This window comes from Motacilla alba, chromosome 4, assembly GCF_015832195.1.
Source record: "Motacilla alba alba isolate MOTALB_02 chromosome 4, Motacilla_alba_V1.0_pri, whole genome shotgun sequence".
In the NCBI taxonomy this organism is placed as follows: domain Eukaryota; kingdom Metazoa; phylum Chordata; class Aves; order Passeriformes; family Motacillidae; genus Motacilla; species Motacilla alba.
This window is the reverse complement of record NC_052019.1, coordinates 24,748,713-24,820,801: the sequence shown is the minus strand read 5'-3', so window position 1 is coordinate 24,820,801 and position 72,089 is coordinate 24,748,713. Positions and strand designations below refer to the sequence as shown.

General features: G+C 36.1%; 2 long non-coding RNA genes across 4 annotated transcripts; both read right to left on the bottom strand.

Moving 5' to 3' along the window:
* Nucleotides 1-8,233: 8,233 nt before the first annotated feature.
* On the bottom strand, nt 8,234-9,544 carry LOC119700721. 2 transcript variants are annotated; one of them, XR_005256865.1, is made up of 3 exons: nt 9,384-9,544; nt 9,112-9,262; nt 8,234-8,602 (listed from the first exon to the last, which is right to left on the bottom strand). It is a non-coding gene; the product is annotated as an uncharacterized LOC119700721 (long non-coding RNA). The 2 variants fall into 2 exon arrangements; XR_005256864.1 differs by having other exon boundaries at nt 8,234-9,262.
* A 5,800-nt stretch (nt 9,545-15,344) lies between these two features.
* LOC119700514 lies at nt 15,345-68,682 on the bottom strand. 2 transcript variants are annotated; one of them, XR_005256793.1, is made up of 5 exons: nt 68,571-68,682; nt 62,309-62,416; nt 48,310-48,421; nt 23,033-23,192; nt 15,345-17,291 (listed from the first exon to the last, which is right to left on the bottom strand). It is a non-coding gene; the product is annotated as an uncharacterized LOC119700514 (long non-coding RNA). The 2 variants fall into 2 exon arrangements; XR_005256794.1 differs by lacking the exon at nt 48,310-48,421.
* Between the last annotated feature and the right edge of the window lie 3,407 nt (nt 68,683-72,089).

Below are 72,089 nucleotides of genomic sequence, written 5' to 3'. Positions count from 1 at the left end.
TCCAAGGAGTGTATGGATGCTGTTTGCTGTGGACTGGCACTATCTTGTATTCTATTACCAGGACCTTTAAAATTTTTAAAAACTCCATTTTATTGTATCTTTAAAAAAGTGTTTTGTTTCTTTGAGGTTTTTTTTTTAAGTATCACTGAAGGATTTTCACATAATTTAAAAGACTCTTGTTTGAGCTTTCAGATTCCACCTTTTGTAAAAAGAAAAATTCATGCCAGGAATATGAAAGGATTCTTGATTAAAAATCTCATTTTAAAAATTAAGGTTTTTTTTTCAGATGTCTGGGAAAGATACTGTTACAGTTCTTTTTTTTTTTAAATAATCCCTGGGGAAATGCTAGTCCAGATTGATTGCTAGGTTATTTAAGTTCCTGAGCTATTAAAATAGTGTAGAATATATACTGCTCTGCAATTATATTCACATTTGTTTCCCTTTAAATTTAAAACTTTTTCAAATATTAAGTATTAGTACTGAATTACTGAACAAATTAATAGTGAAATAATTAATTACTTTGTTCCTCCAAAAACATTTTGGAGCTCAGTGAAACTCATGTATGCAAAAGTTTAAACAAGTATTTAAAACCATTAAAATCAGTACACACAATTTTTAAAAATTATTCACTTCAGTCTCAGAGAGCAGTTAAATGAGGAATTTCACGTTGCATTCTTTCATTTTTATGGTTGATCCAAGCTATCAAGCCTTCTTAGACCTGTGGTGACTACCTTGTCAACACTTTACCACCTCTCTTTTCTGTAGCTGGAAAAATACTGCTTTGAATGTCTTCTTCCCAGTGCCCCAACCTACTCAGTCTCAGTCATTCACTTCTCTTCCAGCAACCTTTAGATTCCTGACAGGTGTCTTGGTATGTCATTATCTTTAAATACCTCCTTTTGCATTTCTTTCTTTTACAATTCTTACTCTTTGCCAGAAATTGTCAAGAAAAATAAAGAGTCCAATCATGGAATCATAAAATTGCTAAGTTTGGTAAACACCTCTAAGATCATTTAGTCCAACCATTAACCTCGTGCTGCCAGGTGCCCAACTAAACCAAGTTCCTAAGCACCACATTTTTAGTGTCATGACAGTTTTGCACTTGGTATGCTGCAAAAGCTCAAAATTTTTTTTTTTTGTTGGTTTTGCTTTTGTTGTTGTTGTTGGATGGTGATTTGTTTGTTTATCTTAGTTTGTGGTGTTTTGGCTTTTTTCCCTAAGATATCTTTACTCAGGTATGCAAAAGTTTTGAAACTTTCTGAGCTATACACAGACTTCAGTACAACACTTGCCTCAGAAGTATACAATATAGTAGGTATAACACCTTCTTGAATCTTTTTATGTGAAGAAATGAATCCCATGCTGACTCCATAATTGCTTTTGTAAACTTAAAAGTATTTTCAAGGGGAGGTGGGTGGAAATGTGAAGAGATGAGAGGTGGTTGTCAGTGCTAGCAATGAGTGATCAAAAAATCTTTCCCACTGAAAGATGAGGAAGAGGTGATACAGTCTCCTCCGGTATGCTGTCTGACATACTAACCTGATTTGCTCGTGACTAACACTGCAGCAATAGAAAATTAATCACTGGTGGCTGAATGTCTTGCTCATTCATCAGGATGTGGTATGCAAAGACTGCCATTTTGGACTGTTTATTGCCTATGAATAATGATATCTTAGAAAAATACAGTAATTTTTACCCCAATTCTAGTACGGTTACCCAATATTTAAAAAAAATATGATAATTATTGGTTAACCACGTTTGGAAATGGCCCCAGAGAAAATGTAAGCTAGTCTTTAAAGACTCTTCTTTCAAGAACAAAGATTGCAAAGTTTTTAAAGCAACCTACTTTACTCTGGTAATGTGTCAATGTTTCCCTCAGAAACTTCATGCCTCACTTTGCTTTTCCTTCTAATTCATCCAACAAATGTAGGGATGAACATATAATGATGTATATATTATACATACATATAAATAAATAATTGCTTATTGATAAAAAAGCCTTTATAAGAATCTGAAAATACCTTGATGAGGGTAATTTTAATAATAATTTTATGGAAGTTACACCTCCTTCCTCTCTGATTATGAGTGATAATTTTTGTTGTTACAATATATTAAAATATTGAAGAGGTTGATCTAACAAAAAAGAAAGAATAATTGAATTCTAGGTGGGATCTGATGTGTTAAATATCAGACAACTAATTCATAGTGTCTTAGGATCAACACTAGTAATAGAAAGAGCAAGCACTGAATAAAAATTAACCTGTGATAAGAGAGTAAAACTGGGTCTATTGCTTTATCAGCTTCTCAGAACTGCACATCCAAATTTAACCTCATTTACCATATCTGATCCACAGAAAAATGTTCTTAATCATATGTATATTTCATTAGAATCAAATAGTTTCAGAGAGGTTTTCAGATTTGCAAGTTTGAGGAACATAGGACTTAGTCTTTTCCTCCTATCACAGGATATCAAACCTTAGCTCTGACTTGGCTCATATACAATGCAAAACCTACCCTCTTTCCCCATTGTTCCTTACTTACTGTCCTCAAGCTTGATAGCTGAACCTTTGCCAGGATGCTAACAATCTTTTATGCTCTAAAAGGAACAGCAAGATTATTTACAGTCTAAATGGCGAGTTTCCCCAGGACAAAGCCACTATTAGGGCTGTTAGAACTTGCAAGCTTTGGTTTCCCTACAAGGTGTGTATTTCATTATTTTACAGAGGACTTCTCATCTTTCTCTGATTAATGTTTTGTGTAATTCTCAAAGAATTTAAAAATTGAGAAAAGGGCTTTCAAATTTTTTTGTTATTGTTTTAATCTTTAATAATTTTATTAATGTCATTTGAGGTTTTTTTAGTGTTCTTTCTTACAGGAAAACAGAAACAACTTAGATAAATTTTTTACTTTTACCTTTATAATTTATTTTTAAGGCTTAAAGGTGCCACAGAAAGGTACGTGTTGACTCCCTTGAAGGCAGGGAGGCCCTGCAGAGAATATCCTGTGCAGTCTAAGAGCTGGATTCAATGATCCTTGTGGATCCCTTCCAACTCAGCATATTCTGTGATTAACCCCTGGTACATTGCATTATCTCTTCTATTAGACAGCTTAAGGATGACTCAGTAAATTTAACTAGCAGCAATTACAGACTCATGATATGGATTTGGGCAGTTAAAGCATTTTAGTGGGGTCACTTCATAAACTTTGTCTCATCACACATCTGGTTTTTTGCTCAATTCATTAAATATCACATAATTATACTCTTTCATGAAAAATAGTTTCATCTGAATTCACCCAAATTCACTTGTTAATGTGTTTCCAGTCAAATAAGTTGAAAAAAGTGTAGAATCTCCTTGTATAATCTCTGGAATTTGTAAATCTCGAATGCATATTAAAGATACTAAAGAAATTCAATAATGCAACAACACTACTGATTTTACTGTTATCAATTTTTCTTTGTCCTACTCATTTTTATTCCATTTCTCTGTATCTTACAATAAATCCCAGAAGGTAAGATGGTAGAAGGTGCAATCATCAGGATGCATGTCTCTGAAACATTCAACCGTCCAACTTCTCTCCCACTATGGCTCTTCTGGATTAAATGAGGGGAGTTTATGTCTTCTTAGGTCTATTAGTTCATTTTATTTAAAGGTAATTTAATAGATTCTACCTCGGGCAGGCAGGATGTTGGTGATCCTGAAGGAACCTGGTACCCTCCAGGATTCCAGGACTTCCTGGGTATTACAAAAGCAGGACTGCACAGTAGCATACAAGAAAGTAATGTCATATAGAAATGTTATTGTTGTGGTGCTCCAAACAGAGATTGTCAATTAAAATATTTGTGTCATTAGTTACCCCAAAACAAAACGTTGGGTTGTAGAAAACCTGACAATTTGAATAGGGTATTGTTCCCAGGTTTTGGTATCAGACTCACTTATGTGCTGAGAGCACTGACAGGGCTTAAAGAAAATAATTATTCCAGTTAATTTGTTCATTGTGGAGAGAAGCATTCAGAGTTGTTAAATGTAATTTCATTTTGAAACTTGACTATCATATTCTGAGGTCTGAATTTTTGTTTGTGATAACTAAGGTTGGTAAATTGCATATTAATTCAGCTTTCACAGTTATTCACATCTTGGGTAAAGACCAAATCATGTTGTTCTTAGACAAAACCTGTAATAAATTAACTTTCTAGTTTTTCAATTTTAACAAAATCTGTAAGAGATTGCAATATAAATTGCAATATAATATACAAAATAAATAGAATAAAACTTTCCTTGAATTTGTTGAATGGAATTATCCATTTGGAAAAAAAAAACCAGGATGCAAAACACACCACAGCTCTCCCCATGGATATGCTTTTGGCCAGTGCCTTTTCTTTTTCAGTCATATGTCAGAGTCTGCCTCCGGGTTTGAGTAACAATGACTGATAGGAGTTTACAAGGCGAAAAGAAGATTCTTTCACTTATTGAACCTAATGGGAACTTTTTGCCTGAGTTAGAGAATTTTTTAAAAACATCTTTCCTTCTGTAGAATTTTAATTGTTTCTGTCCACAACACAAACCTGGCTGAAAGACATAATTATGAGTAAGGTACCACTGTGTAGTTTTATGATTCTGTACAATGGTACGTCTAAATGATAGTTCAAACTAATACTGGAGTTATTTTTATTCAAATGTCTTCCTTTGGTGTGTCACACTATTATAAGTAACATTAATATTCAAGCATAAAGCATTATATTTAATTCTACTACAGGAATAAATCATTATAAAGACTGAGTTCTTAAAAAGGGTTGCCACTTGTCCTATTCTGTGCTACTGTGAGTGCATTTTCAAGTACCTGGCTGTACAGTGACCCACATATCCTTGCATGTGTTCACAGGGCTTCCAGTCAGGGAAATTTATCTTTACATTACAGTGGGGGAAATTGTGCTAAAAAGCACTGTGACACAATGAATATGGCACAGCAGAATTTAATTTTTAATGTTATTCTAACCTTTCTTACATTCACATTAAAAAAACAAACAAAAGGAAAATAACCCCCCCAATAACCACCAGGAACTGTCCTCATCCAAATAGGACAGACTGTGGACACTGTCAGCCACCATGGGAAACAATTGAAAGCAGGCATTTTAATAGGATACTGGAAGAGCTGTGCTCAAAACTAAAAGTAGCTTTGGGCTGCAGTTTCATCTGGCTTGATTTTGAACATATCTTTGAGGGAAAGGAAACATTTTTTTTAAGCTTGGCAGCTGTCATGGAGCTCACATGTGGCTGCTGACTGATCTGAGGAAGATAAAAATTTGTAGACGTGGTACATCATTAGGAATGACAGTGAGTCAGTGTGTAAGCTCTGGTTTCTGGCCACTTAACATTTGAGGCAGAATTCTTATGCCTCCCAGAAAACATAATTTATCATTCTTTTTTTTTTTTTAAAGTTTTTTTGCATAAGTACAAGCAAACAGTACATTGTAAAGAACAAGCCAGTTCAGAACTTAGAATATTTAAGCTCATAAAACTGAGTGATAAAAACAAGTTAAATTAAGCAGAAAATGCTGCTGATAATTTTGGCCATGTAGACTTGATAAAATTAATAAAGTTGAAATAATCTGAAAGCCTTTAGGTTCTGAGCAGGAGCTTTATTTTACCCATGAAAAGCCATCATTTCCTTTAAATGTAATTAACCTTATCAGATCACTTTTGGTTGTAGCTTAGTTACACCACTAAAATTAACTTGTGAACATCTGGAACAATTATTTCTTCTTTTTGGCTGATCGGTGGGTAGCACAAACTTAAGGGAGGTGTTACTAAGGACACCAAGCAGTATTGATTATATACTCTACATATGATTCCGGAAGCATGTGGGAGGACTTCATTGCCATAGTCTTCTACTGCAATAAGCAAAGAATTTAAATTTCATTGTTGGCAAGGGAATTAGCTGGAAATGTAGAACCTACTAGGCTATAAGAAGACTACTAGTAATCTAAAGGGAAATCTTGGTATTAATTTAATTAAAATATTTTATCCTACTGTTCTAATCCAAGGTACTCCTTTATCATAGATAATGTGCATTGTTCTGAACATCTGCCTCTCCCACACTCTTCCCTTTACAAAAAGACAATGATAAAGCTAGAAAAAGTTCAGAGAGGGACAAAAAACTATTCAGAGGATGACCAAATATATGGAATACTTTTTTTACAAGGAATAGGTTGGAAATGTAAGACCCCTTGCTTAGAAAATAAATAGTGTAAGAAACTACATAATGACCTATAAAAACGTACACATCATGGCAAAGATGCAGCTCAAAATTTCTTCTGGTAAAAGAGCAAGGAGCCAGATGAAACTGAGTCGTACAAGAGAAACGCTGAGAGTCGTATGCAAAAGGAACTAAAGGAAGTGATTCTGTCCATGATAGGTAGGTGAGCTACAGAGCTCCATGACATTACATGAGATGACTGGTAAATGGGTGCAAAAAAACATTGGGCAAATCAATGAAATCCAAAAAGACTATAAAATTCAAGCATATATATTTTCAGAGTAAGTACCTGAGCTGAAAATATTGGAGCCTGTCAGAGAGTTCTGGGAAAGCATTCCTGTGCACTTGGTTGGTCCAAGTATTTTCCCCTGACTTCTGCTCTTGACTACCACATTGGATAAGAAATATTAAGCAGAGGGACTTTTCTTGGATGCAGCAAGTCATTCCCATTTCAAAATATTAATCCTTTTGCAAAAAGTCTTTTTGGGGCTAGAAAACTATAAAAAACCACTACAATCATAGAATATCCTGAGTTGAAAGGTCCCAAAAGGATCATTAAAGTCCAACTCCTGATCCTGCACAGGACATTGCCAAGATTCACACCATGTGCCTGAGAGCATTGTCCAAACACTTCTTGCACTCAGACAGGCTTGGTGCTTTGACCACTTCCCTGGGTAGCCTGTTCCAGGGCCCAGCACTCTCTGGGGCAAGAACCATTTCCTAATATCCAACCTAAACCTCCCCTGACACAAATTCAGGTCAATCCTTCAGGTCCTGTCACTGGTCACTACAGAGAGAGATCAGTGTCTGCCCCTCCTCTTCCCCTCATAAGGAAGTTGTAGACAGCAATGAGATCTCACCTCAGTCTCCTCTTCTACAGGATGAGCAGGGCAAGCGACCTCAGCTTCTCCTCAAGGCTTTCACCACCTTTGTTGTCCTCCTTAGGATGCTCTCTAATAGTTCAATATCTTTCTGATATTGTGGTGACCACCACTGCACACAATATTCAAGGGGAGGCTGCCCCTGGGGGAGCAGAACAGGACAATCCCCTCCCCAGGATAGGGTTGGCCCTCCTGGCTACCAGGGCACTTCTGACTCGTGTTCAACTTGCCGTTGACCAGGATGCGCAGGTCCCTTCCCAAGACTGGGAAAAATCAGGCTCTGGGAGCACTGCCTCAGTATTCCTATACGGTGGCCATGTTACTATGTGCTTCATTATCTGCCTACAGAGACACTTCTGCAAGAGAGGGGAAAATAGGTCATCAGACTTGAAATGCTAATACAACAGCTTTCCAAAGTTCATAATTACAATTAAGGAGCAATTATTAATAATTTAATACTTCAGGTAAATTAAAGGATTGTGAACTGAGTCAGCATCACACAATTTTTTGTGCTTTATTAGTAATGAGGAGCATGTTTAAATCAAATGTATAGGGCTTAAATATGGCATTATTTTCTGAGACATCTCCGCTTAGGACATCCCTGGAAAAAGAATTGGTGAGAGAAGTTGTCCACTCATTATTATTGAAGAATCAAAACCTCCATTTCATATATCCACCTGGTATCTTCTTTCCCACCTCTACCATGTGCTGTCTTTGAGACTTTAAAGGAAAAATTTTCTTTTCAGAATGTTTTCTAACTCAGAGAGTGCCTGCTAGGTCACACAACCAGCCTGGGTAACATGCTGAAAGAAATGAGGGGTTTTTTCCCCTTGAAAACTTCACAGCATTCCAGAACATAGAGTATGATTCATTCTTCACTTTGAAAATTTTAATTAGACAGACCCTTGCTATCTAATGATTACTTTTACTCTTCCTGCTGCAATTCATCCTTGCTGATGCCTTGCATTCATGGAAATCTCATTATAACCCTTCTATGTTTCACATCTGGTTAACTGCCATGATGTAAGCCCCAGCTAGGCACCCCACACCCTCCTTCCCTGGTGGGATGGGGAGTAGAATCAGAAAGAACATACAAATTATAGGTTAGGAACAGTTTAATAATTGAGATAAAATTAAAAAAAAATGAGATAACAACAGTAATTATAATAAAAAGGGAGGAAACACCAAAAAAAGAGCTATAAATAAAGTCCAAGAAGCCATGCATATGCAATCACCCAGCACTTGAGACTGACACCAGGTCCATCCCCAAGCACTGACCAATTAGTAGCTCCTGGCCATTCTTCACGCTTTATATACTAAATGTGACATTCTCTGGCATGGAATATCTCTTTGGCCAGTTTGGGTCATCTTTCCTGTCCATGTTCCCTCTCAGCTTCTTGTCCACCTGCTCACTGGCAGAACATGGGAAACTGGAAAGTCCTTGACGTAGAGTAAGCACTACCTAGCTACAACAAAGCATAAGTGTGTCATCATCAATATCATACTAAATCCAAAAAATAGCCCTGTACCAGCTACTAGAACAGAAACCTTATTCCAGGTGAAACCAGGACATTAACTCAAAGCAGCAAGCAAAAAAATTCATCTCTGGATTTGATTCTAACTTCTGAAAGTTTGGGCACATTAGAAGCAATGTAATTTCAAATGAGAGCATGCAGATCAACATCTCACTGCAACAAAAGGATCTCTTCTGGAGGATGTGGAGTTGATTTCGGAAATGAAGATTTTGGCATTAAGAAGAAGCTATTCATTTCAGGCTGACTACAATAAATTGGTTCAGAATGAGCATTTATTACTTCTGGGAATAGGAAGCACTTTGTATTTATACAAGGCCTGAATAAATGCTTCTCCCTTCCTGAAGACACAGCACCAAAAGAAAAAAGAAGTTAAAGCAAGAAACTCACTGTTCTTTTTTTTTTTTTTTTGCCAAGGATTCGTGACTGATTACAAGTAATACCTTGTTTCAGATTCTCTTGCAGCCTAGAATGCCTTCCAGGATGAAGCAAGTATATGCAAGAAGAAAGGCAGGGGGCATCATGTGCCAATCATTCTGGCTGACACAGCAAGTTTATAGAAACTTCTCCCAGTGCACTTTCCACTATAGGTATCTGAAAAGGGAGAGGAAAAGTATCCAAACATTGTGCAAATCAGAACACTGGGGAAATCTGTAATTCCAGTTCACTGTGAGTTTTATGTGCATTTCTACTCCCAAGTAACCGCCTAACTTACCTGATATAAATTAATTTTTCACCCATTAAAATGTTGGTGTAATATTGAAAGGATGACAACTCAGAGACCATCTCTATCTTGTTTTCATTCAAATTTCCCGTGATTAGTACTTTTCTACTCTTGCCCCTTTCATGATTAACAAAAATATGTTTTTATTTTGGGGTATTATCTCCTGGAGAAAGAAAGAGAAGTTATTAGGAGACATTTAGGCAAAGTAAAAAAAAAGTTATGATAATCTATAATAAAAAGAAAACATACCTGTCATGCATTGCTACATACAGAAATAGGATTGCACTGGGTACGTTTGAGTACCTGCAAATTGCAAATAATACTGAAAGTTTTACCTGGGAAACCCAATGTCCGTATGTACATAGAGGTATCCTTCTGTAGCAGCTGCTGGAATGGGTGAAAAGTATATTAGCTTTACATTCCAAATGAGATTATTTATTGGAATTTTCAGTACTGCTTGTGGATCAGTTGTATGTAAAATATTTAGATTTCTTATCTTAGGGTGTTAAATTGTTAATACAATGTATGGGCTGCCAAAGATTTTATGCTATTTCAGTGGTGATTGAACATTACTTGAGATAATAATCTCTAATTTTGAGGCTGACTTGAAATAAATATTTCTGTAATGGTTCATTTTATATGGACTATAAAAGAGGAGAAAGCACAGTTGTTTTGTGTTTTTAAAAAATAGAAACATTGTTGCAGTCTTAACTAACATAACTTTAATAATGTTGCCATGGTAATGTTTAAAGATTGCATTTGCTTTTATCTTGCACATTCTAATTCAGAAGTCATCGGGGATATCTCTAAGCTTATGAAGTTTTCTAAAGATCAGACCTGGATCTATAAGTTTGAATTAAAGCACCTGTCAATAACAACTATAATGGGTCACCTTATTTTCTTCTGCTTTCTCTTTCCTTCATCCCTTTAGAGAATTCATGAAAAGTTTCACACTGAACTAGCCTTGTAAGGCTAGTACACTTAGAGTCATCACCTAACAAATCTGTCATGTATAAATTAGCCTGAATAGTGGCTATATATTTTAAAGAAAATTCTCTATTTAGATCAGAAGTCTTATATATAATGAATTAGAATTGCATTCAGTCTCCTTAGCATGGAAAGAAAAGTTAAAAGAGTGTTAAAAATAGACTACTGGAATTTATTGATTTTGCTAATCCATCTGATTATACATATTATTTTCTTGTTACTGAATATTGGTAAAGTTAAATTGTAATTCAAATAAGATAGAGTGATCTTTAATCTAAGATATAAACCTGCTTGTGCAGGTTTGTGTTTCCCTGCACAAACTTTGAAATGTTCTGACAAAATTTTTCAAGCATTCTTCACACTTTTGGAGAATTAAAAATCCAACATTACATCTACAGCTGGCAGTACTGCCCCTGAGATACAGCAGGAGTCCCAGGCCTCCAGCTAGACACTATATGGCTGAACACCCCGCTCTGGGACCTGCCATTCAGCTGTTTCTCAGTCCACTGCACTGTCCACTCATTCAGCCTGCACTTCCTAAGTTTGCTTATGAGTGTGTTGTGGGAAGCAGCATCAAAAGCCTTGTTGAAATCAAGCTTAACATTCTCCTCATCTACCAGGCAGCAATTCCAGGAGATTGCATAGGTCAAACAATATTTCCCCTTGCTGAATCCATGTTGACTACTCCTGTTAACCTTCTTTTCCTCTGTGTGGTCAAATGACATCCAGAATGAGCAGCTGTTCAACCCTTTCGCCAGGGAATGAGGTGAGGATCACTGTCCTGTAGTTCCTAGGATCCTCCTTTCTTCCCTTTTGAAGATTGAAGTGACTTTGGCTTTCCTACAGTTCTCAGGTGCCTGTGCAGCTTTCCATGACCTTTCAAACATGATGGAGGGTGGCTTATTAATAGCACCCATGTGTGCATTCTATCAGAGCCCATGGATTTGCCATATCAAGTTTGCCTAATTGATCTCTAGCCCCATCCTACTCTACAAAGGGAAACTCTTCCTTCCTCCAAAGCTTCCTGGTCTCATGGGGCAGGGATTCTTGAGGTCGAGACTTAGTGGTAAAGGCTCAGACTGGGAAGACATTCAGTAACCACCTCCTCTGTATCCATCGTCACCAGGACACCAACCGCATTCAGCAGTGGGCTGACGTTTTCTCTAGTGTTCCCTTTCTTACCAATACAATTGAATGAGTCCTTCTCGTTGTCCTTGACATCCCTTGCCAGCTTTCATTCCAAATGGATCTTAGCCTTCTTTGTCACATCCCTGTATACTCTGACAACATTCCTATATTTCTTCAAAGTGGCTGTCCCTTTTTCCACATTCTGTATGCTTTCTTCTGTTGGAGTTTTGCCAGAAGCTTCTTGCTCATCTATGCAGGACTCCTGACCTCTGAGTTCTGACTTACAGAAATACACAGATACTGAGCTTGGAGGAAGTGAAGCCTGAATATTAAGTAGCTCTCTTCCAGAGCCCTAACCTGTGGAATTTCTCCAAGTAGGACCGTCAAGAAAACAAAGTTATCTCTCCTGAAGTCTGGGGTTGTAATCCTACTTACCGCCTTCTTGAATGCAGGATCCTGAAGGCCACCATCAAATGTCACTGGGACCAAGACGGCCTTCAATCTTCACATCCACAATTGGTCCTTATTTGTTAGTACAAGGTCCATATTAAGTTCAGATGACCAGTAAAAATGTCTTACAAAATGCAGGACTGCCTAGTGTAAATACTTGTCATGAACTACAGTTGTCTTTTGGTGATAACTGCCACTGTGGCTAGCACTAGAGAACAATAGGAACCTTCAAGGTTTTCTTAAAAATAAACTTCTCTAATTGAGATTTTCTGGCTTTAAGTATTTCTACTGATTGATTTTGGGTAACTGCTGCTTTTTCTACTCTGGCCGAGGTCGAGACTTTATGCCTGAGTGTAAGAAAGTTGTGATTCTTGGAAGCTAAAAATATGAGTATAAATTTCAGAGGTACCCAGGTGACTTACAGTTTGTGTTCACAGACAGTTAATCCACAGAAAATGAGGGAAATAATTTATAGCACCACTTTCTTTCTGGGCACATCAGAAAAGCACTTGTAGATTGGACTCACAAAGGTTAGCTTTAGCCTAGCAAGGTTAATTTCCCAAGGCTTCTCTAAACTCAGAGGAAGGAGATAACTTCATCCAGAGTGGGACTCGGCATGGGACACCTCATCACAAAATGAAATTTTCCAGTCTTGGAGTTAGAATGAAGAAATTACTGTGGTGTAATCATGATGCACTAATTGGTCCATGAACATTTTATTTACAAATCTATGATTTATTTTCATCCAGAAAGGCTAATTCTTATTTTAAACTATCTCTTGAAATTCAAGTTGACATATTTATTACTGATTATGCAGGAGATTTTGAATGTTGTTTTCATTGAGAAACTCTGATAGGCAATACTCAAATTTCTCCTTTACTATTGGGATTATTTGTAAAATATAGATGCTCCAGTTTCTGCTCTTCACTTCTTCTAGGAAGAATGCACTATTCCTATTATACCAAGTTCAATCATTACTTTTTCACTGTAAGAGATTGAAATGTTAATGGTCAATTACTCAATCAACCATTTGCAAAAGCAGCAGGTGCTTTGCTGAGGATGAGCACAGAAACAGCCCAGGTGCAGAGGGGGTGAGCTCTATGGATTAACCATGGCAGAACAACATTTGTTTAGCAGAAGCTAGGTGTTGAGGTAGGTGAGGGAAAAGGCTCATAAGAAGCAGATCCTGCAGGGTGGGATAATGCTTTTCACCATTCCAGTGTCCCTTACACAAGTGGCTCAGTTGTAAAACCCTTCCCCCTGCCCTGCACTGTCAGCTGGGGAAGATATTGGAACATTCACGTTATTCATCCATTCTGATGGGGCATAACTGGTTCAGCTACCCTGACATGAGAGGCAGCTGTAGCTATCACATTTAAGATCTGTCATATACCATCAAAGATCCCCCAAAGCGTGCTCAAACTAAATTCTGGGGGCTACCCATGATCCACACAGCCACAGTGTTGCACAAGACAGTGTAAAAATTCCCCCCCAGGGGAGGTACCTGTGTGTTTTCACATAGCCTGAGCATATATTAACCTATTCAAATTTGTGTTTCACAGGCTTTCCCCATGGTTAATGGATTAAGACTGCAACCATCACTTTTGACCAACAGACATGGAAATTGCACCAATCAAGCCTTGTCACTGGATACCTGAGCAGTGATATCTTTCTAGTCTTACCCTTTCCTGTCTATTTTTTTTTGTTTTGTTTTCCTTGCACATTTTCTAAAGTAGGCTTTTATATTATTATATTACTATAAATAATAATAACAATAAGGGCTGCATACCTCCTTTCCATTGCAACCACATTGTTCTAAAATTAACCCTGAACCTATACATATTTATAAACACTGATCATTTACTCTTGTTTCACTCTAATCTGCTCCAAGGGAGCTATTTACAAGAACCTGAGTCACTCTGGCCTTCAGGTACACTTCTGTAATGGTCAGATATAAACAGATAAAAACAAACATAGATATCATCCTGTAAAAAGAAGACACAGTTACCCATCACATCTGTAAAAGCAGAAACCTTGCTGCTTGGAAACACACAGATGAATAAATTACTGGGGATACTTACGTTACCAGCAGCTGAATTTATTGTGAACTTTTTCAGTGTAAATATCGTTCATGTCTCAAATAGCACTGTCAATTAAATCAGTCATAAAATATGCAGCGACAGTTAAAATGCTTAATTTCCAACATTTTGTGTTAAGTACATTGTTAAAAATCAATGTTTCTATCCCATCAAGTCCTTTAGAAGGACGGGTGCCTTCTATCATTAATTCTGCAATGAAAGTTTCTTTTTTCTTCCTTTGAAAGTGGCTATCCATCCACTTCTACAGTGAACAATCACTAGCATGATCAGCACAAAAAATATTTTTGAAACCTTAATGTTTCAAAACATTAAGGTTTCAAACATTTCTGCCCTTTCTGACAGCATAAATGGTAGCAGTTACAATTAGAGATAACAAGAACAAAAATGGTAGCAAAGTCACTGCTCACATATCCCTTCTTCTCAAATAAAGCTTATCTTGATAAATAAGCCCAGAACATCTTATATCCCAAGTAAGCCCAAGCTGGGTGACAATTATTAATTTGGCAAACCATAAAGAAAGAACAGAGACACATCTTTATTATCTGCCACCTGTATGAAAAAGCTACAGCTATGTGATTAGAGGTTGTAACAACAAATATCTGTGGACATTTGACATTAAGAGACATTTAACAAACAGCTTAATAAAGCTGCTTTGCTAAGATGGATAAAGGCAAAGGCATTCATAATTAAAGCAACTGTTGTCCTTAATTATCCTCTAGCTGCTTGTATGCTAGATGTCCTGAGGGACAAGAATCTCAAGATGGGTCATGTCAGATAGGCATATTACTCAGAAGAATACATTTAAAATTCATTGTTCCCTACCTTTGTACAAACTAAAGGATATTCCAGTTTGGGCTAATTCTAGAAGACAGATATGTAGGACACCTTTTGCTTTTGTTGCAGCAATGTAACATACAGGTCAGTAAGAAATGGTCTTCTCCCATCACTGTCAAGTCATAACGGTGAGGTGACTTCTACATTTAAAGCAGTGGTAACCTCTCCAAGCAGAATAACTTTCCCCAAACTGTCATTATTTTCTGAGTGGATCTGATCTTCTTGTCAAGCACAAGAGCGTTACAGATTGATGAAATTTGGAATACAAATGGGAGAAAGGGTTGTGTCTGTTCTTGGGAAACATTAACCCCTCATCACCCTCTCCCAAAGAACTAGTGAATGCCCTCCAAGCGTGCTCTGCTAATCTCCCTACTTTGAGATGCAGAGGGACTTAAAATACCTAAATCTAGAAGAATCAGGAGATTGTTATGCAGCTGATCTCCAGCTATCCCTTTCCTGTGCCCATTCACTAGTTTGGCTACTGTTTAACTTCCAGAAAGCCAGTTTTAATGGGAAACAATCAAGACAGAAATAGGAAATCTATCACTTCCTCTGATAATTGTTTTTCCACTCATTAATCAGTATTAAAAGTCTGTGTGTTTGCATATTGGATTTGTCTGGTTTTAGCTTCCAGACATTAGGTTTTGCCTTTCTTTCTTTTATAGCTCACCAAGTGCCTTGACAGAGATTTTCTCTGTAGGACATCGTGAAGCCACTCACATTAATTGTCATTAACTTTCTTTTGCATAAACTGTAGTGATTGAATTCTTTCTATCTCCCTCAGGATGGCATTTTCTTTAGCCTTTGACTACTTTTCTGCACCCATTGTGATTTCTCAGTAATGTTTTTGTGTAGCATGAACCCCTATTGCTACTCATTATGCTTGTGTTGATCTTTTCATTACTTAAGGAGAAGTGAAAATCACTTTGCTGTTGTTGCTTTGTGATCCCAGTTATATTTCTTCTTTCAAAACCATTTAAAGATGTGTTTAAAGCATATGTTTTTCACATTTTTTTCAGTACATATTCAGCATTTCACATTCTCTATGTGTAGTTTTGTCAGTAGCTGAAAAAACTGCATTCCGTTTGATTGAACCTTGTTTATCACTGTAGGAATATTGCCCTGTCCTTTGTACTTTGTCCGTACCACTGTTTATGATGTGAACACCCTTTGTGTTACCTGCACAGTTTATATGTGATAACTGTTCTGTTAATTCACTGGGTGTGCTTCTAATGCAGTAGAATACCTTTGTGTAGTGCTCTTCTGCCTCACTTTTAATTAATATTTCTCTACAGCTGTCAGGTACACGTTTCCTAATCATCAATGTGCTCTCATAATTCTGTGCAGCACTAGCATTTTAGTTGAAACACTGAACAATTAGGTTCATATTTAAACAAGGTGAAGCATTCACAATAGACAAAATAATTTGTTTGGACTTCTCAGTCTTTCCTCTTTCCCAATTGGCATAACTCTCTGAGCCCTCCCTTTCTTCCTCTGTCCCTTCCTGTATCTCTTTTGGCTGATCCTGGCAGCAAAAACTCATATAGGTACCAGGTTAATGATGGTAAGAGCCATTCTACCTCTGTCAGACACTAGTGCTCTTCCATTCTGTTAGTCTGATTTTTTTTTTAATATCTAATGATGTAAAGGAAATAGTCCCTCCTTTCCTTTGGTAAGCTTGTACTAATCATGCTTGCTTTCCTGCAAAACCAGAAGAAAGAAGGTGGGCCCGCTGCTTTTCTTTGTCTCTGTCCTAGGCAGTCCCCAACAGACTTCTGTCCTCTTCATGAGCTTCCAAGTCTGCTTCTCTTTCATGTTAAAATATTTTCTCTAGATTCTCAATTTTCTCTTTCCACAACACTCTCATTATCTTCCTTCTTTCAGTGTCTCCCATTACCCCTTTTTCTGTTCCCTTAGATTTCTCAGTAGGCTAGACATAAATGCTTCCTTCAGCAGGATTTGCAGATGTTCGTCCCTGTGTTCATATATTTACTGTTCCAAACAATGAGTCCTTCTTGATTTCACATCTAGGAAAGTAAAAAACGAAAAGCCCTACAATGAGTAATGCCCTACTCCCGTCAACCTCTACTAATAAATCACAATTTTCTTGTGGTGAGATTGAGGAGATGGGAGACAGCCCTGCAGATGGGAAAAATTTGTGACCACTGCATTCAGCAGGTAATTATTACCAAGCTCAAAGTAACTTTAATGCTTTTTCTTACCCATCTGAGATTAATTAGTTTATTATAGTGATCTAGGAAGGTTTCAGCAGAAGAACATATTTTTCTTATCTGCAGGCTGCTGAAGAAGATGACTTCTAATATGTCTCCTTTGTTCTCACTCCTTCTTTCTTCATGCTAATACCTTCAGCTAATTATTTTCTTCTTTCACCTCAGGAAGGCTAGAGTGGGAAAAAACAGAGGGGACAGACTGCTTAGTAAACTCTGGATCAGAAAATGCAAGAACACATTAAAGAGTTTTCTGTGTTTACACATATTTGGCCCCATTTCTTTCTGAAATTTCCTTTACTTGGGGCAGTCAGTGACTTCCTAAATTCACCACAAAATTTGATTTGGATCTTGGTTAAACTGAGCTAAATAAGAATTGCATTTCATGGTATTAAATTAGGGGAAACTTTGGGTGACTGACATTACAATTAGACTTTTATACTGTACAACTACTGATTTTCTGGTAAACTGATTAGAAGAACTTCCTCTGAATTTCTGTAATCCTGGGAAAATCTGCAGTTGCTACTGAAACGTAATTATTTTGGGAAATTTTACTTTGTGTGTTTGATGTGATATGACTGTTCTGACAACGTTCTATTTCATGTGGGTTCTTTGTGACCTTACCCCAGGATATCATGAACCTACTTAACTTTAATTGCATTAACAAATATATCACTCAAAATACTGTTGTGGAAATAAAGTTTGTTTTTTCTTTTGTATTATTTGTCAATCTATAAGGTTAGAGGGTCCTTTCCTGGAGTAAATAAAGATTCCCAGTGCCAGGCAGGAGCAACATCAGTAATTTTGCTATTTGGATGTAATGCATTTGAACTGATTTCCAGTTGCCTATATTTGAGTCACTTAGGCTCATGTGCAAAAATTGAATTAAAGCCAAACATTGCACTCTACAAACCAGCATGATTAAAAGCAGTACATATATTCAAAGATATTAGTCTTAATACGAAACACAGATTTAGTTCCTGAGCTTTTGTTCAAACTTACAATCTTGACATCTCAGACATGCCACCAAACCTTAGATGTATGTTTCAATACCTTTTTCCTCAACAGGTTTTATTTTGGTATCTGAGATATTTCTGTTCACTCACAGAGCTACTCCATTTTGACATCAATGGTATTTTCATCTCTCAATTCTAAGGCCAGTATTTCTTTAAGTAGAAAGTGACATGTTTTTTTCCCACTGGAAAAAAAGCCAAGAGGAGAGTTTGCAATGTGGTTTTTCTTCTGAATCACACTTTAGATAAGTGCCTAGAATATTATTAAATTTTCTGTGAAGAATAGATTTTCCTTCAAATGTTGAATTCAGTTGTTATGAACTCATTTATGATTAGATTTAATATTTCTAGCACTAAAAGGTAAAAACTCATACAATAGGAAAGAAAATAATCTTAATCTGAATTGCTTTAAGAAAATCAATGTCTAGGAAACTCTCTGCCCCATTTTTTAAAAAAAAAGAAATATTTTGATACTGCATTTGAGGTAGTATTGGGAATAATATGCTCCAGACAATTAAGGACATTAAAGAAAACCAGGTTAAAATCAGTGTTATATCACTAATGTAAAATTCTTCAACTACGCACTATCATTGTAAAAAAAGTCTCAGTGTGTAATTCTTAAAACCAGTCCATATTCAGCCTTTGGTCTGGAGTCAAGATTGAAAATATCTTGTAAAGTTGATTTTAAAAAAATGTTTGGTTTGTTTTTGGGGTTTTTTTTTTTTTTTTGGTCAAAGACTGTGGCTGAATTTGATTAAAGTATTTTTTTTTTCTTTATATTGAGCTAGCAAGTCAGGTATCTCAGACCACTTGTATACCTCAAAGAAATCTCTTCTGATTTTTTCCACTTTGTTACAATTCACTTCAGGTGATATATTTATGACCAAAATATGCTTCTTCATTTCTGATCTGTAATTTGTCATTTTATGAAAGCATTCTTGTCCCAAATTTCATACTCAGCAAGATCAGATTATCAGAGTTATGAGGTTACCACATTAAAGCTACTTGCTTTCAGAACCTGAAAGTCTCTATCCTTCATAGTTATCTTTAATTAAAAAAAAAATTAGGAATTTCTACTTGGACTCACTTGATAGTCAAAGTAATTTATAATAACAGGAAATCTTTTAATGTTCTTTAATTACATAGTAGTAGCCATACAGACTGCCCATTCTGCTCTAGCAGAACCTAATATTTTCTGTAATTTCAAAAGTTTTCCCATGACAGAGAAATTATTGTAATTATTGTATAACAGAAGATCCAGTTTTCAAGAGCAAATTTTAACTTATGTACAATGTACTTTGCTGTCTTAAGCAGATTGTTACTTGGACAATTGGCTAGAAGCAAAGTAATTCTCCTTTGGCATTGATTTGTGGATAGAACAACCTGCTCACCTCATTTGCAACCAATGACATTCTGCCAAAATTAAAGCCATTTATTTTTAACACACCTTATCCTAATACAATTTCTATGTTGTTATTTTTAAAGTAATCAACCAGTCACAGGAAGTAATATTATTACTTATTCAGCTGTACTTAAATAAAATATGCTGGAAATATTTTCATGTTTATGTACTAGGACAACAGCAATTATGGGAATTAATTTCTTAATAATTTTTGTTTTTTTCAACTGATAGGATAAGGGCCATTTCTGCATATACAGCTAAAATAATGGTACTTCCAAATGTAAAGAGAAAAAAAAATCAAATCCTCTGTCCTGTGCCTAAGAAGAGTTGAGTTAACATCAACACACAAACTGACTTTTCTGAGCTTTGCAACAGTCCACTGAGGTATAGGAGAAAAAGCTTGAGATCCATGCAACAGGCCTAGTTTCTGGTGAAAGTCTCACTAAAATAACCATTTTCCCATTAAAAAATGTCAGATTCAATGGATAATTGTACTGGTATTAAAACTGTATAGAGACAATGGCATGTCTAGGGCTGTGATTCATAAGCAGTCTGGAATCCTCCTTAATTCAAACTATACAGAGTGATACTTCAGATAAGGCTGTCTAGTTACTTGCCATGTACAAATACTGCTCAGGGGAAATACTAAAGATGAATAAACCAATGGCACTTTTTCCTGGCTAAGGCCCTTCCCTCCTCAGAGAGAAGGCCAGGCTCAATCTCTTCAAATTCTATTTAGCTGCCCACACAAGAGGTTATTTTAACAGGAAAAAATCCTCACACTTTAGTATCTTCATTAGTATTTCCGTATCCCTAACATAATTGCAAAGAAATTTTTGAAAAGTTTTGTACTAAGAAAAATCTTCCAACTAAGCCCACTGGTGGTTTCTAGCCAGAGAATGGTGGGTTCATAGAGTAAGTCTTCTCTTAATAAGGAAGAGGAGGGAAGAGATTTCTCCATAAATCACTATTGCCATCAATACTTTTTTTTAATTAAAAGCTGTATTGTGGCTCATCAGTTACTAGTGCTATTTGACCTTATGTTTGACACAGAAAGTGGTCCAATGATCATCATACTTTATTTGCTACATCAGGAATTGCTCTGCACAAGACCATGAGTCCCAGTAGCAATATATTTTGTTAGTTGATTTTAGTTGTGCAAAATAGAATATTCTCCAGTCCTATCTGCTCAGACTTTTGGCATCAGGGCCATTTTTTTAAACAGGCTCAATAACATAATGAGATTCGTGGACAGTGTTGCCATATGTCCTACGGAAGCTAGACTATGATTCACTGCAATACCTACAAAAATGGCAAAGCAATTTTCTGGAGCTCACTTGCTTTTCCCAGGAGACTAAGTACCTGCTCTGTATAGGTTCTTTACATCAAATCTGAAATTTTCCAATGGTGTATTTTTCTCTATGACTAACATCTGTCTCAGTATTTCTTCTTTATGTCTCTTCTCTAGGAGAAAGGGAAAAGTGTGGTCAGTGGACTGTTTCTGGGAGGCTGACTTTTTTACTGTTAGTCTAAAGTATCTGTATTCTGTTTCATGTTTCTACATTATTGGAGGCAAGGACATAATTATCATTGCACATAAGATTAAAAAATGGTGGTATGTTTTTGTTTGATATAGGACATTTTCTACAGTGTTAGAAAGTATTCTGTGAAAGGAGTCCCCATATTTATAGATGTACTGTATTCAATTTATCTGACAACCCATGACTACTGGTTATCTCATAGGTCTAAACAATCTTGGATTTGTAAGTCATCCTTTAGATGTCATGGACTCGGATCATTGAATACTCTGATTTGTGTTTTTTATTTTGTTGGTGAATGGATTTGTTTAATGTTAGTTAAGTCAACTGTCTGGCAAATACAAAATTTTAGGAGAAAAAAGGGCAAAGAATTCACCCAAACTTTACGCTCTTTAAACACTAGTGTTTATTCCTGAAGCACATCTAGCACTTTCCCTAATTGTGTTGTGTACTCAGTCTAAGCAAAATTAGTGCAGTGTTGATAACTTTCTTGGGGAACAAAAAACAAACAAACAAACAAAACACACACACAAAAATGACAAATAGAAGTTTAGTTTGCTCTTACTTCTAATGCTGCAAGTCCTGCCGTCTTTAAGTTCTATATGAGTTGCCTTAAGTGATCAGTAATTAAACTGAGATCTAAGACAGGAATGGGAAATGTAATGTTCAAGTAAGGATAAAAAGAAAGGAGAAACATCATTGCTCTTTTAATTTCATTTTATTGACTCTTGCTTTCATTTGCCTGGTAAACCTCAAGCAAAACTTATGGACAAATCTAAACTTTTAAAGTATTAAAGTCTGTGAGTTTCTGCTCTTTATTTCAATTGAGATCATATATGGGAATTTTAAAAAGTGCTTTAACACTCTGCTTGACTGTAAATGTCAGAATGAACTGTGTTGTCAGGTGATTTATAGAGGAATGTTTCAGACAGTACAATTAACCAAATTTTCTTAAGATTCATGTCCAAGCCCTCTATGTACTCACAAAGGCAAATTTTCTTTAGGATCAATCATTCAAAGTAACATAACTGTGAATGTCTCTCTGCAAGTCCAAGATATTCAAAACGGTCTCAGTGAAACCAGGAAATTAACTTTCTCAAAAAATATGTTGCTGTGCTAAATCATATGCTAGATGATTTATCTCCAAGATACTACCTGAAGTAGTCAAAAATAACCAAGTCTAAACGAGGCTGAAAAGCCAGAAAATCAAGCCTACTTTATAAGGTCACCATATATTAGTGGAACTCTGAGGAAATCCAAGGAAAACAAATTCTAAATCTCTTTTGAATCACACCAATAATTAAAGTAGATTACAACTTCAATACCTAAGTCCCCTTTCTTCCTAATGGTACGTTGATAAGGAAATTATGAAGGGTCTCTCAGATTAAAATCTCTACAACTGTAGTTAGTTATAAAGTCTTTGCTTCAGCTCTTGCTTCCATCCGGTATTATTTTTGCCTTTTTTTGTAGTTAGCTTTTATCTTTGTTTTCTACAAAGCAGTTTTGCAGTGCCAGAATTAGGTTAAACCCCATTAATGACGATGTATCTAGTGCAGTTAACCAGTTGGAATGAGTTCAGTGTTGGAACACTGTATTTTACAATTGCTTAGAGCTGGCATGCAAGGAATTATTCTCCATGGAACTAAGATTCTCTTGGCAGCTTGCCCAGGTACTCCAGCACCTCACTGCAGAAAGAAAACATCTCAGCTTTACATGGCTGTTTCCTGTACATTGTGGGCATGAACACACTGCCCAGAAGGGCGCTGTATGCAAATATATTATCTCTGATGCTTTTAAAAGACCTTTCTAGGGCTAGCTAACCTATCACACTCCCAGGAGAGAAATGCTTCTCTCTTATTCAGTTATCTTGAAATCACTCTTAATTCAAACTGCCTTCAAGGTAATATGCATCACAAAAATATTAAGATTGCAATAGCTGAATAGACAGACTTGCTACGAACATTTAGAGAAGTCAGAGATGGTAGAATGAAAATTCTCACTCCTTTATCTGTGTGACTTGACAAAGTCGTTTCTACTTCCATTTCATCCAGTTTTCTTTTCTTCTGCAGGCCTTAGATCTCTGATTGTGTCCAGTAAAAAAATTTTTGAAGTAGGGCAACCCTAAATTAAAAAAAACCAAACAAACAAATTTGTATTTGCACAACAAGAAGATCTCATTCTTGAAATCCATTCAGGTAAGTTTAATCTTTCTCCATGAAACTTTTAAATTTCTTTCTTACTCACAAGAAAGTTTTGTCATTCATCCCAATTAGTGTCAGTTCTTATCCTCATAGGCTTCAGTATTTTTCTAAGGCCGGATATCATTTCCTGTGTGTGAGTGATGAATTAGCAACCTTTTGTCTCAGAAGGGATCAATTCCCTTCTTTGATAACTCAAGATGTATCTTTCAGTGTGAAGTGTCTTTTCTGCTGAATCTTACATTTTATAGTGATCTGTGTTTTAATGAAAATACTTGACACAGAAATCTAAATGGGTGAATGGATGTAGCTCATTAATCATTTTTAATTAAAAAATAGGCAATATGGTAGGTAGCCTGTTCAGAATGGCTTGAGGTGATTAATCTGGAAAATTTTCTTCTAAAACTACTATAAAAGGCCTTTAATCTCTTTGCCATTTCCTCTTTCCACTTATACTCACTAGTACTGGGCTTGTGAAAAGAACATCTGGAATTCTACAGAAAAAGCCCTAAATGAGAGATTCCTGGAGATCTGGAGGAACAGGCTATTTTGGGGGAAAGGAACCTTAGGTAAGGCCTCTCCCTGTGAGCAAGGGCTTTGTCTAAGGGTTCTGTCTTCCTTTGTACTTCTCTGTGAGGGGATTCTGCACCGAGTTTTAAGTTTGAACACCTAGATCATAATGGAAGTAGCACTGAAACTACATTGTAAGTTCAATTGGTCCAGGCTGGAGAATAGTTTTCCTTATCCTTGTCTTCATCTGTGGAAACAGATGCAAAGTCATAGAAACCATTCACAAGTTGTTATTTGGGAACTGATACTCTGTTGTTGATAAAGTTCATTTTAAAAATGCCAGCAAAGAGAATCTCCATTTTCTCACAACTGAGGGAATTTATGGGTGTGTCCAGTATTCACGTATTCACCAGGATAAGGCTCTCATACATGGTAACTGGATAGTTACAATTCAGGTGTGAATATATTTGACAAAGTGTTTAATGTCTTGACTAATATTTTGAATTTTCTCTTTTCCTCATTTCTCATGCAGGACTGATTTTAAACCCTGATTTTATAAATTTTTTGGTTAGGTTTTGGTTTTTTTGTGAGATTAATTTCCTCACTAACTTAAAATGTTGCCATAGTTAAATTGCTGTTTGTTTAGAATTCTCAAATGAGGCCAGGTGCTTGAAAAATAAGCCTCCTACAAAGGATTTAGTTTAATTAACTTAGGGTCAGATATGGGGAGATGGAGCCCACTGGTTAAACTGGTGCATACATTATCCTACTGGATTTCCAGAAGTCATTTGTGTCCTGAAGAAATTTGTGTCCTGATCACAAATGACTTTGGAAAGGGATACTTGGATTTCAGTTTGCTGTTTTATATGGTAAGAAAATAGATTCTGGTTTTAAAATATATTGAAAGCAACTGGCCCATACTATGGGTAAAAAAATCAGTTTGACTTTTCTTGGCACTTGGAGAAGATAGTTTTAAAAATAGTTCAACAATTAAAAGAAAATGTTGCCATTTAAATATATTTTAAATCAATACCAATATGTACCTGTACGTTTGATATTTCTACAAAAGTATATCAATAATTATTTTACATTTTGTTGGTTTTATTTCCTTAGGCAGGGGGAAGCAGCTTGAGATTTCTGTACATTTCTATAGAGTCAAGCCCTCTGCTTCTGTTTCCTTGGGAAAAAAATGATCAGCTTCCTTTAATCAGTTTAGCTATATTTTTATTCCTTTGCCTAACCTGCCTTGGTATGTGTACTATCTCAGTACATATGTCTTAAATATTTTTCCGTTTGCTATTCTCTTACTTGGTATTAAATACTGAATATTTTATTCTACTCTTTTCTTTTTCACTTTAATCTGTGACCAGACAGCAAGCTGGAATGATTTAAAGCAGACTGTGACTTGTGCTGGGATGGCAGCCTAAGGAAAGGGAAGCTGCATTCAATGAAAATTCTCTGTGTCTTGCTAATGGAGGAACATCTTATTGGGGCTCTCTGGCTATGATCATTAAAGTGACTGAAACACTAAGTGGTGTTTGAGTAACTTGGTCTCTGGACAATCAGATGAATAAGGCTCTGGCAATTGTTCTCTTGCCAGGTGTGAGGGGTTGATTTTGTCCAGATGCCAGGTGTCCACCAAGCTACTCTATCACTTCCCTTTCTCCTGTGGACAGGGGAGAGAAGATAGAAGACAACTCATAGGTCAAGAAAGGCAGTTTACTAGAGCAAAAATTGAAAGTTGCACATGCACATGCAAGGAGAAAAAAGTAGAATTTATTCTCTACTTCCCCTCCACAAGCAATGCCCAGCCACCTCCCAGGAAGCAGGACTTCAGCTATGACAAACTCTTCCCCAGTCCCAGTCATGGAAAAGGCTGGCCAGCTGCTCACTCTTATGCTCTGTCATCAGCCCTAGCATGGCTGAGATCCTTCTGGCAGGGCAGGGTCTCCATCACTTCTGGTTGAAAGTGGTGTTCCCAGCTTCTGAAACCTTTTACCTTTCAGCTTGGGAAAGAAGAGCTTTTTCTTACTCTGATAATGCAATATTACATTATACTTTTGTCTGATTTAATTCCTTGCATAATGATTTAAAAAAAATCCATATTTGCTGAAGCCTTTTAATAATTTAACATCATGCACATACTTTTCTAAATTCACATCATTATTTTTGTATTCTGTTATCAATTGTTTAGTGAATAAACTTGTAAAATATTGTCATGTAATTAATGCCTGCATATACTTTTCATTTTGAAACTCTTCCATGTCTGGATTTGTCAGTAGAGGACTTATTCCCTGTGCAGCCATGAAATGCGTGTAGCCAAGGTTATTCTTTCCACTTGAAAATACCAAGCTTTGATACAGTTGCTGGAGCTAGGAGACTTCTTAATTTTCTTCATGACTGCTCTTTATGTCCCACATCATAACCATAATCTGTTTATCTAAGGGCTAATTGGTTTCCACTTTCTCAGCAGCAATGTATGCATTCAACACATAGACCATTTTCTACATAAATTGCTTTAGCAATATTGTATATTGCTGAGTTACACCAGTATACTCTCAAATTCTATATGCCTAGACAAATTGAAACTCTGAGGAAGACAAATATGTACTTTGTCTAGACAGTCTTTATACTTGAAAACTGAAATTGGTAACTCTGCTACATTTCATTTGCATCTTTGCGTATTTGTTGTATATTGGATGGCATATGCATTCACACACAAAGATCTGCAAACTGAGAGGCACAGTTTTTACCCCTATTATCATAAAGTTTTAAAGCAGAGGAATGCCAAAGACTAGGAAAAAGGATTTTTCAGAATTTGTAGATGGAAACTGAAAAATGGTGAAACTGTTACTTGTTCAGCAGTTCTTTTGGACCACAAACATACCAGCTACCAGCTTCCTTAGGATGTATCCTTGGATCTAAACAGGACATGGCAGGAACAGACAAGAGAAATGGTCCTTACACTGCAGCAAAGAATTGAAGTTGGAACAGAAGAATCAAGACGGGAGAGTAAAAGGAGCATTCTGTATTCTCAGTTTTCTACCAGATATTGAATTCTCTTGGGAGAGAAGACAGGAAATCACAGTTTGAACTTCCTCAAGTGATTTGGAAATTGCTAGGAAAAGGTTACTGAAGGTGAGAGGAAATGCCATTGTAGATTGAAACTTTGTCAGAGGTAGCATCAAGTATGTAGCACAAGAAGGCAATTGTATGAAAACAAGAAAACCTTGATTTAGAAAAGGGGAAAAAAGAAGAAAAAAACCTCTGAAAGATCAGAAAAGAAAGGATTCATGCTGGTGGTGGAACTTTATTTTCTGCTGCTGAACTGTATGTTTGTGAAGATGTACTGTCTTCCCCTTCAAGAAATGCACCTTCAAAAAATGCTGCACGAGTTCAAATGAGTATTTGTCTAATACACTGAAAGAAAAAGGCAACATGTCCAGCAGCAATGGTATGTTCATAACAGCACTCATAAGGTTATAAAAGCATTGTATTTTCATACAATTCCTACCATGAAGCTAATGTTTTCCTGAGGGAAGGAACTTAAGCCGGATGATAGCCTTCTTGGCAGACACTCATAAGACAAAGACTGACCCGAGGTTACTGTGAAATCTCTGAAACTTCGTGTTGAGGATATTATCCAAAGATGTGTGTGTATACTGCTAAAAGGATAACACATATGTCTCAAGATTTATGTGGAGTTTATTGCACCATTTCTTAATAACAAAATGAAATATATTGTGAATATACTAACAGGCAAAGAAGAATAAAATAAATTTGCAAGTCAAGGTAGGTAGCACAATGTGAATTGTCTCTGTGCCACTAAAGATTTAGGATCAAAAGTCTGATTAATAGACATAATTTATGGATTTGATTTCTAGCAAATAATTTTGCTTCTTGCTGTGGCTTTGTTTTCTGCCAGGTGGTCGCTTTCTTAATGCATTTGAAGAGTGAAAATAACTAAATAAGATGTTTAGATAGAAATGAACAGTTTTATTAAAGAAAAAGAAAAACACACAAAAAAATATCCTACTACATAAATAAAAGGAACAGCTAATACAGGAAAAAAGTAGAAAATATTAAATTTTAAAACTAAAAATAATATTGATTTACTAATAGAATTAAAGTAATGAAAGTGAATATAATCTGGTTTAATAAAATTAAATAATCTGCAAAAATGATAATTTAAGCCTTTGCATTGAATTCTGTTCAGCTATAATTGCCAGAGTAAAAAAACCAAACCAAGCAAGCAAACAAAAAAATAGAAGTATTAGCATGAGTCAAGATTCTTACACACATCATTCTGTGTCTGGAGTGTTTGTGAATATCAATCTTTTATTCCATAATTAAATAGTTCTGTCTTTTTAGTGCTCTATTACATTTCATTATCATTTAATTTTGTTATCTCTTTTGAACTGAATTATTTTTCCTCCAGTGATCAGTAAAAATATATCTGCATTATTCATGGATTTTATTATTTTTAAAAAACTTCCCTGTGTTTAACTCTTGTTAACACACAAAAACACTAAAGGTTTTGTCTGAGCTACAAAAGGTAACTTTAAATCCTAATTTTATAAAGTTGTGGCCTTACCAACTTTAATCATATTTGTTAAACAATAGCAAAATCTTGTACATCTCTAAATTGTTTTTTCAAGATTTCTTCATCTTTCAATCATTTTCCTGTTATTTTCATACCAGAAAATGTGCATTTCATTAAAAGCTGTGTTTACTTGTGGAGAGAAAAAAGTATTACAACTTCCAGTTACTTGGTGAATGTGGAAGAAAAACATCTTTGAAAGACTATTATGGAAATTTAGCCTTCTTACTACTGAAGGTGTTTTTTTCACTGCCATCACTGTTGCTGTGGTCATGCCATATGAAATACTCCTTTGCTCCTGGATATACAAGCTGTAAGTTCAGGAGATGGCAAATTGATTTTTATAACTATGTCTGGTAATCCAGGTCTTTCCTGAAGGCAGTTAGCCCTATGGGGATAGAGTCTGTTGCCAAATTGTGTCTTTTCCCAAGTGCTGCCAGGAAACTTCTTCATACTGCTGTAGAGTGTCCATCCTGTCTTTGTTCAGCTCTTCAGGAAGGTCTCTCCCCTGATCTCAATCACCCAAGGAGTGAAAATCTCCCCTTTTACTCCCAGGTAGCTTGGATGCATTATAGAATTCTAGTTCCTGTCTACTGTACAAAACTACTGGAAGGTAACATTCATGTGCCCATTACCAGATAAAAATCTTGTTGAAGGAATTATTTGAACTGTAAAGCAAGAGGAGCTGTGTGGAAGCCATGTGCTGAGCACCGAGGTTCATATCACAGTAGTTTTTGTCATCTCTGTTCCTTTACAGGAATTTAAATATATTGATAGCACTAGCACCATATGTAAATAACTTATGTTGATTGTTCCTTGCTGAAGTTTCTGGAATGGGCAACATTTCCACGAGTCTTGGTTTTACAATTTGCAAGTTGTCATTTGGGGTTTTCTTCTGAATGTATTAAACAGAGGATGGTAAAAATGGAAATACTTGCTAAAAAGTAGTCCTACTTTAATGCCTCAAGGACCAGAAGAGCTCTTAAAAATATGAAGATTGACTATATTTGGTTTTCCTCTGTTTGGCTTAACTAGCATTCTGTTATATTTAATGTTTTTCCCAGTTGTAAGATGAGGTAACTCCTCCTCATGCTCATAGGAGGAGTTATTCATAGCACCTCAGGTTACATCTCAGTGATTCCTCCTGACAACATGCATCAACTCTTTGGTGATGTAAACCTTCTGTGAACATGTTAGATCTTTCCTGCTGGATCTTTCCTGGTGCACTGTGCTGCTCATGGTCTGTGTGTTGATTACCCTGTCACCTTTTGGTGCTGATTGTTCACAGCTGTATTCCTTAATTACAGCCTATGCTGCTATAGTTTCAAAGCTAAAAATCACAGGGTATAAATTGTCTCATAGCAATTTTGGCCAGCTAATGGCCAAATATGTAGCTAAATTAAATTTCTCCAGCAAAAGCAAATAAGTAAACAAATAATCTAACAAAACCTATCAAATGTAATAATGACTTTAGAATGGGAACCTAATTAGCTTCTATGTTATAACCATGATGCCAGACTGGATCACACTGATTATTCATTTATAAACCTTTCAACTATAGTATAGAAAAGCAAATACTACCACCCTCAGTTCCTGTGACCCAGAAGAAGAATCCAGACCAGAAGTATCCAAGAGTGTGAGTGTATTTTCAACGCAGTTTTTCATGGAGAAGTGATGCGGTCCTCAGGGCAGCTAGGACAAGGGTGAGGAGACTGAGAGATCTTGATTCTATGTTTCAGAAGGCTGGTTTATAATATTATGATATATATTATATTTAAAAAACTACACTATAACTATACTAAAAAGAACGGAGAAAAAGATGCATCAGAAGGCGAGACAGGAATAGAAAGGAATGAATAACAAAGTTCTGTGACTCCCAGAGAGTCTGAGAGCTGCTGCCTCCTTATTGGTCAGTTAGTAGAAACATCTCACATTGATCAATCGAGGAAGCACCTGTTACATTCCACAGTAGCAGATAACAATTTGTTTACATTTTTTCCTGAGGCCTTCTCAGCTTCTCAGGAGAAAAAAATCCTAGTAAAAGGATTTTTATAAAAATGTTGTAGTAACAGAGAAGAGCTTTAGTTTTCACAGTTCTTGAATTTCTATAGAATATTGGCATGGAATCTAGTGGAAGAAAATAAAGTCATTGTTCCCTAATGACTCCCTGTACAAAAGGTTTTGTATCCCCACTCTGTCTATTTGCAGAATAGCATAATACTAGCCCATAATGCACTGTAGAGTTGCTGTTAAAAGTGTTTAGTACTTAGAACAAGAAGTACCTTCTTGCACATTTTGGTGTTGAGCATGACGCCCTGTCAGAGATCAGCTACAAGTCTTTTGTTTGGTGATTAGGCAGATTGTTGGTCTGACTTTCCAATCTATTCTTGAAGCTCACTAGATATTTTCTGTAAACTAAATGCACCTTTAAACAATTTGAAGCATGAGACTACTGTATGTTCTCACAGCTCGACTTGCTAGGAAATGGTAAAAAAAAGACTGACAATAGGTTACAAAAAAGGCTCATTCAGATAATCCCAGTTTCCCTGGAGGATCTACACCTGCATAATTTGCAATAATTTACAGGAGTAGTGTCTAGGAAGATACTAGGAGCTGAATTTTTTGTAGAAGTTTTATTCAGCACCCATAAATTAGTTTGCCTTTGTAGTATACTGCCTCCTTGATTATAAAAGCATACCCCTGCTTTCTCCCAACAGAGATTCTTATGTTTCTCTATAAAATTTTTCTGTCTGGGTCCTGTTGAATTTCACCACTCCTCCTGTTGCTCTGTCCAATCTCTTCCTCACATTCCTCCCCTTTCCATCAAGACAAAAAGGAGATAGTTATTTTGCCATCTCTAATGAGCCCTGAGCAGAGTGATTATTGATCATAACTGGAGTGTCAGTTTGTTTGTTTTGTGGAGATGTTCTGACAGATGTTTAGATGATTTTTTAAAAAAAAAGAGTATTCATTGGCATGTAGGTGTGTGATAATTTTGGCTGTTACAGCTTCATGGTGTTCATGAGAATTTCTAAGTTTTGCATCAGTTCCTCAAATCCTTCCTAAACGCAGAAGGCTTCCATACAAATGTTTGCCACTCCAAAGCTACGCTCATGCCTAGATGTATTTCCTGTTCAGGTCCTTAGTTAAGATACAGCAAAAAGAGTCTAATAAATAAATGGAGCCAGGATGGGGTGTTTAAATCATTTATTGATTGTATGAAGAGAGCTATTTTTCATTGCAATTCTGTGTGCATAAAGCTTTTCTTTAGCAGAGAATAATACTCCTGACAGAGAAATCATTCATTGTTAACTAAACAGTACTTGCAAACTCTTTAAAATTTGCTTGTTGGGGAATCCTTTCCCATGAAGTATTTCTTAATATGTGGGATTTTTCAACAGTCATTATTCTGCTTTTGTTGTTTGCCTTTAAAAAGAGCATGAAAACATGTCGTACTTTGACTTCCAACAAATAATATTATCTAAATATAAATTATTGATATTACAATGTGACCATTTTTATTATCTAGTTAAAGACTGAATGTCTTTTAAACTCAGTAGTATGTTTTGTACTATGCCATTATCCACATTAAGTTTTGATATTTAATATGAAAATAAAATCTCAGTTGCTCTCTATAGGCACCTCTGAAATGAACAGTTTGCTTCACGTTACCAAGGAAACAGATTTTTGCAAAGATATAAGGCCACTTTGATGTCATTGTAAACCACTAAAGTGGAAATCTTTGGTGTTTGTCAGCCTCTTGAGAGTAAGCAGTTTGCTCTAATCAAAATGAATATAAAATTATTCTGAGCATGTAGAAATGCAGTATTCTTGAAGCAAGCATGCTCACTAGTAACCACACATCTTTTTTTTTGACAATGATTCAGGACCAAAAGAAATCTGATTACACTTTATTGAAAGATACATAGACATGTAACCCTGCATATTCCTGAGCAGTTTTGTTCCTGAAATTTAAATTGGCACAAGTATAACAAGTTGAAAATATATTATTCAATTCAGCTGCATATTGTGAGTTGCTCAAGGGGATAAAACATGTTTATTTTTGAAACTCACTAACAATAAAATGATTGGAACATGGTGAGGGGGGGGAACCCCCAATGAATAACTCCTGCTGTTCAGGGCTACACTGTGAATTCAGAGAACAAGCCAAATCCCTTTGTGTGAAAAACAGGCATTTTTGCTTAGGGGATGAAATGACTGACTAAGTCACAAAAATAGTAGAAAAGATCTACAAGGGAAAAAATGTCTCATTTGAAATATAAAACCTCATCTCTGTGAATATGGAAGGTCAATTCCTGCTTATCTGTCATTCAGAAATTAAATACAATAACAATAAATCCCAGACAAAGACAGATAGCTGTTCAATGCTTTTCAAAATGATTCTCTGGCTCTTGGAGCTAGATAGAAGTACTTACACACATATCTTAAATCAAAATTTTATCGCTGGAAATATAGTCAATAGAAATGAAGGAAAATGTGAAAAATTAGAATTACACTTTGACATTTCATTGAGACAGAATCTTTTCACTTGACTATGCTGCTCTGAATGGAAATAGCAGGATTCATGATAAGGAGTGGGGGAAGAGAACAACAAAGTTGGAAAGTACTTTTAGGGAATGGGTGAAGAAAAATTAAAGTAAGAGAAAGAACATGGAAACAAATTGCAAGGGAGAGAGTGGAAACAATGAGGCTGTAAATGACATAGCCTGAAACCATCAGCTACAGAAATCTGGGAGACAGAGCATGCATGCACAGAGGAGATACAAATAAGAATCAAGCAGTATAGCAGTGAAGTCAACTAAAGATGCTAGCAAGAAGTGGTGGGAGTGGAGAGCCCTTGCTTATCAATGGCTGATTGTATGTCATTGGTTTTTTGTTGTCATGTGCTCTCTTCACTTTCCAACCTCCTTGTTTATTTGTTGGACATTATGTAAAGATAGGGCACTTAAACACTTATCACTTTGTTAAGTACATTCTGCTAAATAAACACCAGATTACTTATGTTTGTTTAGTGGACTGTAGGCTTTTGGTTAAGTAATGCATTTCATCCCTTCAGCACCATGAGGAATGGGGTCATTGTGGTGTTGTTATCACAGTCTGACCTAACAGAAAGCTTAATGTCAGCCCCAATACTGCTTAAATCCCTTAACTTTCTATGAAAACACTATTGAAAACATTTACTACTTCATTTACACATACTCCAAAAGCACAAGAATGTTATTGATAAAATTCCTTTATATTCTTTCAATTATTATAGCCTCCTGAAAAGTCCAAATAAATGACTCTTTAATATATGATTAATTTATTTTTGTCAGCTGGAAAAGCTATCATTTCCTAAAAGTATAATATAAACAACACAGCCATGCACCTACAAAAGAGATCTATGAATTTCATATTAGCCATATACAATTGCACCTGCATACAGTTTTTTTACAAGACAGAGGAAAAAAACTACTGCCACTCTGTTTGGCACTGATAAAATAGCAATATAAATACCATGTGTCTGATAAGTCCAGTTCCAGAGGTATGAAAACCTATGCTAATATATAGAGAAAAATCTCTCTTTTGTTAACCAATAAAAAACAGTGCTCCAAGGATATATATTTATTCTTTATATAAAAACTGGGAGTGAGAGAAGAATGGCAAAGAAGGAGAGTAAGTATTCTCTAGGTCAATGGTGACATAAAAATAGGAAGGAACTGTTGATTGAAAAAGGTCTTAGGCTGTAAATCAGAAGGTTGTTCCAATTATGAAAGAAAAAAAATTCTAAGCTAGCTTTCCTACAATCACGGTGGGAGAAAATAGATTATGACTTTTACAGTGTATCTTTGGTATTTTTCTTATCTGTATCTGGATTGTGTACAACTGAAAGAAATGTTCTTTGATCTGTGAAATCACTTTTTTCAGCTTTTTATTCCCGTTTAATATAAGATTCTGATTGGAAGGTGTGCCAGAAAATCGATGAGTGATCGATACCAATCGTGTAAGAAGCGCAAGCTTTATAAATGCACACACAAAGTCTGCAATATCTGCTCCCTGTCACTACAGGACATGAAATAACACAATGCTGACATGCTGCTGTTCTCAAGGTAAAAAGAAGGACGTTTATTTTCTGATTCCAACATTTACAGATTTTCAAAAGTGACAGTGGATTGGAGGGTGACAGTGCCACCTCTCCAATGAAACTGGACAAACCAACAGTCCATCAAATTTCTCCTCCTTCATAAAATAATCCAAAACAATAAGTTATTTACAGAAAGTGCATGAGAAAGTTTGTTACAAGAATGTAAACATCAGAAGGTTTAGAAAATCTTAAAAAATCAGGGTGACAGCTCCCTGTGCTGCTGCCCAAGCATTACATACACATAAACTGAGTGGGATACATAGAAATATAAATTCAGTCCTGTAAAGCCACATGACCACGATGAGATTAATATGTACTGAATGTTAAGTACATAAATATTGGCTGGGGCTTACCCCAACTTTAGCTGTTTAAAAATTAGGTATCCAGACTAAGTTGTGACTGTCTTTGAGCTTACATGCCAGGCATGTATATGCCTGGCAGCATATACATCCCACCTGCTTTATACACCTATTTTATAGTGAGGTTAATTATTTTCTCTTTATCATAACCACTGCCTTAGTTGGCTGGCTTAAATTAAGCAGTAATTTTAATTACTGTCATAAATCCGCAATTTCCCTTTGGAAAATGTAAAAGGAACTTTTGCAAATCCCACATAAAAATTTAGTGGCAATAGTTTATTTTTAGTAATGATTGCTCTACTAGATGTTCAGTTAATATACACAGTGGGGCACAGTGAACTAGATGAAAGAAAATATCTGTAGAGAATTAGAGATTCCAGCTTTACGGGATAATCAGGGGACTGACCTGCAACTCCACACTACCTGGTGCAGGCAGCAGGTTGGCAACATCCAGGGATGAGCTGAAAACTTCCTGCTAATAAAAATGCAGGCCGGCATAAATCCCTAAATAGCTTCATCCAGGTCAGCAGGCAGTTGACCACCTACTTTGATGAGTTCAGCGACTGTGCTAAGGAACAGTTGTTGGAAGAACTTGCCCCAGCTGGAATGACAGCACATATCTAAAGTTCATGTTTCCACCTAATGCTGAGGGAAGGAGGTCACAGTGCAAAGAGCAATTCTTACAGCTCTGCCTCCATTCTGATAATAAAAATACTGCCAGCCAGAGATGATACCTGTGCAAAAAACTATGATACAAGCTATTTCATACTGATATGGTATAAAGGTCCTTTTGCTCTTAGCTAATGCAAACAGTCAGTGTATTCAATAGGGGAATACTGGTGATAATAAAGGGAAAACAGCACTTGACAGGGCTTGTTTGCAGAAGAATTTCAGTCATATATGTGTCAATCACCAACCAGTACTTTTTGTTAGAGATATATTGCAGACAGCATTCAGCTTGCATCTTGCACAGAGGTATGTCCTAGCTCTACCACACCATCCACTGCAATGAAATTCAAGAATTCAAAAGTATTTCTTAACCACCAACACTGAAGTCTGTGAATTTTAAGTACAGAAAACAATGACAATGCCAAGGTTCCTGCAGATTTAATGACTCCATTATTCTCTATCTAGTAGTGTACTTTGCTTTTAATGTTATTGGGGTATGAAATACTTTTAACAGATAAGATGTTCCACAAGACAGACTTTCCTGTCTGGGAAAAAACCAAAGCAGAGAATCTCAGTAATGTACCAGCAGGGCATCATGCCAGCATTTTTAATTCTTTCAGGGAAAAAAAAAAAAAAAGAAAAAAAAATGAAGAAAAAGAAAAAAGAAAGGAGAGAATGGCAAAATTATACTGGAAGCAGGAAGTAATATGCATTATATTAACCGAACAAACTTTGTGCTGAAAGATTCATGTACAGAATGTCATGCAGAAAGAATCACATGACATTAATAAATGGAATAACTGAAAGAGGATAAGTTTTAATAAGGATTAGTAGTACCAGGAAATTTGAATAGAGTAATAATAAAAATGCAGTGCCTTTTGCATGAAGATTTTTGTGCCAACAAGAATTTCTGATACAACCTCATCATAGGAAAGTCTCTTCATATCAATATCACATAAAAGAGGGAATTGAATGTGACTAGCAACAAACTTCAAACTACTGGTACAATGAGGACCAGAAAAGGAAAAATGTAACCATAGAAATCCAGTGACACACAGTGGGAACAGGGAGGTATACATGATATAGAAATGGAGATAAATTAGCCAGGAATAAAGATAAGCTAAAAAGAGTCAGCAGGTTCTTAAGACAGTGCTTTCATCTCCTTCTATGGAAGGAGTTGAAAGCAATAAGAATGAAAAAAAGCAACCAAACAAGAAAACTGAAAAGATAAACTTTGTAAATTAATAATTTTATAGAGGAACATTCTGGAGAAACAAATTACTGGATCTGAGGATTAAGGATATCCCTTCCAATCACATGTTTGTATTTTGAGGAAGCTGGAAAATATATTCTTGTATGTCAAAGATGACTGCATCTTTCTTTATTCAGCAATATGTGCACTGCACCTGGAGAATGCTGTGAATATTTTAAGGTACCTGAAAATGAATCAAAGACAATTTACATGCCTTGTTATTCAAAATGAGATAATAGAAACCTTGGGTACAAATTGCAACAATTATTTTTGAAACTCTTCCTAGGACATGGTCTATTTCTGCTGTAGTATATGAAGCAACAGATTCCTACAATAAAAAACCCAGCTCTGCTTAGCTGGAAGCCTTCTCATTTCAGATGAACTCTCATCAACATCTATAGGTAAGCTTAGACTTGTAAGGATGCTCAGGATGTAGTAAACAATGGAGAAATGAGCAACTGAGCCTATGGAACAGCAGCTGATTTTAGCTGTCTCTGTGGTGTTTCAACTACATAAAAATTCTCAATCTTCTAGAAAGATTAGATGTTTCAGCAACAAAGGTCAGACTTTTATTAAAATCACATATAATTCACAGTCCAGTTGAATTGAGAAAACTACAACCTACCTTGAAAAATTAGTAATTGAGCTATTGAGGATGCTTGGATAATTCAGGAAAAGTTCACCAAGTAATGAAAATAGAGACATGTCTAAGTCAAGTTTGGTAAAGATGGCTTTCTTTCAGTGTAAGTTTTTTTACAAAGGTCAGCATTTGACAAGGATTTGAAGTAAAAGACTAAAATATTCATAGCCTCAGAACGTAATCCACTGTGGTAGAAGGTACATATTCCAAATTTTCAGAAGTGCAGTCCATTACTTAGCCTATAGAGATATCACTGATTTGGGCACAGAAAGATACAAAATTATTAGAGAATGTCCAAAGGAGAGCAACAAAAAATAGTGAAGGGCCTTGAGGGGAAACCATATGAGAAGCAGCTGAGGTCACTTGGTCTGTTCAGCCTGGAGAAGAGGAGACTGAGGGGGGACCTCACTGCAATTACAACTTCCTCATGAGGGGAAGAGGAGGGGGAGACACTGATCTCTTCTCCATGGTGACCGGTGATGGGACCCGAGATAATGGTTTCACTTTGCGTCAGGGGAGGTTTAGGTTGGATACTAGATAAAGGTTCTTGCCGCAGAGGGTGTTGGGCACTGGAACAGGCTCCCCAGGGAAGTGGTGAAAGCACCAAGCTTGTCTGAGTGCACGAAGTGTTTGGACAATGCTCTCTGGCATATGGTGTGATTCTTGGAGATGGTGCTGTGCAGGGCCAAGAGTTGGATTTTAAGATCCTTGTGGTTCCCTTCCAACTCAACCTATTCTGTGATCTCAAGGTTTGGCAATTCAACAATTTCCTCTTGGTTGGACTCCCTGTTTGTTTGATGGACCAATATTTTGCCACACCTAGGACTACACAGAGAGATTCTCACTCGCAGTCAGTTCTGCTGTCTCAGGGTAGCCTGACCTCAGGTCCCACATCCCAGCCTGGAGGAAGCAGCTGCCTCTTGTTGCTCCCTGTGCCGTAGCACACCAGTACACGTGAATTAAAATAATAATACCCCAATAAAACAAAAAGGAAAAAAGACAAAGCAAAGCAAACAAAACCAAAAAACCATATCAGAAAATCTCCAAAGAAATCAGTCATTGGAGCTAATGCTGCAAAATGGTACAGCTTCAACCCTTGCTTGTCTCAAAGAATCACAGAATCACAGAATTGTCAGGGCTGGAAGAGACCTTCAAGTTCATCTAGTTCAACCACCAATCTAGTAGCACCATAACCACCCATAAACCAGATCCCCAAACTGGAATGCTTGGTAGGACAATCCCAGCTAAATGGCAAACCAGAAGCTGCTGAGTCACAATTTCAAGGTTCTGCAAGAAATGTTAATGACAATTTTTCTTTAGAACTGTAATTATTTTTTGTTTTTTTCTTGTACCTCTGATTTATCTTTGGCTTCTGTGGGTGTTAAACCAGTGCCATGCCCAGTGCCATAGTAAAATCTTATTTCATATTTAAAACATTCCTGCGAACTGCAAAAATGGCAGTTTTCTTTCTATAACTCTCACAAGCCTTCTAGTTAAGGGTATATGAGTTGTGTACCTGTGTCATGAAGTTGAGACCAAACATTTAAAAGTCTGAAGATTTTACAGAATACAGTGCCTTCAATAACAGCACTAAAAAGGTTTCAGTCATTTATCAGAGATTTTTGGTATTGGATACTGAGGAATTGTTTTAAAAAAGACACAGTGAGAAATACTGGGCAGGTGATAGCAAGACGTAACAGCAGAATTTTCTTTGTGAAATTAGTGTCAACAGCTGTCTTAGTAAATCCTGCTCATGCCCCATTTTGAAGTGTGTGTGGACAAACAGGCTGAACTGTGTGGTATAAATATCATGGTGGGAAGTCAGGGGAAAATTCACTCTGAGCAATGGAGGAACATATGCTTTTTATCTCCTCAGTCTTTTTCTCATCACATTATAGCCTTGGTTCCTAATTTGTTCTCAACTCTTCCAATAAAGTCTCTGAAAGACAGAGTCACCTCTCGTCATTGGCCTCTTGATTTGTTTCTAAGTCGGCCGTTCTGAGCTGACCCATTCTGCTAGTCAGATTATTGTGTTAGGTAGTTATTGATGTGAATGATAGCTGACTAAAAATTAATAGGGGCATCAGGAGGACTTCCCCATAACTGAATACTAGCTTTGTGGTTTGTTGTTTGTTTATTTGGGTTTTTCTTGCTGTAGTTGTTGTTGTTGTTGTTTTTCCAGACACACTCAGGATGTCTGGCATTGTGTTTTAAATTACTGCAGTGAGTGTAAGTGCAAATAACTGAAACAAAGATTCATCAGCAAAACTGTAGTAGAAGGTGTATTAAACTAAAGATTTTGTGTAAGTGCATTTTCTGGGCATTTTTCCTGGTAGGCAGTGAGGTGGCAGTTTGTTTTCACTAATCTTATTACTCATCAATTCTCATGTTTCTAGCAAGAAGACAAGTGAATTGTAGCTGATTTATAGATCTTTAGAGAGGCCTGAAGGTGCATCCTTTAATTTCTTTTCAGGTTCAGACATTGTCTTACAGTTTTGAAATGGTTACTGCTGTTGCCTAAAAGATTTTAAACGAATATGCTGACTCCCTAGATAAGTCCACTGTTGGTTTGAAGCACATTGGTTCCATGTCAAGCTGTTATCTGTTATTAGAGTAATAGGAGGAAATGGAAAAAAATAGCTGCAAATTTTGGAAGCTGTCAAATTCATGCCATCATTAATTTTGATTTATTTACTTTTATTCTGGAAGCATCTCTGTAAACAGTAGGAAGGAGAAGTCAGAAAAATGTCAGGTCCTATCAAAAAAGAAGAGAAGATAATTAAACAGGAGGAAGGAGATGAAAACAGCAATTTAAATGCCAGTACAAGTGACAAGCTTGTTAACCTGCTCAGTCCATGACAAATAAGAACAATTGAGATGGGTGTAGTAGTCTAGGTGGAAGAAACTCAATCAAGTTTTAAGCAAAAATACAGAGAATAAATCTTTACATCTGCAAGTAATACTGGTGCTCTTTTATGCCCTGTCTACCAATGTGACTGCAATACACATGTGCACCCTCGGATGAAGCACTCCAGACAGCAGTATTTAATGGTAGTCTAATCCAGCTTTCTGGAGACGTCTTGCTTCTTTTTTGGTTGGTTTTTTTTTTCAGTTCTGGGTTTAGATAGCTGTACTCCTTACAATGTTCAAGCTAGCTGATTGAAAAGTAATTTCAGGTATGACTACTGAACCGTTGTAACAGAAAAATATTTACTAAAAGGATTCCTATTAGGAGCGTTTGCAAGGAAGTTCCCTTTTAAACTTTATGAGTGTTAGATAAATATTAACTATTGCTTATAAACAAAGTAGGACATAAGTGGAAGGAAGAAGCAGAATACCTTCCTCTATCTTGTTAGTAGAAGTGTACCTTAGAAGTGCACCTTTTTTACTGTCTTTTCAAAAAGTTATAAGTGAGCTGGAAAAGCATTTCTAAAGTGTCTGTGAACATGTGTCTGTGAATGGTAAGGCCAAAATTATGAGAACTATTTAACATTTAATATAAAGGTTAAGCATTAAAAAAAGGTAAAATGTGCCTGTATTATAGCTCAATAGGAATGTGCTAAGGGAGATTGCTGAATTTGGTTTTCCATTACAAAGAAATCAAAAAATTCAGACGCAGTACTGTCCCCAAAACATTTACCTCAATATGAACCTTTCCATTAATTTCAATGGGAATTGGATCTATCCTTCTACTCTCTAGACCAAGCAATGATACCTGTCAGTCTTTAAAACCATTATTTATTCTAAAAGCATCCTGCAGAATGTCACCAATGAAGCATTCCTTTGTTCTCAGAATAGTATGTCTTTTCAGAATATACAGAATTTGCAGTCAGAATCAGCATTGGACTCATGCTTGTGTTAATGCCTCTCCCTTCTAAAGATGTCAGCTTTTAATTGGCCAGAGTATGCCACTGGAATGGGCAGCCAGACTCCCTGGTTGTAAGTTAGGATAACATCTGTCTTTTCAACTTGCTTTGGCAAAGAAAGCGTGCACAATTTTTTGTTATTCCAAAAGCCCTTGAAGCATGAAGAACATGAAGTTCCAGTGAACTGGAACTTCCTTCTACTGATGCTATGAATAGTTGATTTATTTTCATTTCTTATCTTTTTTTTCCTCTATCATTCCCTGATCTTTTTTTCCTGTCTTTGGCAGTTTTGGTGAAGCTTTTATTACAGAATCACAGAACAAGCTGATTTGGAAGGGACTCTCAAGAAACATTGAATCCAACTTTTAGCACTACACAGCACTGTCCCCAAGAGGCACACCATGTCCCTGAGGGTATTGTCCAAACCCCTCTGGAACTCAGTCAGTCTTGGTGCTGTGACCATTTCCCTGGGAACACAGTGCCCAACCACCCTCTGGGGGAAGAATCTTTTTTTAATATCCAACCCAAACCTCCCGTAACACAAATTCAGGGCATTCCCTTGAGTCCTGTTACTGGTCACTACAGAGAGGGATCAGTGCCAGCCCCTCCTTTACACCTCATGCGAAAGTTGCAACTGCAATGAGGTCTCTCCTCAGTCTCTTCTTCTACAGCATGAACAGATGGAATGACATCAGCCATTCCTCATGTGGTTTCCCTTCAGGTTCTTCACCATCTTTGCTGCCCTCCTTTGGATGCTCTCTAATAGTTTAATGCCTTTCTTATACCATGGCACACAAAAATGCCTCGATGACCTGAGGTGAGGCTGCCCCACTGCAGAGCAGAGTGGCTCAATCCTCTCCCTTGCTTGGATGGCAGTGCTGTGCCTGATGCCCCTCAGCTGGCCTCTCAGTTGGCCCTTCTGGCTGCCAGGGCACTGCTGACTCGCATTCAACTTGCCATTGACCAGGACTTCCAGGTCCCCTTCCACAGCACTGCTCTCCAACCTCTCATTTCCCAGTCTGTCTGTAGATCCAGCGTTGCGCCACCCCAGGAGCGGAACCCAGCACCTTCCCTTGTTGAACTTCATACGGTTGGTGATTCTAATTTGTCAGTCCTCTAATTTGTTGAGGTCTTTCTGAAGGTACTTTCTTCCTTCAAAGGGAACCTACAGCTCTCCCAAATTTCTGTCATCTTTGCATTTGATCTAGTACCCCTTCCAGTCCTGTATCCAGGTTGTTTATGAAGACCTTGAAGATTATAGGGTTTGCCGAACCCCACTAGTGACTGGTCTTCATGCTTATATTATTTAAATTTTAAAATTAAGATTTTATTAAAGTTGAAAATACTCGTTACTCAATAAATTATTCTGTCATGCATGTATGACATATTGAAATTACCATTCAAGCAAGCTGGTTTTATATTTTTGTGTGTGTGATGCTTTGAAACCACACGGTATTAGTTGGCTTCTAGCATTTAGAGCTAAATAGACATAGTGAAGTGAAAAATTGTACTTAATCCAAAAACAGAATGCAGATGACTCTTCAGCAAAGACCAGCCTAATTTTAGTGAGTTTTTATAACACGGGATAAACAGAAGGGTTGAAGAGAGGAGGAGGTAAGATGGTCAGATGTGCAATAAACCTGAAGAAAGGCAATTGTAAGGGAGCATGGAAAAGAGCAACTAGTTGCATTGAGGTAGAAGTAATGCCATTGAAACTGCTGGAAGTCCTGATCACTTCCAAAAGATATTTTGCGATGTGTTTTAGCTGCTTATCATCCTCCCACCTTCAACACTGGGCTGGTCTCAACATTGCCTGCATTGCCAAGGAGCAGTGGCCCCTCTAAAACCTAGATATCAATAACAAATGCCTTACCTAATATGGATTGCCAGAAAAGCCCTTCAACTTTCTTCCAGCATAATTTGGATGTTATCCTTCTGAAGGTCATTTTATATACACTGTTTTTCACTAAAGGTGTAAAAGTAGGAACAAACACCATGTACTTCCAGCTGAGTCTGAGACAGGGTATTTCAGGTGCAGCAATACCTTTCAAATGTAGACCTCCAGAAGCAACCAAGGACAGTGTTCTTTATGGTATAATGTTATTACATGTGACATGTCTTTGACAGACCTCTTTTATGTGCTTTTAGCCTATGGCAACATGTTATGGAGAGAAGAATTCACTGACATATCCAGGAAAAGAAATCCAATGCATAAAAAATTAAAATGACAAGGTTGACAAGGTTATTTTGTAGTTTTTGTTGCATTATGATAATAACTAACAAACTGGTATGTTGCATCTGAAACTTCTTAGGATAAGCTATGCCTTTTTCTCTCATATTCTCTTTAGTACATTTGGATATTTGCTTTAGAATATTTATGCTCTTATCCCAGTAGAGTAAAATCAAGCATTTTGTAGTTTGTTCACTAAATACCCCTCTCTGAAGTGTGGTATTTTTTGTCCTCTGTTAGTGTTGGCAGGTTTTTTGTTTGGTTTAGCTCTTAGATTGCTTATTTTTTTTATGTTACCATCCTGCCTTCAAAATCCAGGAGGGAAAAGTACCACAGCAGCACTTTCCAGGACTTTTTCTCTAGCAAGAAAGGTTTGTTTTCGTGTGTACCTGCACCCTTCTCCTCCTATGAGCCCATTGCAGTCACGACTGTGCTTTCTTCCCACTTCAGAGACCTCAGTCAGTCTTTCCTAAACAATACTTGACTAAAAATGGAGGCATACATGATCAGATCCTTCCCTAACTAGGTTTAATAAGTGAAGAGGGTTTGTGACCCCTTGGAGATGTCGGCTGTTGTTGTAATTAGATCTTTGCTTTTTTATTCTTAATAGAAACTTTCTTTTTTTCCTTTTTCTTTTTGTTGGCTTGTTTATTTGTTTTTAATAGACTATATAAAACCTTAAAATGGATCAGCCTACATAAAACCACTATGAATGGATATTATTCACTAAATTTTATGGGCCATTTAAATAAGCTTGCTTAAAATATTGCTAAAAATTTAAAGTAAGAAAGTTACTAAGGAAAAAAAAAAAATCAGTCTCTGAAGTCCCATGCACAGAATCACAGGCTCCAAAGATCTGTTCATTTCTTTTGTTTAACAGTATGAAAAACCTCTTCCATGCAACACAATATGGAACTAGTTAACTCATAACAAGCTTCTGAAGCACTAACACATATGCTCATATCTGTCTTGTGCCTGTAACATTTTGTAAACAACTGTGTTTGATGTTTTCTGTTGCTTCTTTGATCTTGAAAAATTCACCACAGAGATATGAATATGTTCAACAAAATCTAAGAATATTTCTTTTCTAGTCATGGAAGTCACATTGTATCGTTAGAAATTTTTTTCCCCACTAATGATGAATCATTTCAAGTGATGCATTCTCTGCAAGGGAATCTAATTCACTTATGACAGATTTTGCAGTTCAGAGGTAAGATCAATAATTTCTCAAGTTATCATGAAACAGCTGTACAATGCAACTGCACACACAAGGAAAAAAAACTAGAAGGATATTTTAAATAAACTATAAAAATTCTTGATCATTGTCAGAAAAATCTATATCTATTTCAGAACAATCTGCATTTCTTTTCTGGGAAAAATACACAGACAACACAGTGTATCTGCACTACAATATCTGATAGCTTAAAATAGTTCATACTCACTTTTTGTTCTCACAGATGGTATGTCTTAACTTGTTTTTCAGTAATAAAAGAAATTTTCTTTATAGGAGATGGTTTTCTGATCTAAATGTGTTAGGTTTTTGTTTTCCAAACATGCGCTGCTGGTATAAATGATAACACTAGCAAAGACATCTGGAAATTCATCTTTCTGTTATGCACAGGGGTGTATGTGTAGATAATACTATGAAGGTAGAAGGAAACATGCTGGCTGTTCAGCCTGACTGGAAATTATGCAGGCTGTATGACCTCCTTCAGAAACCTTGGACTGAGCCTGTAATCTCTGCAGCAGTTCATGCTTCCCACAGCCTGCTGGGGAGCTGATAGGAGGCAGCCAGAGAGGGGAAGTGGGGTTGGAGCACTAAGAGAAAGACTATGGGAAGCAATCAGGATATTGCTCTTCCTGGACTTGTGGAAACACCAGGGTCTCTCTGGCAGGAATTGTGACTGGAATTCATGGGGTGTTTGTTTCTGACTGAGCACAAACTATTAACACTCTATGTCTATGTAGCAGACTGTATTATTTAAGGGTGAAAGCTAGAGAAATTTCAAAGACTAGAGACAAGGTTAAAAATACAAAGATAGTTCAGGTGTATCTCAGCACAGTCTCCAAATGGAAGCCTAATTATTGATCTATATTTCTTAATCTAATTTTCATTAATTCTTTCTCTTTAGAAGATAGTTTTATATTTAAATACTCCACCAGTTTTCAACAAACAATAGCACATTTTCAGTCCTATCAAGCAGGAAAGTTGGATTCAATCCCTCTTAGAGTAAATTCTTAGGATGGATATGAATGATTCCTTTAAAATCTATTGTTTGTTGCAAATTGAACAATTATGCTTCTCCATATTAAGGTTATGCTTGAGGCACCTTACCTAATTTTATTGCAATTGCCTAGTGTTGAACAATGTTTTACAAGGAAAAAAAAAAAAAAAGAAAAGAAAGGTTAGTGACAAAAATCTTTGGCATTTATTTTAAAACATGTGTTTGAACCTTCCTCTTTGAGAGTTCTCCAGATTCTTTGTCTAGTTTGAATGGTTTCTGCAATCCAGCACTGGAAGCATTGGTGATTTTATGTGAAGTAATGATTAAAAAGGAGTTCTATGTGACTCTTCTTCTATGCAGCAAAGAATAGTTTGAAGTAAACAATGGAGACATGAGTACTGAAGGGCAGCTCCCATCTCTGACACAGAAGGTTGTGAGAAATTGCGAACATAATAACAATAATGAATTAGAAATTAAAGTCTAGAGTCTACAAGCTTTTTTTTTTTATGTAGTATTATATCTCAGAAATTTCCAGCAGAGTTTAGAGGATGTCTATTTTTCATCAGTACATTTATTTTAAAAATGAGAAACAACTCAAATTTTAACTGGGATTCAAGCAGAATGTGCCAGTGTTGGTCTGATGCTTTTAATTTTGGTTTAAATGTTCCTGATTTGAGGAATGGAAATAGATGACAATGGTGAGCAGCATTTTGATTAAGCTACTGTAGCTTTCAAGCTTACAGGAATACAGTTATTCCTGAAGGAGTGGGTAGGATTCAAATGGTGTGAGCACCACAAATTCCTTCCTAAGGTCTGGTGAGTGTCTTCAGACTTGGAGAAAAAAAAATACCACTATTTATATTATTTTTCATGGTAGATTTCAAAAGGTATAGCTTAGCAGTAGTGTCTCAATCCTCTTTCTGAATGCAGAACTAGCTCCTTCTGAAATATTGGCTTCCAGTAACAAGATATTCCTAATGTTGCCTTTAGATCAGGTGTTGTCAGCCTGAGGTAACTGCATGAGGGGGAAGAATTACATTGAATAGAGATCAAATATGATGGTGGGGTTAACTTCTAAAAATTTATGTGGAGGATAAGGTACTTTCACTGAGAATTATTAACTTAAAGAAAAACTGACTACAGAATAAGGTAAAGACATGTGTGACGGCAGCCAAGAGAGTTTAAAGCAGACATCAATAATGTAATACTGATTGTTCAGCTGTAAATATTTTGTTCCCATATACTGAATTGCAATGTGGGGAAAACTGTCTGTAATGAATTTCTCTAATGAATAATCTCTAGATTATACTAAACAGTGTGTTTATGCACTGGGGCTGCAAGCAGCCTCTGGGAGCTCTTACCAACCTTCGTACACATTCATGCTCTCCTAAGGATGTCATCACCTTGGGCTGCTATCCAGCAGTTAGTGTGAGAATAACTTTGTGCTCTATTGAAGCAAGGAACACTACAGAAACAGCAGAAAGGTTTGGCAAAACTATGCTGGAACATCCAAAGGGTGAAAGCTGTGAAAATTCGACAGATTTGCTAAATAGGTCTCCTCTTGTCTGAGTCAGAAAATCTGCCAACTGCCACAGCATATACGGCTCAGACACTTCAAAGATATTAATACTGGTAATTTCTCACTAAGCATGGAGATAAACAAAAATGATGGTAGGAAAATGTTTAACCTTCATCTATGGTTTAGCAATGGGTATCTGCTTTGATTTAGCAATGATCTAGCTCAATGCTTCCTAAGTTGGTAGTATCTAAACCTTACACACAAGCTCTTAGTTATCTTGTGGCAATATTTCTTCACACTTGTATTGTAAACAAAAGGAAGTTTTGGAATGCATGAGAATGTCTGGAGAAGCTTGAGAAACTTTCATAGTATCTATGACTGATTTAAGAGCTTTTAAAGTAGCAAGTAGATTTTAAATTTAGTAAAGTTATAACTTAGTAAAGTTAACTTAGCAAAGGATATTTAGTTTGTGTTAATGTCATAATTTTGCAGTATATTTGTTAATACTACATATAAGTAGAGAAAATATTAAGCATGTTATGGCATTTTCAATGAAACAATATGAGATGAAGCTACATGGATATCAACTAACTTGTGAAATGTAAAAATTTAATATTTCTCAAATCGGGTCACCCCCAATGCTTGCATGTAAGCAAGGAAGTGCCTATAAGGAGCAACTATACAGAAATCCCCAAGACCCTCTCCAGGGGCTCAGCATGCTGAGGTGCATTTCTAAAGTGCCTGTACCCTAATACATGATGTATGGGGAATAAACACACTGGGTTAAAGGCCTGTGTGCAGGGCTACAGATTTTTTGGGATCACAAAGGTGGTGTGGGATGACTCCCATGACTGGAGTGTAACAATTCAATAAGCTCCTATAATGAAATGGCTCAACTGGTAAATGAGGGGAGAGCAATGGATACTGATTACATAAACTTCAGTAAGGCCTTTGAAACTGTTGCTCACAGACAAGCTGGTAAAGAATTGGCTGGATAAGGAGAGAGTGAGGTGATTGAAAATTACCTGAATATCTGGGTCCAGAGAGTGGTGGCACAAAGACTAGCAGGAGGCCAGGTAGTGGTGTATCCAGGGGTCAGTGTTGTGTTCAATCCTGTTTAACATCATCACAGGCCTGCTGATGACACAGAGCTGGAATTAAAGTATGATAAGCCAGAGGGTCCTGCTGCCATCCAGCCCTTACAGCCCGTACAGGCTGGGAGAAATGGGCTGAAAGGAACCTCCTGTGCTTCAACCAGAAGTTTGAAGTCCTGCAGCTGATAGGAAACAATGCCAGGCACCATAAATTCTGGAGGTCATGCAGCTGGGAATCAGCTTCACAGAAAATATACTGGGGGTCCTGGTGGACAGCAGACTTCACGTTATCCAGCAACGTACCCTTACGACAAAAAAGGTAAAGATATCTTGGGCTGCATTAAAATAAGAGTTGTCAGCAGGTTGAGAGTGGTGATCCTTCCTTCCCCTCTACTGAGCACTGGTGAGGCCGCACCTGGACTCCTCAGTACAAGAGAGACAGTGACAGACTGGAAAGAATCCAACAAAAGGCCACAAAATGATGAAAAGGCTGGATCATTCTTCTTATGATGACAGAATGAGAGAGCTGGAACAGTTTAAACTGGAGAAGAGATGCCTCAGAGGGGAACTTAGTATTATACATAGATAACCTGATAGGAGGATGCAAAGAGGACAAAGCTAAGCTCTTTTCAGTGCTGCCCTGTGGCAGGACAACAGGCAATAGACACAAATTACCAATACACAGGATGTTCCTATTGAACATCAGGAAGCACTTTATTTACTCTATGCATGACTGAGCGCACGCACAGACTACCCAGCAGATTGTGAAGTCTCTACCCTTGGAGAGCTTCAAAAGCCACCTGAATTTGGGCAATCACATCTAGGTGTTCATGCTTGAGCAAGGGGTTTTGACCAGGTGGACTCCTCAGATCTCCTAACTTCAGCCAGTCTGTGATTCTATGACAATACTGTGTCATCACAATTTCTTTGATAGTGTGTGAGTTTTCTGAGAGTAGAATATCTGAAAACAAAATGGGATCATTCAAATAAATTATAATGAACCAGTGATTGAGATGATTATAAATAGCATACTGGGAAGTTATAGTATTTTCTCTGTAAATGAGGTCTCTGAGGGATTTTGATGTTGCCAAGACAGATTTGTTGTGTGCATCATAAATACTCAAGTTCTAGTTTGTAAGAAACTAATAGATTTTTGTAATAAAAACTGTTTAACATATGGCTTGTTCTTTAGATTGTGAAGGATACAGTATTTTGTCCATTATTTTATTTTTTATTGTTTGGTGTGACAAAACCCCTTACAAAATATACTCAATTGCTATCTTTTTATTTAGCAGGTACTGAAAGAAAAAAATTAGTCCTTCAGACTCACTGTAGGTAGTTAAACCTCTATTCATCATAGACATTCACTCAAACACTGCAGTTTTTTGTATTATAATGATCCTCTCTTTATAAATGCTTTGATATGCAGAGAAATACTTAACTACTGGCATCTGAGCTACTATCAACTGACATGCTCAAACTCTGTAGGGTTTCTTATTTATGCTGAGACCACTTTATATCTCTCTGACAGCAGGAAGTGGGCACATCACACTTGAATTCATTTTCAGGCTCCTTATCACTGCCAAGTTGTTGAAAAGTTCCCTTAGTTTTGATCCACACTGAAAAGTCCTGCCAGGCATAAAAAATACTAAATGGGAATCAGGCACAGTGCAGATACCAGCCTTTAATACTGGGCTGAATTTTTAGATAAAAAAAGTATTGCAAGTCAAATTGGATTTCCTTGTGAACCACATTACATGAGGGACAAAGTATGTATATTGTGGTGGCGAGTTTGGGTGAGTGCTGTGCAATATAGTCTTGAGGGCTTTGTTTTACATTTGAAGCTTTGTTCTCTGTGAAATTCCTAAAACTCCTAAAACTCCTGAAACAAAAGTGGTGAACATGGAACTATGCAAGCAGGGTAGGCTTCTAACCTTGCATAGTTTGTCTAGAAAGATATGGCTTTATTAGTTTGGCCTTTTATAAATATTTTATTAAATACTTGATATTACAGGAAAATTTCCCTGGGGATATTATCTTCTTTAAAAAGGTGAGTGACAATATATTGCACAGAACAGTAGAGTTCAGGCTTGTGAATAAACCCTGTAAATATACATAGCTCTAATGGCATAAACAGGGAAGAGTGTCTGAATTCTTGAAGACAATTAGGTATGATGTAAAACATATTTTATATTCCCTAAGTTGGAACAGGATCCATGTTTCAAGTCATGAAAAGAAGGCTTGCTTAGAAAATATTGTAGCACTATGAACTTTCACAGGAATTAAAAGTTGCGCATTAGTAAACAAATTTAGAGGTAAGGAATCTAATTTTCGTAGAATTTTATTCATTAAAAGATAAAGGATAGAAGATAAAAAATAAGAATGTTATATTATTCAATAAGTATTCAAACAAACTTGGATGCTTGTCTCAGTAAAAAAACGAAAATGCTCTAAAAAGGAAAAAACCCAAACCTAGATCTTCCCAGATCCATTAATTTCACTTCTATAGGTGTCCATATTCCCATTCCTAATGAGATTTTAGCTTGTGCAAACATTCTGGTATTGCTAGACTTTTTCATCTGCTTTTTATTATCTGTTCAGCTATATCAAATTTCTGCGTCAAAGCAAATACACTCTATGCTCTTTCCATAACATTATTCAGCATGTAGACGAAATACACATGAATGATTGATTATTTCAGGATCAACTATATGTCCCATTGTATGATTTCTAACCAATTTTTTAGAGACTGAGTGCTTTTTGATGTTTGTGTTACTTAGAGCTCTGGGCAACACCCGTCACTGTTGTTCATAAGATGGATGGTTGTAACAGCTATTATGTCTACTGCGTGCAGTTCCAGAGAGCCACTAATATAAATGTTGTATGGTTTATTGCTTCATGGAAAAATGAGCCTCTTAATGCAGCATGGCTCTGGTTATTCTTCATTACCTGAAATACTGCGGAAGAGCTTGTATGTCTAATGAGAATTATAGATTCAGCGCAGAGTGTACAAAATATAATTATCACTGTTTCCAGACTTAAAAGGGTCTTATTCATCATGTGCAAAAAATATTCAAGGAACATTAAGAAACTTTGTTCCTACCTATTACATTGACTGCATAGAAAAATACATAATTAATGAAGGAAACCTAAATCTTTTCATTTCCATAGGTCTTTTTTGAACCATTTGTTTGACAGTGAATGAACATGAAGCTTGGTGCGACGGAGCCTTGTATCTATACACAACTATTGTCTGTTTTCCTCCTGTTTCTGCAGCCATGTACAATGCATGGTAACAGATACACCTTTGTCTTCCAATTTGCAGTCTTCCATTTTGCATTTTGATGTGGTAAATGAAGACTGTAGATCAGAATCTAAATATCTTCTAAACGTATAGAGACTGCAGAACACTAGGAAAAATTGTATAATATTTTGTCTACTGTTTAAGTGGAATGGTTGGTGTTTAAACCTGGCTTTTCCTCCATAAAAATTAATTCATTCAGAAATATGACTGTCTATATTTATGTATGTGCCTTACAACAGGACCACTTCTCAGATGAGAATAAGTAACAGATACTTACCATGTTCTCGAGTTCTAGTTAGCATTACGGCTCTATCATAGACTTTTTAGGAAAAATCAAGAGGACTTACGAATTTTTATATATTTTCATAGTAAAATGGCACAAGCAAAAAATGGAAAATACTCAAAGATGTTATGAGAATACTTTGTTAAATATGTTTTTGTTTTAATTACGTGCCAATCTTGGATTGAATGTGACACAAATTTTCACATATTCAATCATGGGCAGTAGATTTTCAGAAATACTAGAACAGAAAGATCTTAAAATGTTTAGCTGGGTTTCATAGTTCAGCTTTAATGTTGCCTTTTTTCACTTAAGTTAAAGTCATTCTTTAAAAGATATTCTCTTAATTTGTTGGAGCTAATCTCTGAAATTAAAAGGTGTGTAACCACTACATAATGCCAAATCATGTGACTGTGTTGTTAGCACCCAGAAAAGTTTACTGAGATTAATTTACAACTTTACTTTGCTACAGCAAAACTGTCAGGAGCAGGAGGAATTTTATTACATGATGCTAAGTGTCTCATGTTTCTCATAGATTTAAAGATAATTTTCCTCTGACTTGTATGAAAGAGCTAGGCAAACAGAATAAAAATGTCTTTATATGCAGGGACTCTGGTAAATGAGAGAGAGAAGATTTTCTGCTCATTAGCTAAAGGAACCCAACACCTGGGACAGGGAAAGACCAAATGCTGGTCTAAAAATTATTAATATAGAAATTGACAGAGTAATGAATATAATAATAATAGCAACAATAACAACAATAATAAAGCTTAGATCTTATAACATATACAAATATTTATATTTACACTGGAGATAAGATTCAGGTCTATCTTTTATTCATCTTTTACTCCAAAGAGTGAAATACCCACTGATTTTATTACCATGCTTCCTCCTGTGTCTTGCCACACGATCAGTGAATTATTCCATGGAATGATGAATAGCTTATTGGCAAGGTTATTGTGAGACCTACTCAGAATGTTCTTTAACATAGTAATTGATTTGCTGTCCATGTAGACAAGTTCTAAATACCTCCAATGTCATGCATCAGCTACCTCACTGCACTGACAAAAGTTAGGTGACACATAAGACATTCTAATAATGAATAAGAGCAGTATGAATTTTAAGGAACTGAAAGCAAATAAATATAACTATGCTGAATTAAGGAATTCATGTGTGAATATGCTTTGAATCTCTTCTCTCCCCAGATATGCAGTGCACAGTACCGATTTATGAAAAACCTTGTGATCCATTACAGTCTGTCAGTAACATCAATATGTTTACAGACCTCTTGTCCTTCAATACATTAAGGTCAAAATTTCATGGATGATATAAAAGGCAACTTTTCTTTCTATATTTTTTTATAATGTCGTTAGCTAGAATTAAGCTATTTTTAAGACTGGAAAGATGTTCTCTGGCCAAAATAATATTGAATATAGTGGAGCTAAGAATACTCTGTACTAACCTCATTGAAGCCAGTAAATTTACCTCTATGTATGCCAGGTAAGAAACAGAACTACCACAGCAGAAGAGATTAATGTGGATGGTTGCATTATTTTTAAATGGATGTAGGGTTTATACCCAAACTCATAGAGGACTGCTAAATCACTGAAACAAGATAACATTTCTTTCTAGTTTGATTAATGAATCGTACAAGCATGTGTAGCTGTCTAGGTTTTCAAAATCAACAGCAGAAGAGTAACCAGGGGTGTACTGGGGGAGGCAGAGGGAGTGACAAAACCAAACAAAACCATAGAGGTTTGTTACTCAGATCTATTCATTTATCCCTAATAACCACAGAACCCTGTTCACTGCTGTTGCTGATACTTGCATCACAAAGCACTATAGAAGACATTTATATAACAGCCTAATAAATGAGAATTTCAAAGTGAAATTGGCTCTCTTTTCCCTCCTGTAAGCAGAAAAAAAATGCAAATTCAGATGATAAATCTATAGAATGAAGTCACTTTACAGATGTGTTAAATCAAATTAAGAGCACTTTTATAATATTGAGCAAATGGCAGCTGTACAAAATTACTCATTTGTAAGCCTCATCTATTGCAGTTAATTTTGCTGACTTCAAGTGCTTAATTTACATTTGTTAAACTAGCTAAATAATGTAGGAGGCGGTACGAATGGTATGTTTGTTCATTGCAGAATTTATCATGCAGCTTAGGATACAAGTGTTTTGGCTACTCCATCATTTCCTTCCTTTCTGGACAGCTTTAATCAATGACATGGAATAACTAAAAGGTATCTTTAAGACTTATTTTAGAGCTGCAATCTTCTTTTAAAAGAACAATCAGATTGTTGTAAAAATATCTCAATGAAGAACACAAAAATTAACAGAAAATTCAAGGCTGTCCTAACTCTTTTGCTTTCTGATACCTCAAAAATGGTGTCAGCTTCTTGACCCATCTGTTTCTTTGCAGCATTCCCAATAGAATTAAAAAGTTTCACAACACCATTACTATTTATATGGCTTATGTTGAAACTAGGAGAACACATAATCTTTCAGGTTCTTTCTTTTTATAATGAGGCAAGAATATATTCATAATTTAGGATGATATATGTCATGGTTAGTTTTGGACGGCAGGGAGCCTACCATATAGATAGCAGGTAAGCTTCTCCTCTGCTAGATTAAAATTAATTTTGGTGCCAGAGTCTGCTGGGAATACTCAGGTGCTAACATTTAATTGACCTTAATGAAAAAGGAAATGGTTTTCTGATGTGTGACTAGATCTGGTTTTCAGGATTAGTTGGAGTTTATAAATTGAAGAAAACTACATTTAAAAAAATAGTGCTCAATATATAAAGACAAACCTCTGTCATAGATTTTTCTCTGCAAGAAGTTTTCCAGCAAAAATAGAGAGATTTAGTCATTGCTTGGCAGAGGGGAAAAGAAAGGCATCCACTGAAGACAGGACAAATTACATTGATGTATTTGGGTAATGGCATGGGATAGTTACTACTTTTTTTGAGGTCCCTTTTGTAAATTTACAACCAGAACATTTTATATAAGAACACAGAAATACCCAGAGGTAGTTTATGAAGTTAGTAGGTCTCAGTGTTTCTGTTTCCAAAGTTATTTTTCATTCCTTCCCTAATTCTTAATGTTTTACTTCCTTAGTGGACTGCCACCAAACACTTAGCTACTGTGTGACCATGCTCCTGTCACAGCTTCAAGATTACTCATAAAGGGTGACTTCAGAAACCATGACAATGTGTGAGGTTAGTGTTATTTTTACTAATTCTTAAATGCATTTCTTTTTTCAAATTTCATCAGCCATCTTCAACAAAATGTCCATCAGGCATTGGAGCAGGCTGCCCAGGGAAGTGGTGGAGTCTCCTACCCTGGAGTTACATAAAAGATGTAGAGATGTGGCCCTTAGAGAGATGGTTTAGTTGTGGGTTTAGTTATGCTGGGTTAATGGTTGGACTTGATGATCTTAAAGGTCTTTTCCAACCAGAATTATTCTATAATATTTATCCCACAGTTTGTCTCAGAAGGACCTTCTGCAATTCTGCAGTTAGTTCTTGCCTCAACTACAACTTTCATATTGTTATTATAACACTAATGTAGCTACATATGTATTTTAACAATAATAAATTTTGTGTCACCATCAAACTTTAAGCTAACTCCTTACTTCTCCAGACCAAAGTTGGAATATTTTCAATTTTTTCCATTTTTGGAACAGCACAGGACTCAGCAGGTGCTCGTCTCCATCTCCACTGCTGGCTTCCTTTTTAAAGAAGTATTCCACCCACTACAACTGACTGTTTGCCTCCACTCTCTTAGAATACTTTTATTTATACTAGGACCATTTTTACACCATGGCTGATTACTTTACCTCAAGACCCCTGGTAGGTTATGCAAAGCAGATTGCCCACATACTTGCTGAGCACTTCAATGAAGCACAAGAGGTTGGTAGAACAGCAATTTCCTTTAAAGAATTTTTACTGGCTCTAGCAAAGAAATTTGTAATAATCTAGTTCACTAATTCTGTACTTTTTATTGAAATGGCAATAGACAAAGTGAAATGAATGTGAGTTTACTACTAATCAACATGAACACCTACTGTATGGTGTTAATCTTAGTGGCTCTTAGTATAGTAACTGACAAAACGTTAGAAATGTACAGGAGTTTAGAGGAACACCAGCAAGTTACATACTTGCAAGCTGACGTGTCATCAGTCACTCTGATTTAAATAGTATAGCAAGAAAGCACCACAGACAAGAAATTGCAAAAGTATGTGCAACTGAAACTTTTCATTTTTTGAGTTTTATGACAGGCTTAACTGCAACCAACTGACTCAGACAAGTACTTCTGTAAAACTGCTGAAATACTGGTAGAAACAACTGTGGACTGAGATGGCAAAACTTCTGCTCTTTTTTCCCCTGAAGAAGAAATATAAACGTACATTTATATTGCAATAACATGTGATTTCTTCGTTTATTCTTCTTATCCAATCTACTTGCTCAATGCATGGCTACATGATGAACTTTAAATTATTTGTAGTTTGCTCTGATGAGTGCTTTGTATCTCTGGGATTAATTTTGAGTTTCTTTCTCAGTATCTAACTACTTGTACAGGATTCAACAAGAAATTTACATGCATGTCAGTAAAATGGAGTTCTTGTGGGTTAGAATATCCGAGACATTTATTGAGTCAATATTGGGTGAAGGAATGAGAAAATATAAGATTTGATTAATATTTGCATTTCCCTCTCAATTATTGTTTGTGAGTCCTACTTATTAAATTGTAGTATTCCTTGCTAGGACTAATATTCTGAATCCTGGTAAATCATTTATAGTACAATAAGTCTCTCATGGATCCTGACTGGACATTTAAGGACATCCTGAATATAAGTACAAAATAACATTACTGCTTATGTTGACAAACCTATACCTGAAGTTATACCAGACAATTTGAAATCTCTCAATTAGTGCTTTTCTCAACTTTAGAATGTTTATCTTACTGACATGAAGGTGTTTTCATCAATATATTAAACACAAGGGAACGCCAATTTGAAAAAAAGTCTATTGTCTTCAAGAAAATCTGTACTATGTGGTGAGTTTTTCTAAAGCTTAGTCAAGTGCTTATTTTGACTTTGATTTCACAACAAATATCTCAGTGTTTTTGCACAACCCTGATGCTGCCACAAGTAGTTTCAATAGATGAGGGAAAAGGTAATTGGGGGTTTCATAATACATTTTCAGCTGTCAAGTTAAAGAACAGCACAGAAGACCAACTCCACTAAAAGCTAACTTAAAGTGCCATTCAAAATTCTGAATTTTCTTTCAGGAGTGCTGCTGAAGTTCACTACCCACAAAAAAGAATGGTGCAGCCAGGCATACACACATACAACAAAGCCAAATAAAAGAAAGAAAGGAGAGTAAAAGAAATAGAAAGATGATGTAATATTTCCAAGAAATATGGATGCCATCTTTTTACAAAGATGTATCTACATGTTATATTTGATTCATTTATTTTGAAAAACACCTCTCTGGAATTTTTGTGATATAAAAAGGGTGTAGCACTGTTGGTTTCAGACAGCAATAAGAGAATAAAAAAGGAAAGATAAAATCTCAGACAAGAGAGAAATAAATATTTCAATATTTGTGTTAAATAACAACAAAAAAAAGTCATCTAAATATTAAAGATGGGTAAATCTCCACAGAACATATATAATGTAATCAAAATTCTGATCTGTGCCAAAACAATTTTATTAGGAATAATGCCAGTTAATAGTGTGACTTTTGTTCTAAATTTAGTATAATTATATCTAAGTGTTTTTACATAAAAGTTCCCTTTTTGTATTTTAATTAGAAAATGTGTGTTTATAATCATACCTTTCTTCATGAAAAGATTAAGCTACTTGTGACTTTGCATTGCTGCTAAGTTTTCACCAGGAGCTGTCAACACACATAAGCTGACACATTGATTATATCACCATGATTAGTAACAGTAAACCCTGGTTTGTGATGAGGAGTTCCTCATCCTACTCCTACATGCACAACCAAATGAAGGGACTGCTGCAGTAGGGCAGAGCTTCCCACCTGTCAGCCAGGCTCTGCCTGATCATGGTCTCCTACATATGCACTGTTGCATTCAGGCCAAGACTGAAAAAACAGGTCACAGAATTATGAAATGTATACTGTAAATCTGAAATTTAAGGCCCGTAAAAACCTTTGAAGATTCTAGAAGGAATAAATCATATCAGTAACAACCAACCAAAGAGCAGGAAAAAAATGTTTTAGCCCCAGGGAGGGCAAATGGTGAAACAAAAAGGCAGTAGGGTAGTTCAAACACAGAAATGGAGAGTTTTAAAATCAGGGAATCACTGAATGGTTTGGGTTGGAAGGGACCTGAAAGATCATCAGGTTCCAAGCTCCCTGCCACTAGACCAGGTTGCTCAAAGCCCCATCCAATCTGGCCTTGAACATTTCTAGGGATTGAGCACCCGTAACTTTGGGCAACCTGTGCCTGCGCCTCACCTCCTTCTGAATAAAGAATTTCTCCCTAATATCTAAACTAATCCTGTCCTCTTTCAGATTGAAACCATAACCCCTTATCCTGTCACTACCTGCCTGTATAAAATGTCCCTTTCCCTTCTTTTTATAAGACCCCATAAAATATTACAAGGTCTCAATGAGGTCTCCCTGAAGCCTTCTCTTGTCCAGGCTGAACAGCTGCAGCTCTCTCAGTCTGCCTCCAGAGGAGAGGTGCCCCAGCCCTGTGATTATCTTTATGGGTTCCTCTGCACTTGCTCTAACAGGTCTTCATCTTTCTTGTGCTGAGGACAGCAGAGCTGGACACACTACTTCAGGTGCCATCTTACAAGGGTAAATGACAGGTGGGATCTGTGTTGCTGGAAGGTTGATGCATTTCTTGCTCCTGTGCTAATGTAAAGTTGAAAATTCCATTATCTACAGGTGATAAAAAATCTTCCTCATAAAAAGACAAAGAGGGATAGCACTGAATAGAAATGAAGTAAAATTCAAAGATTTCAAGGAGAAGGGGAAGATGGAATGTGAAAGGGTAGAAGAGTTGACTTCTGGGAGAGAAGTACTGTTGTGTGAGGTGGGGTCTGGACCCACTGTGCACATCAGCTCAGACACTGCATTGACATCTGCATAAGGCAATGTGAGGAGATCTCTCAGCTGTTTAAAGTAGAAGACCGCGGGGTCTAAAGGAATGCGACTTATTTATAATTCTGAATATCTAGTAACATTGACAAGAACGTTATTGTGTACTGACTAATGGCCAGGCACTACAAGGCTTTTTAAAATGGAGGTGGAAATGATACAAAAAGTTAGCATTGTAGGTTTAGTAAAGAAAAAAATCATGTAATCTTCTTCTGATAAAGATTGTTAGAGAAAGATTGTTTTGATTATTTTTAACATTAACAGAAAGAAGTTCCTCAGCCAGGCAGGGAAGCTTTAAGACTTGTCAAGCAATATAGGCATACATTCCCTGAGGTATGTCCAAGTTAGACATCAGATAGGGAATTTCTGTAAGAAAACATGGTCCAAAGTTGTTCATAAGAGCATCATTTTAGACCACTAAAAATTCAAAACTATCTAATTCAATCTATTTATTTAGTCATTATATAGGATTTGATGTTCACTACTGGTTTGTGCTGATTCTTACTTGACTTGTTAGCACATGAATGGAAATTGTTTTATTCTTATATCAGAAGTGTGATTTTTGTTTTTCTAAAGAATTAAGCAGCAATTTTGCATACGTGGCAGACAGGTCTCACAGAGTAAATGGAATTGGAAGGGTGAGAGAGGGAGACACAGGGTTTGGAGTTCTAATTCTGATGAAATTCAAGTTAACAAAAAATACTAGCTGACTTCAGTGCAACAAAAATCTACCCTTTCAAAAAGGATACAGACATGTAATTATGAATATTGAAGCTTTATTTTATTATTTGAAAATGAAAAAAATCTAAAACAAATTTTAATTTCAAACAAAAATCTTTTTATTCCTCTTTTTAATACAGCTTTGTCTTACTAAAATGAGCTGCTACTGGCAACTTGGGAAATTAGTGTGTGTACCTGGAATAAGTAGTTTTTGAGATACTTTTTTACCTGCAACTTTTAAAGGTCTTAGCTACCATTCTTACAAGGTAAGCATCTGTAATGCTTAGTGAGCGAGCAGGAGTCAGTCACTGTGAGTAGTCGGGAGATCTATCATACTCCCTGGAGGCAGTTTCTGACTCTAAACAGCAAATCTTGTGGTCTAAATCCTCTATAAAATGTAAGAATTTAGCAGTATGAATTTAATGCAATATATCTGCTGGTTCTTAAGAGGGAGAGATGAAACAAAAAGAATGTGAATGTTTACAGGCTGTCCATCAGCTCCATGCTTCTTGCAGTGTTTTTAGGGTCAATGCTTTTTGTTTTAAGAAGGAAGTTGACCTATTCTTAACATTTAGTAAGTGCCAGATATTCTCATTATTTCTGCCAAGTAAGCTGACACAGTGTATGAGCTTTTATAGTGGTTTTTCAGCCAGGAGTAGATTCGTAGCACTTAACTTTTTAGTAGGAATTAACCTTTCTTGATTTTGGTTCTGCACTCTACAGGGAAAATATAAAAAAGAAAAGCAGAGGGAACAGGGTGGGGAGAACCAAACCCCAAGCCTCTGTGGGAGCTTTGAGCAAAAATACACTTCTGCTGGTTATTGCTGTGCATACAGATTGCAGATAATTGGTTTTGAGTTGCAGTTCTTAGTGAAAAAGCATATTTTTAATGTAATGTGTAATAGCACAGACACAAAAAATCTCCTAAATTAAACACATTCTCAGTTAAATATCTATATTTTTAAAAAATTCTCTTATATCAAAACCACATTAATTTTAATTTTGGAACCATCCTACATCTGTTCAAGTTTGGAGATATTTTACCTTCTCTTTTGAGGCTGTGCTGGTACAAGAGACAGTGGAGTGAAGAGGGAAAGCAAACACTTGGCCCTGCAGACCTTTCATGAAAGCATGTAAGAAAGAAATGCTGAGACTGACTTTTAAAAGCTTAAAACAAAGAGTACCCTAAGTATTCACTTAGGTTGGTGTGAATGAGTTCCTGACTGAATTCCTGAATGGAGGAGATGACCTAAGAGGGGATTACTTGACAAAAATGTTATGAATTTGATATTTAAGTCACTTAGTCATTGTAAAAATCATAATTCAGATTATTGTTTCTATAGAGTCTGTTTTGTAGAGTTGGAAGCAAATATTTGAATAAATCTAAACTTTTGTATTGTTTTATTGGGATTCAGTAAGAGCTTTCTTTCTTGTTTACTACACTCCACATATTTAGTCATAAGTTAATTTTGAAAAGATCCAAATTTAATTATGCTCTGAGATTTTTTGTGACTAAATTAAGTAAATTGAACTGTATTCTACTGTAAAAAATAGTTTAATTAATTGTGTTTGAATTGTATTTGGTTTATATTATCAGTGTCAGATTTTTTATAGTTCAGAGTCATGTATTATTAACCCTGCTGCAATCACTGCGAAGAGTGTTGCTACTGAAATGAAGATGCTGACTTTGGTGTCATAATTTTCATGTCTAGAAGCAGCAGTGCAAGCTTCAGTAACATTTATAAACATAAATAGATTGCAAAAAAAGTAAGGCATCATTTAAATGAATAATTCTCCTCTATTCTGTGCCTTGTAAGTGAAGCTGTGTAGGTTACAGTCAATAGAAGGTTACAGTCAATAGAAGGTTTAGCCTGATTATAACACAGCTTTTCTAGGACTGACTGAGATACAGCATCACTTTGTTTTCAAAGACTGAACTTCTCTGTCCTCACCAACACTATGAAGTGAAAAAAAGGGAAGAAAAAATTTGAAGTAGTTGTCCTTCCTTTTAGTGTGCAGGGGAACTCTGTTTTGCTTAGCTCACCAACCTAGATGTTTAAGTCATATCATAGTGTCTTCTTAAGTATTTATTTATTTTTGAAAGTTGAAGCCTTTTGACATGACTTTGTGATGCTGAGCTCATGGCCCTAAATCAAACATAGAAAAGTTAAAAAAAAAGAGCTTGCTGCCAATTTTTTCCATCAGTGCAGGATTTTTGTTTATTTTTTTTTATTATTTAAAGATACTATTGCAATTTCACATTATTTTAAAATAATATGAATTTAAGGTTCTAAGTTAGCTAAACAATTCTGTAAATTCTGCCCTGTGCCTGTATTTTACATTAAGGTTAAGGCCCTGTACAAATAATGAGTGAAACTTGTTTTTTGGTGAAGGTTTTCAAGCACCACTTACTTTTGTTTTCTGCTCTGCAACAACAGTCCTGGCTTTTCACACAATTATAGAAAAAGATAGCAGCTTACCTGCTGAATGAAGATGTGCCTACTGAACAAAGTAGAAAGATGTCCTCATGCTGTTAAGTGTTCACTGTGGATCCCTCTTCAAATGGATTTTCTTGGAAGTCACTTTTCCTTGAAAACATATAAAAGCCATAGTTTATCCCTTTCTACGGGATCACCTGGCCTTCTGGAATACAGAACGCATGCATACCTAATAGTAAAATTTTCTAAGATTGTTTTATAGGATTCTACTTCCTTTCCTCCAGGCTAAACAACTCCAGCTCCCCCAGATGAGCCTTTTGAGTCTCGTGGTATAGACCCTTCACCAGCTTCATTGCTCTTCTTTGATCTGAAATTACTCAAACTTTTAATGTAAACCAACTGAAACTGAACGTGAGCCATGATGAGCTCTACGTCAGCCATTATGTACAAGAAAAAGATACATAGATCACCCTGCACAGCTTTCTAAATGTTAATTCAAAATTACACTGAGTAATCCGAAGTAATTCAAAACTAAAAGTATCAGAAAAATTGGTTGGAAGCACTAAATGTTTTAAACATAGACAGGTTAGAAAGGTTAGATTAGGTACTTGAATCTGCTAAAGAAAAAAAACAAACAAGTGAGGGCATGGAGAATATGTGAGTCACAAATAGCAAGGAGAAAGTAGGGTGATTAATAACTCTGATAGCTCGAGAACCGTGAGTTCAAAATCAAATTATTATGTATCAGGCTTAAACCAGTAATAAGATGAAGCATTTTTCACCTGATGTGTCATTTAAATTTTTTGCCAGAGAATGTTGTGAAACTCAAAAATATGAACTCAAAAAGGGATTAAACAAACCCATAGGCAGGATCCATCAGGCATTAAACAGCTATGAAATATGATGCTTTGAATAAAGCCTCTAGCTCATGTCAAAAACTGAGGGAAAACATACACCAGGAAAACATACCCAAGGAAAACTCTCTGCTTGCTCTTTCCCACTCATTCCTTATCAAGTGCCTAAAGATTTCTGGTACATAATGAGAATATTTCTGTTAAAACTTTACATATAAGCAGTTTCTGAGTTAACTATATCTGCAGAGAAAAAGATAACTGGAGAGCCAAAAGTGGCGTGATGAGGAATAGCAGTGACAATAATTTTGCCAATTTGATCCTATTCTGCAGGAGGTGAAAGATGGAAAAGCCACAGGTTTTATTCTGGGGCTTACAGTTTAGAGCCTCCAGTGTACATGCAAGACTCTTCAGGCATAAAGTTACCACCTCTCAGGAATGAGGTTTTCTGAGGCTGACCAGGAGTGCATACAGCTACCACCTGAACAAACAGCATGGATTTTAGGAAATACTTTCTTGAAATAGTATTTAAATATAGTGACATTATTTGCTTTATAAGGTTAGTACTTCTTACAAGACCTCACATCTTCCCAAGAACATTGCCTATTGAGGAGCAAGCCCATGCCTCTTTTTCCAGTTGATGTGATCATCATATCCACCCATTTCATGGTTCTCCCCATGAATTTTGCCAAGCCAATCTAGTTATCTGTGTTGTTAATGAGTTTACTTCTGGCAGCTATGAAGAATAATAATGCACTGTATCACTAAACTGGCATTTTTCTACTGAATGTAATACTTTTTGAGGTCATTTCAAAGAAAATACATAAGATTCTGGACAAATAATGAAAACCTAGTTGCATATTGTATTTCTTAGGCTTGCTATCCCCCTCAAGTCAATCATGATGAAGATATGAATTTGAGCTGAGCTCTCTGATTTCTTGAGGATAAAGGTATCACCTACTTGCAGCAAGCAAATCATTTTAGCCTCATTTTTCTACATGGCAGACCTTCTGAATGACTGTTTCTCTAATCATGTTGAGACAGCTCCTCTTCAAATCTGAGAATACAGCTACTGCATTTGAGGGTTTTTCGATGTCTGCATTTTTTGGTGTCTCCTATGTGGTCTCTTGCTCTTATCTTTTTTTCTTTAATAGATCCCTCCTGATATATCTGGAGATTTATACACTTGTGTGCATACAATACTTGCAAAAGTATTTTTGCAAGTAATGGCATGATAGTCACAAGAATTTTAAAAGTTCAGAATTACAGTTATGCCTAGAGGCCAGAGGTTGAGTTCTTCACAATAGTGGGCAGTAAATAGACAACAGAGGTTGTAAAGCCTTTTGTACCTTTAATAACAAGGTTATTAAATCTCAATCATAAATCTAAATCACAAATCTCAGTCATTTGTGCTGTTCCACAGCCCCCTACCTTGGTTTTACTATAGGACTTTAAATTTCATAATTTAAAAAAACAGAAAAATAGGAATTTATATTACATGGAAACATGAAGTGAAAGTCACTCTCTTCTGATAGAGCATGACTGTGTTAACTTTCTTGGCTCCTCAAAGTATCAGGTACAGCTAGGATTCTGGGATTTTTCTTTTAGGAAAGTCAAGAAATATTCCAGAGTTATCATTTTGCCTTGCTTCAAGGAGACAAAGTTACAAAAGAAAACATTTTCATGCCACAGTCTACATATAGCTGCTTTTCAACCTATTTAAACAGAGAAAATTTGTTTTAGATCTCAACCCTGTGAAGGCATACACATCCAACTTTGAACTTGTGAACAGTATCATTAGGTTCAGACAAAGCCATTTTCATGCATTCCTTTCTGACAGCCACTGTGATATTAATAAATGTTCCTGTGTGTAGACTCACAAAGAAGACATCAAAGAACTTGCACAACACAGTATGAATAGGCACAGTATTTTTGGCAACCATGTAACCACTATTCATTTCCAAAGCAGAAATATAGATATGGATATGTTTGAAATTCTTGGCCTTGTATAGTGTCTGTAAATGCAAGTGTAGTGCCAAAATTAATTAATTTTCTGAAATCAAAAGTGTTTTCTTTCATTTAAACAAAGTGAAAATTCCAATTATCTCACTATCAATTGCACAGTTTTTAAGTACACCTGGAAATTGATTTCATCTAGTTGATCTAGCAAATTAAAGAACTACCTCAGTGATATCTACCCTTTTCTATCTATTTATAAAATATCATCTATGAAATGTAGTTTGACAAAAAATTATATTATGCTGGCAATCCTGGTGCTCCAAAAGCAAAAAAAGCAAGCAGTAAGAAGTGTATTTGCTGTGTAAGTGCAGCCAGGAGGTTTAGTTTTACATTCCATTATTTCCGTAGCAGTTGTAGAAAATCATCAGTCTGTGATGCATAGTGATGCGAAGCTACTGCATTTAAGGGACTAATTTTGATTCATACCGAAATCTGTTAATTGCTCTCAATGTGGTGATCTAGTAATCAGTAGAGTGAAATCTGATATGGTTCATTGTAATTTCAAGTCTCCTATATGAACCTGGATTGTTCCCCTCTAGAAAACAGGAAGTTTTAGTGTTAGCCAAATGAATCAGTTTGAACATCGATTAATCAGATATTATGTGCTATTGTTTACTGATTTACATAAGATTTTTGGCATGCTGCTTACATCTAAGGTAAAGAAATGTGACTCAACACTGAAAATACACAACATCTCTCTATTTTTTCTGGCATGTACTTACACACACATTTAATATTATTGTTAATGTTAATTGACATTTTTATGTTGTTGGGTTTTTTAATCCTTATTGGAATAATAACTCTAAAAATGTTGAAATTAATGAAGTTTTCAGAATCAGTGCATTATAATGAAGGACCTAATGATAATTTCAGGGAGATTTTTCCTTGTATGTGCACTGTAGGATTCAGGAAACAATTTCCATTTATGAAATTGTCATTATGGTGTTTTATACTTTGAGGAAATGCTAACTTCTAACCATGATATATGAAATAAGGTAAGTCTGAAACAAACTCAGAAATTATAGGAAGCAAATATTTAATCAGAGTTTCTCATTAAGCTTAGGAGCTAGTATTAAAAAACAATATCTAGCATTTTGTCAGTTGAGCAAAAAGTTAATTAACAATTAACATTGCCTTTAAAGTTAGAAATTATTGCAGCCTCCATTGCTTAAAGATTATATGCTCTCTTCCCACGCTACATTCTGAATTGTACCTTGTTAAAATTAACTGAATTCTGATATTCTCAAACAATATTTTTTGTATAGACTGATATATATAGAGGAGTTGGCATCTTGTTTCAGCACCATGCAAAAGATCACTGATTTCCAATCAATATTAATTTAGGGAGCTCCATTTAGAATTGTCAACGTTTAAACCTGATAGACAACTCAGCCCCACAGAGCTGCTCTTTCAATCCCCCAGTGCAGAGACGGGGAGAGATTAGCAAGGGTAGAGCAAGAAAACTTGTGGGTTGAAATATAGGCAGTTTGATAGGTAAAGCAGAAGCCATGCACACAAGAAAAGAATTTTGTTTATTTCTACTTATTTGCAGGCAGAAATTTAACTATTTCCAGGAAAGCAGAGCTTCTTCACATACCACGGTTGTTTGGGAAGACAAAGGCCAAAACTCCAATTTTCTTCCCCTATGTTTTTGTTACTGACCACAATGCCATATTTTGTGGCATTTGGGTTCAACTTTTCTGTTTGTGTCACCTGTGCACCCCCAGTCCACTTACTGTCAGGGAAACCTGATAAAACAAAAAGGCTTTGTTGCTGTGTAAGCACTGCTCAGCAACAGAGAAAACATCCCTGTGTTTTCACGACTGGTTTGCTCACAATTCCAAGGCATATCCCAGACAAAAACCAGTACAGAATTCAGTGATTTGTGGTATATTCCTTTGCTGAAGGTACTGCAGTCCTCTGCGAGGGCTTGCAACTCAGTTATTGTATAATCATAATGCTTGGTGCTGAGGGACATGGTTTATTGGTGGACTTGGCAGTGCTTGGTTAGCACTTGGACTCAGAGACCTTTTCCAACCTGAAGGATTCTATGATTCTATTATTTTAGGATTTTTTTTTTGCACAACCTCTATGACACCAATTAATGTAAATCTGCATCGACACAATTTTCAGACAGGCAACTAATTGGTTCTTAATCAACTATACTAGGAAGAACCTACAAGTTGCTGTGGGTGAAAAATTGCAGGCAGCACAGTACTTTTATTCCTAGAGCTGTGTGTGTATAGGCAGAAATATTTGAAAATCATTCTCAAATGCCAGTAAAGAAGATAGTAAATAAATAAAGACCTCACAGCAGAAAACAGAAAAGAGAAGTAAATAGTTCTACTTTTCCTTGATGAATGCTGGAAAAAATGTCAGCAAGTATTATCCAAAGTTGAGGGTGTTTATTAAGGACCACAGGTGTCTATGAAAGTGAGCAATAATTTTCATTTTAATAAGAGGAATTTGGAGGTTACTTTATCTACTTTATGGGTTTTTTTGTTTTACATGAAACACATTCAGTTAAGATTACCTTAACCAAACCTTAACCAAAATACACGCTTCTAAAATAAATGCAAAATATGACTTGACTCATATTTTAATGTGGCTTGATATTTTTCTAACTTTGAAGAGCTGCTCTTTCTCTTTTTCTTTTTTTTTTTTTTCAATTAAAATACTTCTTTAATATATAGAGAGTAGGAGACTGGCTCAAAATCACCTTTTGATAATTTTACATTTCCATATCAATTCTGAAGAAAACAGATGGATTCCCTGGAAAAAGATATTTAATTTTTGAAATGTGTGAATTTTCTCCACTAAACATGAAATTGCAACAGGACTTTCAATTTTTTATTTAGTCTATTCTTACAATAAGAAAGTTGAAGAGGACTATTTTGCCTTGTATCTGGTATTTGAAAACTATAGGTCTCTGTACTTGGTTTATGATTAGCTGATGCCAAGCAACACCATTCTGATCTCAGTCTCCCATCCTCTGGCCTCACACACCAGGAGGGATGAATCCAGGCTACTTAGGCCCTACGAGAGATATGTACATAGGCATATTTTTTAACTTCAGTGTGATGCATAAACTCTAAGTGTGTCAGGAGATATTTCAGAAACATTTTAAATTAGCAAATGCCATAAATGTTCATACATTAGCAACACATCCACATAACTCAGCAGAAATAGAAGTGTACATGCCTGTATAAGATAAAATATGCATGCATATCCAGTGTAAGTCATGCACACATAATATTATCAATAACCAAAATCTGTTAGTTGTTGGACAATAAGTGGAAATAGAAAACAAGATTTTATGGCTCGTAGTTTTTGCTATATCAAGTGAAAAAATCATAACTCCAGTTCTTGTGTTCTTCACTGTATGCTGGAGACTGTAACAAAAAGTAAAAATACATTTTTATAAAGATACTTACACAAACTTCACAATAGTACCTCACAGTCTCAGATGAATTTTCTTCCAATATTACTGTGAAGCAGGGAAGTCAATTTATCTTCTTTTCACAGACAGGGACCTGAGGCACAGAGAGGCTAAAGCCCAGATTCAGACAATTTGAATGCCAGTTAAATCTCAAAGTCTTGTGTTTCCAATTGGCTAGGTGCCTCTGGCGCAGTGTCCAAGGTCATATAGGATGTCTGTGGCAAAACTGACAACTAAATCTAATTTTTCTCATCCAAAGTGGGCTCTAAATCACAGGACAATTGTATTTTAGGGATATCTTTATATCACCTAGAATCAAGGGGTAGCTTCCACCTGTCTGGCTTATGTCTGTTCCTCAGAATTACTTTCACATCTTGAAAGGTCCCAAATATGCAGTAATAGTTTAGCTTAGGAACTTTTAAGTCACAAAATTCAACCAAGATACATTCAGTGTCTGTGCAGTGAATTGATCTCAACTAACAGAATACACTGATATTTACATTCCAATTACGTGGAAAACCATGCTGTTTGCACTCAATTTGCATTTTCCAAATGCCCCGCTCTATAGCGTGCAGTTGATCAATCTGAAGGAAATAGTAAAAGAAAAATAAAACCTTCCAAGCAGGAAAAATCAAAATAATATTTGAAGGAAAAAAATTCAAATCCATGTACTTCTTCAAATTAAAAAAAAGCATGTCTGTATACAACTTGAACAATTTAATCCCCACAACAGCAGATTTTGGGGAAAAAAGGAAAGAATTAAATCAAAATACCAGAGTTCATGTTAAAATGTGTGAGTGAGAAAAATGACAATGGTTTTTGATTTTAATTAGAACAGACATGCTGATTAGACCCCTGAAAACCCTGCTGCTCATTCCTTAAAGTAAGACAAGTAAATTCAAGTAGAAACATTGACATTCACATATAGAAAAGAATGTAAAGTAAACAGCAGATAAGCAGGGAATTTTAAGTCTTTAATGCATATATGCTGCGATTGCATAAAATCTTCAAATTCATTTTTTTTTAAATTCGTTTAGGTTCATTTTCCTGGAGTTTCAGCCACACATGAAAGAATGTATTTTCAAGTAGCCATGCTTTATCTAAACTCACTAACATATGCATATAAGAGTGAACAGCGAGTGTTTGGTTGTGTGACTATGTGGCAATGATATTACTGGGAATTTCCATTACTGCAACTCAGAAATGGATCCAAGTATTTAATTCTGATTGTGTGATTCAGGTCTGACCCCAACACAAAACAGTAATACAGATGCTGGAGATGGGAAATGGTGGAGATGGAGATGCTATCTCTTGGAGCAGGTCTAGAAAAAATTGATTTTAGGGTCTTCTTCTCTCCATTACAGCTTTTTACTCAACTGGCAGTCCCCTGTATTAGGCTCCTCAATATCTCTGCCCTCTGAAAAGTCTAGCTAATGCTCAGAACCTTGATATTTGATTCCAAGAGACAAGTATTTATCAAGTGTTAGAGGACCCAGTGTGGAGGTTTATGAGCCCATTCCATGTTTAACTATGAAGTCTCAGTTCTAGAAGATACCCTCATCAGAGATGGTGATCTCATGTATATGTGTCTATATGTCTATATGTATATATGTCTATATGTATGTATGTCTATATGTATATATGTATATATGTGCATATATGTATTCTGTTGCTGGATTTCATTGGTGGCTTTTCAAGCAGTTGTTCTTACTAGTCCCACTTATCAAAATTTATGGTGGTTAGGAACTTACTTTTAGCTCACTTTCTTTTCATCTGTAATGTCGTTATGGTTTAGGTTGTTAAAGATGTCACCAGCAAATTACTCCTGCCTTGAATCTCTTCCAAATAATCTCACACTGTGTGATACTGGCTGCCTGTGGTTTATTCTCATGCAAGCAAACACGTTTCTCAAAAACGTTACGCACTTCTAACAAATATACCATGTATTTTCTAACAAGAAGCAGAAGCCCATTTTTTGAACCATTCAACAACCCAGTTTTGTTTATCATTAACAACTTCAGCTCAGGCAATGTCTCTGGTGACATTGTAAGAAGCAACAACTTAGCAGTCAGGCAAGGCAGAGGACTACTGTCTAGCCAAGACGAATTTCACTTGCAGTTCACTGCTCCAAAGTGAAGCAGACAGCACAGTAAAGCTTTTCTAACTCTGTTAGCTAGCTCAATCCTAATCCTCCAGGGTATCTAGCATCCCAGAGTCTTAGCTATAGTTCCCACAAATTCCTTTTGCTTAGCTGAACATGGGTGCTTCACCTCTGAAATTGGCTTACATAAAGACAAGAGAACTGGGTTAGCACCTGTTTGACTAACTTGGGAGCCTGTTCAGGTATAAGTAATTGTCTTCGCTTTGATTCATATTCAGAAATATAGTCAAAAATTTAAAAATATTCCTGGGATATAGGCTTGTACAGGATGTTAGAATTTTTTTGGTCTTTCTGCTTGCTTTGAAGTAGAAATATTTTTAATGGGTTGGCTCATTCAAAGGACATAAAGCAGAACCATTTGATTTCTATTTTGCATGCTCCCAAACTTAGAATCATGTCTTACACTGTGTTTCTGATGACCATTTTAGACAAAGTTGATTATTCTGTATAGCCATGTGAATAAAGGAGCAAATGCTAGCTTGTATACTGAAGCAGGGATTGCCACTATGAGTAGCAGCTTAAATTCAAAAGCCAAATATGAAGATGCCAGTATAGAGAACAGCTGGATGATATTTAAATGCATACAATTAATAACCACATATGATATGTGTTTATTTTTTTTCTTTTTATATTTGGATATTGGAAGAAGAGGCCTCTTGTTGCTGTAGCATCCTCTTGATCTTAGAGATTTCCTATTGTCAACAATTAAAATTCCTTTTCCTATAGCTTTTGCAATAAATTATAGGGGAGATGATTTTTTTCATCTCAAGGAAAAACTGGATTTACTTGATAGGTAGTTTTATACTTCATGTAAGAATTGTTAAAATGTAGATTTATTCATTTTATTAGTACTTTTAATATTTTATAATATAATTTTCAGATTATATCCCCTTCATGCGTACATGGGAAAATCTGTTATGAAAGACCCAGCTCTCCATCCCATCTGTTCCCCCATAGCCTAGCTGACAAATTAATTCTTCACACTATTTTTGAATGTCATATTTTTTTCTTTTCTTTTAAACACAAATGTTTTTAAAAACATTGCATAGGACTTCTGTTTTAAACTCAAAAGAATTTAGTCATCTCATTTTTTTGAAACCTAGAAATTTCTACCCCAAAACATTAATTTTAATTAAATGGTGGGTTGGATGAAATACTTTTGCACAAAACTCTCCCAAACTCTGTGTCTCATCCTAATTACAGTTTAAATTCCTGAAACATGGGAATGGCATTAGAAAGCAGTTGGATCTTCACATTTTATAATTTCCATATGATATTGCTGATTTTCAAGAATTGTTATGTGAGTAAGAAACTGAAAAATGTTATGTGAGTAAGAAATTTAAAAACTCTCTA